At 38.3% G+C, this 72,089-nt stretch overlaps 1 non-coding gene and 2 pseudogenes across 1 annotated transcript; 2 read left to right on the forward strand and 1 right to left on the reverse strand.

Annotated features, from left to right (window-relative positions):
• The first annotated feature begins 10,811 nt into the window (after positions 1 to 10,811).
• Positions 10,812 to 21,194, forward strand: LOC129647156 (chorionic somatomammotropin hormone 1-like; annotated as a pseudogene).
• Positions 21,195 to 64,227: 43,033 nt separating this feature from the next.
• The window catches only part of LOC129647436 (placental prolactin-related protein 3-like), a 14,246-nt pseudogene continuing 6,384 nt past the window's right edge, over positions 64,228 to 72,089 (forward strand).
• Positions 71,207 to 71,315, reverse strand: LOC129648033 (U6 spliceosomal RNA). The gene has a single exon (XR_008712638.1). It is a non-coding gene; the product is annotated as a U6 spliceosomal RNA (small nuclear RNA).

Raw genomic sequence — 72,089 nt, forward strand, 5'->3', positions numbered from 1 at the left:
AAATAGGATACCAGCAACAGCGATACAAATGACCAAGCGATGGAGGAGCAACACAGACCTATTCTAAGCAACCCAAGGTGTTCCTAGTGGGAAAATACTGATGGCCTCCCCAGCCCTTACTTCTTAGTTCTACTTTTGTCTGAGAGAAAAGTTTCTCCAAGGAGGATAGGAGTTCACTCTCCTTCCAGGAAGCCAATTGGGAAGCCTAAGCCATGGAATTACCTTTTGGATCTAGAGTCAGTTTTATAATCATACTCTGTCTCCCATCCCTCAGGTAGGTGGCCTAGGAAACAGCAGTTACAATCGTGATTTTAAAGAAATATTAAATACAGATGTTCTTCTCTTGTACTGCCTGTAAATCTTAGAAACAGGTAATTGTGAAATTGTTTTTCAAAGATGGGACAGCTGCCTGCTTTTTAATTACCCTGATTATTCTAGAATATGCCCTGAGGTTAAAATGTCTTTTGCTGAGAAAAGTGACTTTGTCCCTACCACACGCAATGTATCATCTTCTTCACTAAATTTCTTTTAGCAATATAAGTTCTCATTTTTGATTTCTTAATACCCATTGTGCCCAGGAAGTAGAAGCTTTATGGAAAAATGAGTACCCTGTCTTAATATAAAGTGTCCCCTTATGGCTACTGTTCTTAAAACCCAATTGGCCATTCTCTTTTACCACCCAGAACTTCATTCAGTGCACATTTTTACATTTTTTTTTTGCATTTTACATTTATTTGTGGTTATCTTCTTTTTCTCCAGTTTCAGCTTTAACCACCTAATTTTTGTTTTCATTTTATTCCATTATTGTGTCATTAGCCACAGAATTTCTTAGCAAACATATTAGATTCAGGGTAAATTTGAGTCATGTTCTATGATAAAGAATACTACTTTGAGATATAAATCAGAATCATTTAAAAATGGTAATGGGTTAAAAAAAGTTGGAATATGGTTATCCTAAGGCTATACAATACTTTAACCACAACGTTTATCTTGATGATAAGTGAGTTAGGTATTTGATAAGCCTCACATGTTTTATTTTCTTGGGCTCCATAATCACTGCAGATGATGACTGCAGCCATGAAATTAAAAGATGCTTGCTCCTTGGAAAAATATCTATGAAAAAACTAGACAGCATATTAAAAAGCAGAGACATCACTTTGCCAGAAAAATGACTGTATATTCAAAACTTTAGTTTTTCCAGTAGTCATGTATGGATGTGAGTGTCGTATCATAAAGATACCTGAGCACAGAAGAACTGATGTCATCGAACAGTGGTGTTGGAGAGGATTCTTGAGAGTCCCTTGGATTACAAGGATATGAAATCTGCCAGTCCTAAAGGAAATCAACCCTTAATATTCAAAGTACTAATGCTGAAGGTCCAATACTTTGGCAACCTGATGTGAAGAGCCAACTTATTGTAAAAGACCCTAATGCTGGGAAAGATTGAGGGCAGGAGGAGAAGGGGCAACAGAGAATGAGATGGTTGATTGGCATCACCAACTCGATGGACACGAGGTTGAGCAAACTCCAGGAGATAATGAAGGACAGGGAAGCCTGGTGTGCTGCAATCCATGGGGTCACAAATGTCAGGTATGACTTAGTGACTGAACAACAAGAAGAGCAAGGTCTCACGTGTGGATATGAAGTTTAATATTTATGAAATATAAGCAGTCACATTACACATATAGAATAATTTCAGTACATGTGAGTTGTAATAAAGGTTAATCACAGCACAGTTAAAAGGCCCAATGTAATCACAATTCTTTGATTTGTTGATACTGCTGGTTTCTAGTTGTTGGTGGTGTTTAGTTGCTAAGTTGTGTCTGAATTTTTTAGGACCTCATGAGCTGTAGCCTGTCAGGCTCCTCTGTCCATGGGATTTTCTAGAAAATAATACTGGATTAGGTTGCCATTTCCTTCTCCAGGGGATCTTACCTATGGAACCCAGTGCTCTCTCCCAAGGTCATGTGAGGAGGCTTGTCTCCAAGACAGACAGGAGTGGAGGGTTCGCTCCTAGGCTCATGAGTCCATGTGTCTGCCCAGAAGTCCACTTATAGGAAGGACACAGCTACAGGGAGCAAGTGAGACATGTGAGTCACAGGCTAGGGATCTTTTGTTGTTTTTGCCTGGCCCTCCCAAAGATAGGGGAAAGTCAATATAATTCATCATCTTTCCCCAAACCTGCAGTGCTCTTCGGATTTTAAATGTCTTTCTTTTTATAAGCTCTTCTCCAATCTGGAGTCCCATCCCCTTCTACTCCTGAGGAGCTCCTCCAAATCTTATTTCACTTCCTTTTTGAAAATTCTTGAGGCTTTTCCAGACAAATCAGCTCTTCTCTCCTTTGTATTACTATGGTAGGTTTACTTACATTCACCAAAGAAATGAATACAACTGGACTAATTATTTATTCATGTATTTATCTCTTTCTCATGAAAAATTTGGGACCAGCAAGATTAAATTCAAACACTAACACTTCATAATATTTAATAAATATAAATTTAATAAACGTATGTTGAACAAATGCTCAAAATACATTTTTTATTTATAAATTGGTTATTTGTAATTTGGTATGGTCATTTCTCATGCCGAAATGCCTTAGACTATGTTTCAGGATAATATTAAGTTTTTATTAATGTAAAGGAGTAAAGTAGTAAACTCAAAATCAGTTAAATATTTTAAAAACATGAATAATTTCAAAATCTCATCTATAAATACAAATTCTCAAGATAAAGAAATCCTGGAAAAATATTAAGAGTTATTATACTTAACATTCAAGGTAATTTTTACTATTGATCCCCACTGTGGCAAAGGCAAAAGGGCAGAGGGTTTATTTGGGAAGTCAGGGAAACTTATTTTCTGTTATCTAGGGTCAAATGCCTGTTGAGTAAATATTACAACCTAGACTCTCTTTCTTTCCCCTCCTATGTCAGGAAAATTCCAGAAGTCATCAAGTTACTCAGGGCTACATGTTCATAGATTCTTATGTCACTTAATACAGGTGAAATAGGAATCTGAAGGACCATCCAAAAACATATGGTCAAAGTCTCCCTCTACTTTTTTTTTCCAAGATGTAGGTTATTTTTTTTTATGACACATGACATCATACACATTTTAGACATGCAACACAATGGTTTGTTACTTGTGTATATTGCAAAATTATGACCACTGTGCTTCTAGTGTGAATTTACTATTGTGATCCATCATCACACACAGTTTCAATTTTTTCTTGTGGTGAGAACTTTAAGATTTGCTCTCTTAGCAACTTTCAAGTATACAATACACTATTATTAACTACAGTCACCACGCCCTGTATGATATCCCCGTGACTTATTTGTAACGGGAAATCTGTATCCACTTCACCCATTCTGGCTCCCCCACCCAAACCCTGCCTCTGGAAACCACCAAACTGTTCTCTGTGTTTATATTTGTTCTTTGTGGTATTGGTCTTTGATTTCTCATTTAAGTGAGATCATATAGCATTTGTCTTTATCTGACTTATTTTGCATAGCATAATGCCCTCAAGGTTCATTCATGCTATCACAGAGAGCAAGATTTCTTCATGGTAAGTCCATAACTAATACATTAAGGGTACGTGCATAATCCTGAGGATAATGTTGGTTAGCTCCATACCCTACTCACCCCTCATGGTGAACAAACTGTTGATAGTGGTATAATTCATGTAATTTACTCTTTAATTGCTCCCTGTCTGTTTGCTTGACACCATTTTGCTACCTGCCCTCTGGACCTGAGTCCCAACGTCCAGTGCAATAGCAAGCATCATTTGCACCTGGCCTGCGAGGTGGGACATGGAATAGCTGCTATACTTTGGCAAAATCCATTATGACTATATAAAAATAAAACTGGAGTGAAGCAAATACAATTTTTACTAGAGAAACTGTATATCAGTTTGTAAATCAAAAGAGAAATGCAGTCAGTAAATTTTGTGGATTTTAATGCTTCACAATTGCTTGCTATTTCTTTCCTTGGCCATTTCAGTTCATGTGAAAAAAATCATTTTAAGAAATGAGTATTTATCACTTTTTATAAAAATATAAAACAAATATATCCAAGATGCTATCCAAAGTGGAAAAAAAATATGAGACACTAATAAAAGTTAATTAAATCATTCATATTTAAAATGAATTTCTCACTCTTGCTTATTTAATGGCTCCCTCTTATGTAGTTGAAGCTCTATATGAAGTCTATACATAAAGAAATTCCAATGTAAAACCAAACTATTTAATGTATTCCTCTTAATAGAAAATTTCATTTCATAATTGAAATGAAGGTAAGTACATAATTGCCTTATTTGGTAAAAATACAATGTATTACCATATTACTATATGGATTTTTACACATGTATAAGGTAACCACATCTCTTATATTATACTACATACATTAAAATTTAAAAAAAAAATAACATTCATAAGTAACCAAACACATCACAAAATACATAAGCATATTCCTTGGTTGCTTTACCCTGACCAAATAAAAGTAGAAGACTGAGCATTTCCTCATTTCTTGGCATTTTCCCTTGTGGCTCAGCTGGTAAAGAATCTGCCTGCAATGTGGGAGACTTTGGCTCAATCCCTGGGTTGGGAAGATCCCCTGGAGAAGGGAACAGCTACCCACTCCAGTATTCTGGCCTGGAGAATACAGTTCATGTGTCACAAAGCGTCGGAGATGACTGAGTGGGTTTCACTTTCACTTTTCACCACCTGGACAAGGGCAGAGGGTTTATCAGTAAAATCTGAGGAGTCTTATTTTCTCCTTTCCAAGGTCAAAGGCCTGTTGCATGAATATTACAACCTAGACTCTCTACCTTTTAACTCTTCTTGTCAGTGAAGTTTTTCAAGTCATCACGTTATTCAAGGCTATGTGGGCATAGATTCTTAGGTCAATTAATATGGGTGAAATAGGAGCGTAAGGAACATAGAAATGCATATGATCAAAGTCTCTCCTTCCTTTTTTTCCAAGGTGTATTTTTTAAATTGAGATATTAATTTAATTTACTATAACATCATACAAGTTTTACATGTACAACACAATGATTTGGTATTTGTATATACTGCATATAGGGCTTCCCTGGTGGCTCAGATGGAAAATAATCACCACAGTAAATCTAATTAACATCCATCATCACATTATGATTTCTTTCTTGAGGTGAGAACTTTTAAGATCTACTCTCTTTGCAACTTTCAACTGTGTGATACACTATTATTAACTAGAGTCACCAGGGCCTGTGTTATATCCCCATGACTTATATGTAACTGTACATTTGTACCTTTTAACCCACTTCGCCCATGTTGGCTGCCCACCCAAACCCTGCGTCTGGAAACCAACAATCTATTCTCTGTATTTATGTTTTGTCCATCATGGTTGTTTTTAGAGTCCACATTTAAGTGTGATCATACAGCATTTGTCTTTCTCTGACTTATTTCATATAGCATAACATGCTCAAGATCCATTCATGTTATTGCAAATAGCAAGCTTTCTTTATGGTTAGTCCATAACCAATACATTAAAAGTATCTCCATAATCCTGATGTATAAACTTGGGGTACCTCCACACCCTACACACCCTTATAGTGAATAAATTGTTGATAGTGGTATGTGTGTGTTAGTTGCTCTGTCGTGTGTGACTCCTTGCCACTCCATGCACGGTAGCCCATCAGGCTCCTCCATCTGTGGAATTCTCCAGGCAAGAATACTGAAGTGGGTTGCTATTTCCTTCTTTAGGGGATCTTCTTGATCCAGGGATTGAACCCAGGTCTCCTGCAATGCAGGCGGATGCTTTATCATCTGAGGTACTAGGTATAATTCATGTAATTTACTCTTCACTCTTCTTCGCTGTCAGTTTGATTAACCACAATTCTGCTTCAGTCCCACCTGAGACCCAAGGTCTAGCACAATAGCAAGCATCATTTGCACCTGGCCTGAGATGGGACATGAAATATTTGCTGTACTTTTGCAAAATCTATTACTATAACGATAAAACTGGAGCAAAACAAACAGAATATTCACAAAAGAGTGTATCCGTTTTTAAATCAAAAGAGCAGTGCAATGAATAAATTTTGTGGATTTTGATTCTTCACAATTGTTTACTATTTCTTTTCTTGGCAATTTCAGTTGTGAAAAAAAATACTTTAAGAAATAAATATTATCTCTTTACAAAAAAAATATCAAATAGATCCAAGATGCTTTTCAAAATGGAAAGATAAAAAGGAAACAGGTGAGACTCTTGTCAAATTTTAATTGGCAAAGCAAAGAGTATTACACTCTCTTTCTCTCATCCCTAAGTTGTGTCCAACTCTTGCAACCCCATGGACTGTAGCCTGCCAGACTCCTCTGTCCATGGGATTCTCCACACAAGAATACTGGAGTGGGTTGCCATTTCCTTCTCCAGGGGATCTTCTCAACCCAGGAATTGAACCTGGGTCTCCTGCATTGCAGGCAGATTTTTTACCAACTAAGCTATGAGGGAAGCCCATATCACACTGCTGCTGCTGCTGCTAAGTCGCTTCAGTCGTGTCCGACTCTGTGCGACCCCATGGACTGCAGACTTCCAGGCTCCTCCGTCAATGGGATTTGCCAGGCAAGAGTCCTGGAGTGGGGTGCCATTGCCTTCTCTGATATCACACTAATAAATCTTAATTAAGTTATTAAATATTTAATTTCTAACTCTAGTTTATTGGATGGTTCATTTTTATGTATTTAAAGGCCTATTATGAAGCCTATACATAAAGAAATTCCAATGTGAAAACAAACTATTTAATGTGTTCATCTCAACTGAAAATTTCATGTATCTTTCCAAAATTTAAATCATCTTATAACACTATATCTCAGTTTATATTTCCCTCACATCAGGAAACACATAATAAAACACTGTTACAAATACATCACCTACAAAGTGGTTGAACCTTTAAATATAACTCTTTCATTTCACATGTTTCATTTCATTTCACTAATGATGTATAATAATATTGTTCAATTTACAATGAAAGTCAAATTTCTGGAAGATGAGATAATGGATATTTACTAACTCCATTTTTATATCACTCACAACCAACTATATAGAGGTATGTAAGTCTTCAATATCCTTCAGAAAAACATGTCTTACAGTGAGACATAGGAATTTGCCTTAGTAAGAAAGACAGAATTTGATACATAATTACTTTCTTTGATGAAAATGCAATATTCAGACTATTACCACATGGATTTGAATATACCCATAGGAAAACCAAATCTCCTATATTACACTACATATATTAAAATCCACCAAAATAATAAATACCAATAAATAATCAAACACATTACAAAAAATGCAAATATACTCTTGGGTTGCTTAACTGTGTTACCAAACAATAATGGAAGACTGAGTGCTCGCTCGTTTGTTGGCATGAACTACACTAAAATTGGGGTTCCCAGGAGTCTAGGTGGTAAAGAATCTACCTGCCAATGCAGGAGATGCGGCTTTAGTCCTTAGGTTGACAAGATCCCCTGGAGAAGGAAATGGCATTCCACTCCTGTATTCGTGCCTGGGAAATCCCATGGACAGAGAAGCCTGGTGGGTTACAATCCATGGGGTCGCAGAAGACTCAAGACACGATTTAGCAATTGAGCATGCATGCACTGCACTAAAACTAGTATTATTCAGCTTTAGCAGGAAAAAATAATTATTATACTTGCTGGACCCATAGTCTAGAAAACCATGATCTTTTCTCCCTTTGCAACTCTCAAATACCCTTAGAATGGCAGAAAGGCTTTGGAATCCTTAGTCTTGAGCACAAACCTGAACATTCTACTTTAAAGCCGCTGACCTCACTTCTCTTTCATCTGACTATCATCTTCTCTTACCATCCAGTCTGTTGCCTGAATCGAACACTGGAATCAGTTTACAATCACCCAAGTTTGCCCATTGTCCCTGACATCTTTTCAGCATCTCAACGTGGCCTCCCAGGACTAGTCCCTCACTTGAGCCTGCCTGACCCTCCGTGCTGGTGCTGCAAGCGGCCTCTCATCTCAATCTGGCTTTGCTCTTCTCCAGGTTGTATTATATTATGTCGGCCAAAAAGTTCTAATGTTTTTTTCTGTTCGATCTTATGCAAAACCCAGATGACCTTTCCTGTCAATCCAATATTTTAAGCCACTGGAAAGCTTGTTATAGAATCTGCCTGTAATGCAGGAGATGCAGGAAATGCAGGTAAGATCCCTGGATTGGGAAGATCCCTAGAGAAGGAAATGGCAACCCACTGGAGTATTCTTGCCTGGAGAATCCCATGGAGAGAGCAGCCTGGTGGTCCATATGGTCAAAAATGGTTGAACATGACTGAAGAAACGGAGCATGCAACAGCTTGTTTTAAACCTGCCTTTTCTTAATCTTCTCAATACATTCTTGGGTTCTCTTGCAGAGAAAGCAACAGAGACCTTTGAGAGTAGAAGAAATGTCTCAGAGAAGAACAGTCTGCAGCAGAAGTTATCAGATCGTGGACTAGGCAGTCAAACATTCTGATTATCCAAAAGAAAGCTACAGTCAGTGATAGAATCCTCCTTAACCAAAGGATTGGCACCAGGAGTTTCTTTGTTAAATGGAAAAGTCCTTCAGATATATTTATTTTCTCATGCGTCTCTTCATATGTGGCCATGGCCTCTTTTGGCTATGTCCATTTAGTAGAGTGGGTATAGACTTTTTGTTCAAAAGTCAAAATTATCACACATTATCTATAATTACTACATTCAATTTTTTAAAATAAAATATACAAAAACAATTAAAAAAAAAAGAATACAGATGCCTAAGCTTTAATTTTTATCTGTTTACATGTTGGAGATCATTCCTAATTGGATAGTAACATTTTTAGGCTCAAGGGTCTTACCAAAATTTTTCTTTTTTGTTTTTATTGAAATAGCTCCCATCATACTCACATGTCATACAGTTCAGTACAGTCGCTTAGTCGTGTCTGACTCTTTGTGTCCCCATGGACTATACAGTCCATAGAAGTCTTTATTCCAGAACCCAGAGTAGTCCCTACTCACCACAACTGGAGAGAAGCCCATGCAGCAATGAAGACATGGCACAGACAAAAATAAGTAAATTATGCTATATAAAAAACAAAGATCAAAAGTCTCTTTCAAATCTAAAACCATCTGTGATCATTAAGAATATATTTTATGAAGTTTTTTTTTCTTCCTCATTATATATGCTGTATTCTCAAGAAGATTACAGAGCCTTTTAGGGTAGAATATATGTGTTTCACTTGTTTGTATCCCATGGACTAAATATTGCAATGTTCTATCCAAAAAGGTGTTTGCAGCGTATATTTAAACATTATAAATTACCTCCTGTGTTATAGCATGAGTGATATAGACAAAAATGTCTTTAATATAAGATAATCCCAGTCACAGTTTTTTCTCAGTGTTCAGCCATCTGAAGGCTGTTCTCAGTTATCCCAATTTGATGTTGCTTTTTATCAATTATGACATGGATTGGGTTGGGAAACTTCAGGGCACTTTCCAATTTATAATGAAATATAAGCTAACTGTTAGGATTTGGTAAAAGTACTGCTTCTGGTATCATCGGAAGCACTGATCTGTCACCTAAAAGTGTTCAGGTAGAAATGAATGATTTCTTGATAAGCATCTGCCTGAGTTCAAAAGAAATTTCCAACATGTCTGGCACTTACACAGTGATGGCAGAAAATATGCTACCTAATTAAAGCCTAAATAATCATCAAGAATCTAGTGGTGAGTTGTTTTTGCCACTCCTGCTCAAGAATTGTGGATCTTCTGTTTCAAATGCGGGTAGGAAGCAGTATAGAGTTGCCCCATATGTGGTAGCATGAAAAATCTTCATTTCCATATCTACAGGAAAGTATACTGAGAAAAACTGGTTAAGTGGCTGTCATAAAAGACGATCAATGAATAACTTCATAGCTCCAATTATCCTTTTCTTGATCAACTCACACACACCCTTTGTTCTGTCTCTTCACTGTCAGATTTCCACAAAGGGCAGATTTGGTTCAAACACAATGCTCTCTATTACAGGTAGTGCACATCCGATAATTCTTATGAGTAACATCAGTAGATATTACTAGTAGATGCAGTAGAAACACAGTGAGTATTTGTTCCAGGCAGTTGGCATTCACAGTTTAGAATTTTCCCTGGTTTTTGAAAAAATAGTTTTACTTTTTAAGAACCGAATTATGAAACATACCAAGAGTCTCTGTAAAGAGCATTGCATGCAGCATTTTTCATTTAATTGAAAATAGGCTAACTCTTGATTGCTTAGTGAAATTGTCACTTCCAGTGGCTTTTCCCCCCTAAAGAATATTCCTCCTAGTTCTAAAACATCAAAAGATATAAATTAATGAAAGAAAAAAGTCTTATACAGTTATTTTTTCTTAGAGGATTTCATTGAATACCTCAAAAGTTTAATATTCCATTGCTGAGAATCAAAATCAAGTTCATCTTCCAGGTGAACTTCAACAGAAAATCTTCTTCTGCTTTCATGAGTCATTTAAAACATTGCAGCATTTCTCAAATGTCTAGTTATACAGTCAGTACCTAAAAAAAAATCTTTCTTAGGAGTTAGTGAGAGATTGAAGAAACCTCTGAACTCACTCATGTTTACAAATGCAGTCATAACTAGTCAGTTGGATAAGCAAAGAGAAGTGGCCCGGGGCTGAATATTCACAATCAAACAACAAATCTTCAAAGATTGTCGCTGCAACGCTTACACAATAAACACCACACACTGTACATCGTGGGGGCCTAAATTAATTTGGAAATCATCAAGTGTCCATGCAAAGTTACCAAATGGATGCAGGTAAAAGAAAAATAAATTCCACTAATATTATTATAATATTTGGATGGAAAATCTTTTAAAAATGGGAGCATGTATGGATATTAATTTGGGGGGATTTATTATTACTACTTTGATTGTATTCCTTCTAATTATCTGCTCCATCAGGTTAGGGATTTATTTTAAATATTAATACCAACATAAGGACACACAGTACTGAATTTATAGCAGCTAGAAAAAGACAAAGATAAAATATGAGGCAGGAAGTGAAATTATAGAAAGTCCACAATGGTATCAAATTAAGGGGCAGTATTGCATACAGAGAAAGCCAACTTCTCAAAGTTGCTTGAGGTGCCAAGAACAGCCATATGTGTGAACCCAGCTTAATTTGAATACCAGAAACTGGACCAAAAGGAAAATGAAGTTCATAAAAATATGATGATGCTAAAAGCCAAAATTTAGACAGCAAGAGGATAAGGTAGGGCAGCTGTAGATACTGAAATTCAGGAATAGAGGTAGATATGAAAGCAAATACACTAAGAAGCATCAGGAAAACAAAGCACAAAGGGTGTAAGAAATAAATCATCAAGAGGCTGGGTAGCCTGATCAGAAGAGCAGGAGAACCAAAGTACAAACACTTGTGTAAACAGGAGAACCAGATGATGCTCAGGAGAGAAAGCCTGGGACTTAGTGAACCAGAGAACAGAAGACACTGGCATCAAGAACAAGAACTCTGGAGCAGGGCTCACATCTACGCATTTCCAGAAACAGCCCCAATTTCAATGCTTGGGCACTATAGCATCTAAAATTGTTACAGGCAGGGATTATAGCATGCTATTATGCTGTGAAAAGGACAATGGTGTTTATCAGTTTATTTTGCTCATTAAACTAAAAGGTTAATGCATAGTTATCCATTGATAATTGATTCCTTCAGTTTACAGAATGGATGACTCACCAAGACCCTCTTCAGTCATATATTGGATATTTAGATGTGTTATAAGATCACCAAATTATATCTTAACCCAAATAATTCATATAGCTATTCATCTACCAATAAATGATCAATTAAGTTCGAATTTATGATATTCTGTTATCCTAAAGGTCAGTTCAGTCTCTCAGTTACGTCTGACTCTTTGCGACCACATGGACTACAGCAAGCCAGGCCTCCATTTCAATCACCAACTTCCCTGTCCACCACCAATACCATCACCAGCTCAGTCATGACCTGTTTGTGACCCCATGGTCTATACAGTCCATGGAATTCTCCAGGTCAGAACACTGGAGTGGGTAGCCTTTCCCTTTTCCAGAGGATATTCCCAACCCAGGCATCAAACCCAGGTCTCTACCGCATTGTAGACCAAAAGCCCACAAGGTTGTGTGATATGACATGAGGAAGTGAAAAGATGACATTATGGTGCCCAGTCACCTCCATCTGCTGATAATGAGACTTAGGAAAATCACTTACTCACTCTAAGTCTTATTGTTTCATTAGTATAATTTGGTGATAATAATGTCAAGCCTATCTTACAGGATCATTGTAAAGCACAAATTTTACAAAATTTTTCAAACTTTTGGCAAAGTATCAAGGAAATCCATGGGGTTATTAAGGTGGGTTAGCAGATTCAAGCGACACTATCCTTTTCTCTTAGTATTCTCTTTGCACTCAAGAGTAGCAATCAAGCATTCATGTGGTTACTCTTCCCCAGCGTGATGGTAAACCACACAGATCAACTGTACTATTCTTGCCATTTCAGTATCTAAAATGCAAGCATTAGTCAACGTACAGTGAAAAAGTTACAAACTCCTAGAGGAGTTCGCTGCTAAGAGTCTACAGAAAGTCCCAAGACATTCAACTATCTTTAGAGAATGACCTAAACACTGGCTCAGAATTAACTTAAGCTCCAAATGTTTGCAGAGCAAAGGAGCACTTCTGGGAGCAGTACAAAAATGCAGGGAGTAATCTACTACAACTACATCTGTGCAAATATCATCATCTATTTATATTTACACAGTGGAAGATGTTGCTTCTTCCTCACCCCAGCTACTACCTTACCAAATCCTGCTCAGGGCAACAGGGAGAGATGAGGCTTTCCTGGACAGGATGGCTTTTGCTAACCTCGGGCTAATACATCATTTCTGAGTGGCTCTTGTTTTTATTTATGCAGAGTCCCGCCTGCTCCTGCTGCTTGTGGTGTCAAACCTACTCTTGTGCCAGGGTGTGGTCTCTGCACCTCTCTGTCAAAACCCATCTGGCAAGTGCCAGATGCCCCTTCAAAACCTGTTTGACACAGCAACCACGGTGGCTAACCACAACTATAGGCTTGCCTGAGAAATGTTCAGTGAATTTATAAGTACTGTACTTCTTGCTTGGAGAAGGCAATGGCAACCCACTCCAGTACTCTTGCCTAAAGAATCCCATGGACGCAGGAGCCTGGTGGGCTGCAGTCCGTGGGGTGGCTAAGAGTCGGACACGACTGAGCGACTTCACTTTCACTTTTCACTTTCATGCATTGGAGAAGGAAATGGCAACCCACTCCAGTGTTCTTGCCTGGAGAATCCCAGGGATGATGAAGCCTGGTGGTCTGCCGTCTCTGGGGTCGCACAGAGTCGGACATGACTGAAGCGACTTAGCAGCAGTAGCAGCAGCAGTACTTCTTGCTTATTTCCATAAAGAACCTTGGTGAAAGTGACTGGACTATTTTATCCTTTAAACAAGAAGGCTGCATCAACCAAACTTCAAATAACACATTTTCTAAGTCAAACAAGGCATCAACTCATAAGATGTATAAATCAAAGAAAAGATCAGTTTCACAAAATCTCAAAGATTCTTAGAGTGAAATATCTGATTCAATTTCCTTTCATTAATTTTAATTTTTTTAAATTTTTAATCTTTTTCTTTTAAGTGTAGAATGTAACATAGATTTAGAAAAGTTGTATACAAAGTAAGGATGTAAAATGATAATTTATAACAAAATGAGCACCATGTAATTGCTCCCTTGGTCAAGAAACAGAACACTGGGAGCACCTGAAAAGCCCTCCTCATGAACTCTCCCAAACATGGTCTTCTCCCTCCATGTAGAACCCGTATCCTTGGTTTTCTCCATGGTTTGGTGACCTAAGTGTACATCTCCAAACTCTACTTTAGTTTTGCCTCATTTTGTTTTTTGAACTCCATATACATGTGATCATATAGCATTTTTAACATGCCTTGCTCCTTTCATTCTATGTGATGTTTGTGAGATTCATAAAACTTTGTGTGAAGCTGTATTCATTTTTATCACAGAGTAGTATTCCTTTGTATGAGTACACCACAGTTAATTATCCATTCCAGTGTTAATAGACATTTTACTTTCTTCTCATTTGGAAACACTGAAAATAGTGTTCAGAGTTTAACAGGGAATTTCTAGAATTTAATCAATCAGTTATGGAAGAATTGACATCTTTCACATTATTGAGTCTTCCAATCTATAATCTTTGCCCATTTTTAAACTGCATTGTATTCTTGCTATTAGGTTGTATGAATTCCTCATATATATTGGATATAACACCTCATTAGATATGGGCTTTCCTGGTGGCTCAGATGGTGAAGAATCAGCTTGCAACATGGGAGACCTGGGCTCGATTCCTGGGCTGGGAAAATCCCCTAGAGACACTCCAGTATTCCTGCCTGGAATTTCCAAAATAAATTTAAAGCACCTGTATTTGTCATCATGAAGGTATGTGTTAGTCACTTAGTCATGTCCTACTCTTTGTGACCCCATGGACTGTAGCACTCCTGGCAAGAATACTCCAGTGGCTTACCATGCTCTTCTCCAGGGGATCTTCCCATCCCAGGGATCAAACCCATGTCTCCTGTTTGCAGGCAGACTGTTTACCATCTGAGCTACCAGGGAAGCTTGGAGTTCCTTAAAAGAATGCCATAGGATCAATGCATTAAACAACAGAAAAATATTTCCTCACAGTTCTGGGGGCTAGAAGTCCCAGATCAGGGTGCCAGCAAGGTCAGGTTCTGGTAAGAACTCTCTCTTCCCAGGCTGGCTTCTCCCTGTGTCCTCACAGGTTGAGGGGGTGGAGAAGAGAGACAGAGACACAGAGACAAAATAGAAATCTCTCTGGTGTTTCTCCTCATAAAAACACTAATCCTACTTGATCAGTGTCCCACCCTATGAGCTCATTTAACCTTAATTAATATTCATAAAGGCCCTTTTCCAAACACAGTACATACTGAATACTTATCATGAAAAAAAATGATGATAGTTTTTAAAATGCTGCTAAACATTTTTCTAAGATTGGCAATGAATAGGTTAGAGTACAATAGAAGGATTGGCTTAGAATTGGAACCAATAATTCTCTTTCTGATGAAAGTATGGAAGTTGTATGTTAGCTCTTTTAGGTTACTCGAGGAGCCCACTGTAGAGCAGACACTGATAACAAATTTTTGCTCCATGTTTCTATTAAATTCATGTAGTTCTTTTTACTCAGTAGTTTTTCTGTCATCCTCAATTTTTGACTGCTGTTTTTTTCCCCCAAACTTTCAAGTAATCTCTTTAAATATTCACAACAAACTCTAAAGATTAGTTTTTCTCTATCCATGTGTTAGCTGGGTTTTTGCTGTTCTTATTCTAAGCCCATTGCTTAGTATTTCCTAGAATTTTATGCCATGTTTTCTAAATTAACATTTTATCATCATCAACAACATTGTATTCTGCATCTATGGTGAACACTAAGCTATAGGTGTGTGGATTCAGAGATTAATAAGAGAAAGTTATGATTTTAAAACCCCTATTAAGGGAGTATATTGGTTCCAACCCACAGTAAATAAGAGACTAAATGGCTACATCTAGGTATATATGCAGAGAAGGCAATGGCACCCCACTCCAGTACTCTTGCCTGGAAAATCCCATGGACGGAGGAGCCTGGTAGACTGCAGTCCATGGGGTCGCTAAGAGTCGGGCATGACTGAGCGACTTCACTTTCACTTTTCACTTGCATGCATTGGAGAAGGAAATGGCAACCCACTCCAGTGTTCTTGCCTGGAGAATCCCAGGGATGGGCTGCTGTCTATGGTGTTGCACAGAGTCGGACACAACTGAAGTGACTTAGTAGCAGCAGCAGCAGGTATATATGCATTATATTAGTTTCAAATACTAAAAAAAAAAAGATACTTAATAAAACATTGAATATTTGATATCTGTGGTAATTTTAGTGTTTGTTGTCCCAATATTAACTGTAGAAAGAATGAAATTAAGCAAGGGAAGAGCAAAGAAGGGAAGAGTTTCAAGTTTAGAAAAGTTAGATGAAAAACAGTTGTTTATAGAGATAATGGGAAGAAATAGGAAAAAGAATGATATTCAATATTTATATAACCCTCATTAAAAAAATTATACATCTATCAGCTGTATTAAGATTCTGGTAGTGAGTTCATTTATTGAATGCCAAAATAACCTTAAAGAATTGAATGTGCTTGATCACTCCCAGGATAAACAGTTTGGCCAGGGCAAAAACTTCATTTCCAAGGTCCTCAACAGCTGCCACACCGAATCCATCATTACCCCTGATAACAGAGACGAAGCTGAACATACACAGGTGAGGATTTTTTCTGGGTTTTTCACCTGAGCCAGCTGAGACAGTGCACTCATGTTACTAGGCTTCAGATTATTAGAGTAATGGTAACTGCACATACAGAGAAATGTGGAGGAGTACTAAGCAATCAAAGAGAAATTACCTTATACTGTTGATATGTATGAATAGAATCAAGTGATGACTAAAGATCTGTAGTAGCAAAACAAATAACAGATCTATAAATTCCCATGCAGATAACCTTAGTTTATCAATGCATTAGGCCCAGGATCGCAGCTACTAGAATGTATGAAAGCACGGGCTGACTGGAAATTCTATGTGTAAAATATAAGCTTGGTAGAATTCATGGATATATAAGAAACACAACCACAGTTTTGAGTATTCCCTGTGACCAGTGACACCGACGTGAGAGTCACTCCTACACTGCACCATTTGAGACATTGCTTCTGACTTTCAAGGCTCTCCTGATTCTTCTGCTTCTCTGAAACCTACTTCATTATCATTTTCAATGACTCCTCTGTCACTTTTATTCTTAATTATGAGTCTCCTCCCCAAATGTCCTATAAAATATTACGTTTTGCTCTTCATGGTTGCAACAATTGCTCTGTTCTGATGAAAACACAGTCTACAAATCAAGCCTCAATCATTTATCCCAGCCTCAACTGTTTTTCATTATAATTGCTCCTTGCTGATTCCCATATTAACCACAATCCTATCATTATTTAAAATATTTTCATATGCATCTCCTCTTAAATACAATCTGTTCTCTTACTAAAACTTTGTTAATAATATCAACATTCTTTCTATCTGCTCAGCATCTAAATAATGGAGATGATAAAATGAAGGAAGAAGGTCAAGGAGAAGGAGGAGGAGGATTTTTTAAATGAATTTAAAATAAACTTAAAATTTATTGAGAGCTAGTACGTTGCCATTTACAAAGTGCTCAGTGTTCATTGATATGTTTAATCCTCACAAAAAATCCTGTAGCACAATGACTGTTACTACACATTCTGAGATGAGGAAACCAAGGCTCAGAAAATTTATGAGATTTGCACCCATCACACAGATAATAAGCAGTGAGTCTAGGTTTCATCCAACTCAGAGCACTCACTCTTCATCTTTAAGCTACAAAGCCCCCTTGAAAACTATGCTGGTCTCACCCTGCTACTGCTAAGTCGCTTCAGTAATGTCCGACTCTCTGCGACCCCATGGACTGCAGCCTACCAGGTTCCTCCGTCCATGGGATTTTCCAGGCAAGAGTACTGGAGTGGGTTGCCATTGTCAAGGTCTCACCCTAGTGTCTGAATTTCATTATAGCTTCTCAGTCTCCTGTTATGTTTCTATTGCAATGTCTATTCAATTCTTCTCTGCTCTTATTTCCTGTACCACAAAAGTATTTCATGGCCATCAACAAATCAAGCCTTTTAATTAGAGATGCTCAGCCCCTGGGAGTTTCATGCCCAATCCTGGTAGTAGTGAACCAGGGGGAAAACCCTCCATTGTGAATCCCACTGATGCTGTTACTAAAGACAACACTGTGCCATTTTCTGCCCCTACACATGTAAACAGAAAAGACTGCTCTGATAGCAAATGGGACTGGTGTTGGTATGGGTTGAGGAAAATGTGTTTAATGTCTTTTTCATTATCTCTTTGTTCAAATATCATAAAACAAACTACCGATCAGAAAATGAATACATTAATGAAGGATTTGATTCATTAATACAAATAAATCATTGGGTGAAAATGATGTGGGCATGGGTAGGATCCATGTTTCCTGGGCCAGGTACTCTAGGCACATATTGAGTTCCAACAAAATATTTAGATTTTTCTCCCTGGACAAGCAAAGCATTCAAATATAAAAGAACTCACTGAGCAGATGGTCTAATTTCAGAGGGGAAAAGAAAATATTTCATGTTCTAAATTAGAACTCATCAAAAGGATTATTTAAGTGTCAGTTTTTAAAAAAAAATTTCAGCAAAGTATAAACTAATAGCATACATTTTATAATTTTACATCTATACCACCTTTAAAAATTTTCACATATTCATAGGAGTAATAAAGGGTTTCTTAAATTTGCTCAGCCTATCTGAGCAAAAATCACATATTACCAAGCCCACTGAATTTTGTTTATTTTAATGAGATTGTTTCCTATGGTTGCTTAGGACGAAATCCTTATTAGGTTGGTACTCAGTTTGCTGCTCTCCTGGGATGAACCTCTGCACCACCCAGTCACAGAGCTGCAGGGCATGAAAGATGCCTCACCGATCTCTTGTCAAAGGCCGCAGAGATTGAGGAAAAGACCAAAGTACTTCTAGAAGGTGCAGAGCAGATACAAAAAGAGGTGAGCCATATCCTGAAGGCTTCTTTGCTTTTTTCCGAATGAAAGAGATTACCTCCGTATTGAGGAATGAGTTTTGAAACATCTCACTTTATAAGGACAAGATTCAGGCCTTCTATATTCTAATCCCTGTTACATAAAGTGAGAGCCTAACCATTTATAATTATTGATTCTATTGTAAGTGAATTAGAATTCAACTACAATTTTTTTTAATTTATTTATTTTATTTGGAGGCTAATTACTTTACCTTATTGTATTGGTTTTGCCATACACTGACATGAATCTGCCATGGGTGTACATGTGTTCCCCATCTTGAACCCCACTCCGACCTCCCTCCCCATCCCGTCCCTCTGGGTCATCCCAGTGCACCAGCCCTGAGCCTCCTGTATCATGCGTCGAACCTGGACTGGTGATTCGTTTCACATGTGATAATATACATGTTTCAATGCCATTCTCCCAAATCATCCCACCCTTGCCCTCTCCCACAGAGTCCAAAAGACTGTTTTATACATCTGTGTCTCTTTTGCTGTCTCGCATACAGGGTTATCATTACCATCTTTCTAAATTCCACATATATGCAGTATTATACTGTATTGGTGTTTTTCTTTCTGGCTTACTTCACTCTGTATAATAGGTTCCAGTTTCATCCACCTCATTAGAACTGATTCAAATGTATTCTTTTTAATGGCTGAGTAATACTCCATTGTGTATATGTACCACAGCTTTCTTATCCATTTGTCTGCTGATGAGCATCTAGGTTGCTTCCATGTCCTGGCTATTATAAACAGTGCTACAATGAACATTGGAGTACATGTGTGTCTTTCAATTCTGGTTTCCTCAGTGTATATGCCAAGCAGTGGGATTGCTGAGTTGTATGGCAGTTCTAATTTTTGTGACTTTGTTTTTTTTTTTCTTTAATATTGTATTTTTGAGAATCCAACCTCTACTCTAGATTTTTAATATTTGCTTTTTGGTATTTGTTATCAATTTTGTACCTTTAAGAACCCAATCTTCAGTACCCATTTTTACTTGGGAGCGAGATTACTGGCTTGACTGCTCTCTCCCTCATTGGACTCTCCTTTTTCTCCATCAGGTCACCTCTATCTCCTACCTCCCCCTTCACTTCTCTACCCAACTCTGTGAATCTCTTTGTGTGTTCCAGACTGTGGAGAACACTTAGGGAACTGATTACTGGCTGGATCTGTCTCTCTCCTTTTGATTCCCACCTTTATCCTCCTGGCCAACTCTGTCTTCTTCCTCCCTCTTCTCTTCTCTATGTAACTCTGTGAACATCTCTGAGGGATCCAGACTGTGGAGAGCACATAAGGAAGTGGTTAGTGGCTAGCTTGCTCTCTTCTCTTTTGATTCCCCCTCTTCTCCTCCTGGTCACCTCTATCTCCCTCCTCCCTCTTCTCTTCTCCATGTAACTCTGTGAACCTCTCTAAGCATCCCTCACTGTGGAGAAACTTTTCATCTTTAACCTAGATGTTTTATCATCAGTGCTCTATAGATGGAGAAGTCTTGAGGCTACTGTAAGAATAAGACTGAAAACCAGAGGCAGGGGGCTTAAGTCCAAATCCTGAGAACACCAGAGAATTCCTGACTCCAGGGAACATTAATTAATAGGAGCTCATCAAACACCTCCATACCTACACTGAAATCAAGCACCACCCAAGGGCCAACAAGTTCCAGAGCAAGACATACCACACAAATTCTCCAGCAACACAGGAATATAGCTCTGAGCTTCAATATGCAGGCTGCCCAAAGTCACACCAAACCCATTGACATCTCACAACTCATTACTGGACACTTTATTGCACTCCAGAGAGAAGAAATCCAGCTCCACCCACCAGAATATCAACTACAGTTTTTGACAGGTACAGCATTCCCTGCATTTCACACAATCCCACTAAAAGCTAGCCTCTTTCTGGGCACATGTGGTTGAAACACTTTCATGGGTAAGGTAACTGGAGAATAGAATTTGCAAGATCAATGTTTTCTTCAAAGTAGTCCAGGTCAACTGCTACTGAACTTCTGCTGGTATTCTCTCTTTGTCCTCTTCAAACCAAAGGATGAGAGTGGGAAGGAAGAAAAGAGAAAGTCAAAACCAAACTCATACTTGAGTTCTGCTTCTTGATTTTAGATTGCTAATAGACTTCCAAAACACTGGCTCCGAATCCATGTCTAGAGAGTTTCATAAGTCTTCCTCAACCTTAATTTGATAATAAGAAGGAACAAAGAAAAGCAAATACTAATAAAACTCATAATAACTCATTATCTTTTGGGTATTTAGATTCATCCTGAAGACCAGGAGAAGGAGACCTCCTATCCAGTGTGGTCAGAAATCTCCTCCCTGACAGCAGGCGATGAAGATGTGCACCAAAGTGCTTTTTATAAAATGTTCAACTGCCTGCATAGGGATGCAAGAAAGATTGACATCTACCTCTAGCTGCTGAAGTGCCAATTTGTCCCTTGCTAAGCCCACAACTATCCCAGCCAATCCTGATATGGTTAGTGATGATCCATCCTGTGGCAAGCTTCTTTGAGTTTTATAGCTTTTAAATGCATGTATGGGTGTAATGGATGTCATCTGAAACAAAATAAACACAGACTCTGTAGAGATGTCAAAATCTAAGAAGGAAATTTGTCAATGTTTTTATCTTCATTTAATAGAAAATCAAAAGAAGGAACTGACTTGCCAAAGACCATTAAAGAGCTTACTAGAGAATCACATGAAATTATCCTGGGTCAAGTTATAAGAATCAATGAATTAGATAATTATTCATGGTGCTGGTCAAGCAACCAAGAAGACTGAATTCTGAGAATTCTTTATGAAAGCAAGCCACAAACTGTCAGCTGATTCTTATATTGTCACAGTGTTACAACAGACAATATAAGTGTTTTGCATGTGGCTACCTAAATAGCATGAGGTTTACTGAACTGCCTAAAAATTGTTAGGATGCTGTCTTAGTCCTGGGCTGCTGTAACAAAATATCATAGAATTATAAACAATAGAAATGGATTTTCACAGTGTGATCAGATAAGGCCCTCTTCCGGTCACACACTTCTGATTGTATCCTCACATTGGGAAAAGGCTAGAGAACTCTGTGTGTCTCTTAGATATAAAAGCAGTCATCTCATCCAGGAGGCTCCATCCTTCATCACCTCCATAGCTTCATCACCTCCCAAAGGCCCCACCTATGAAACACCATGGGAGTCAGGATTTCAATATATGAAATTTCTGGGCTGCACAAAGATTGAGACCAAAGAAGGTACAAACGTAAACGGGCTCTATCCTCCTCCAGTGGCTGTCTTCACCCACACTCCACTGCATCCTCATTTCCTGCATCATCTTGCAAAAACTCCATACATTCTATCACTCTGGGTTTTACAAGTCTAGCTTAGTTAAGAGTCAACTGTCCCCCACCTGGGCCCTCTGGACAATTGTTCAACTGGTCACATACACACTGAATAGATCAGAAAGCTGGATTTAAAAACACATTTATCTGAGAAGTGAGATACCATTCTCTCTTCCTTTTAGGGTAACTATCCTTGTCATTAATTATTTGGCCTTACAAACGTGCCCTAGTAGGTCCCTGAATTATAAAATCCTCCAAATAGACTAAGTCTCTATTGAGACTGGAGCAATTTGACGGGATTCAGGTTGCTCAACTTATTCAACTGCCTCCAGACAACCTGGATGAGGGCCAATCCCTTGATTGGCTCTCTTAAGTCAGTGATGTTGCGGGGCTGGTTTTGCAGCATCTTTAGGGATTTAGCAATAATTCCTAGTAAATAGAAAATGGGAAATCAAAAGGAAGGGAGAGGGGGATGAAGAAGAAAGAAGGAAGAGAAAGACAGAAGGAAGGAAAAACAGCAAAGGGAAAGTGAGTCAAGGACTTGAGTAGTGAAGGATGAAATGCTGTTAGAACACTTTATTTTTGAGGAGAGAAATATATATATATATATATATATATATATATATATGCTTTTTTTTTAGTATCCTATGAGCAAATATCTCATATTCCCTTTTATTTCCATTTTCTTTTCTCTCCTATTTTTCTCTGAAGTTGTCCTTTATATCAGGAGTATTCTTTGTTGCTACTAATTGAGTCATCATAGTTCTAGAGATAAACAAAACTTGGCAACTCTTCAGGGCACAATCCAGCCAAATTATCTTCTTTTAGGCAAAGATACCTTTCACCTACATATAGGAACACTGTCCAGCAAAACCAACCTCTTCCCTCATAAGTCAGGGTTATTCTTGCCTGAGTCCTGCCCCTGCTTCTACCTGGGATGACCTAAACCTTTCAGAACATGACCGAATCAGTTCAGTTCATATCAGTACAGTCGCTCAGTTGTGTCCGACTCTTTGCAACCCCATGAATCGCAGCACGCCAGGCCTCCCTGTCCATCACCAACTCCTGGAGTTCACTCAGACTCACGTCCATCGAGTCAGTGATGCCATCCAGCCATCTCATCCTCTGACGTCCCCTTCTCCTTCTGCCCCCAATCCCCCCCAGCATCAGAGTCTTTTCCAATGAGTCAACTCTTCGCATGAGGTGGCCAAAGTACTGGAGTTTCAGCTTTAGCATGATTCCTTCCAAAGAAATCCCAGGGCTGGTATCCTTCAGAATGGACTGGTTGGATCTCTTTGCAGTCCAAGGGACTCTCAAGAGTCTTCTCCAACACCACAGTTCAAAAGCATCAATTCTTCAGCGCTCAGCTTTCCTCACAGTCCAACTCTCACATCCATACATGACCACAGGAAAAACCACAGCCTTGACTACTTGGACCTTTGTTGGCAAAGTAATGTCTCTGCTTTTGAATATGCTATCTAGGTTGGTCATAACTTTCCTTCCAAGGAGTAAGTGTCTTTTAATTTTATGGCTGCAGTTACCATCTGCAGTGATTTTGGAGCCCCCAAAATAAAGTCTGACACTGTTTCCACTGTTTCCCTGAAGTGATGGGACCGGATGCCATGATCTTAGTTTTCTGAATGTTGAGCTTTAAGCCAACTTTTTCACTCTCCTCTTTCACTTTCATCAAGAGGCTTTTTAGTTCCTCTTCACTTTCTGCCATAAGGGTGGTGTCATCTGCATATCTGAGGTTATTGATATTCCTTTGGCTCTTTCATGCATGTAAAGTGTCAGCTTTCTTGTATTATCACTTTCTTCTTTCAAAAAGAAAAAGACCATGAAAAAATCCTGTAAGCACTTTCTATGTCATTTACTGCCAGAAACATCAAATTCTATTGTGTTACTCACTCAACTTTCTTTCCTTCAATGTTTAGATATTTCCAGCAGAGAAGATGGTATTTATTAGAGGGGAAATTTGGCAATAAGGGGGACAATGCAATTGGAGGAAACATACACTCACCAATAGACCACATACATCTTCATGTATTTGCCTCTTAGAAAATTTATTTCAAGCATAAATTTCGGACTTTAGATCAACAACAGAGGTGTAGACACTGAAAGCTCTCGCCTTACTTGACTGTGACATATAAACTGAATACTGTGGATTTTATATAATATTGAACAGAGCCATATATATTCTATTGAGTCATCCAGGAACAGCCAAAGAGGGGATATTTTGACAGGATTTAACAATCACTCCTTTGCTATCCAGAATGCGTCGATTTTTCGCTCTTTAACTTATTTCCATGTAAGATTACATTTGAAGAAATGGCCCTGCTATATCAAGAATAGCAGCGGTGGTTACTGAATGGAAACAAACAAATGAAGTACCTTTGAAGTTCACTGATCTTGCAGATTAGTAAATCACATCTTGGATACAATGAGGACTTAAACCGAGGTTTTGTTTTTTTTTTAAATCTCTGTTTCCCATAAGTAGGCTCTCAAGATGTGGAGAAGGTGAGGGTGATATAAACATAGAAATTACTGTATTATATGGTAGAGTAAAGTAAGGATAGGAGGTGATGCCAACACGGTGCTATGCTGCTGCTAAATCACTTCAGCCCTGTCCGACTCTGTGTGACCCCATAGATGGCAGCCACCAGGCTCCCCTGTCCCTGGGATTCTCCAGGCAAGAACACTGAAGTGGGTTGCCATTTCCTTCTCCAAGGCATGAAAGTGGAAAGTGAAAGTGAATTCACTCAGTCGTGTCCGACTCTCAGCGACCTGATGGACTGCAGCCTACCAGGCTCCTCCGTCCATGGGATTTTCCAGGCAAAGTTCTGGAGTGCTATAGTGGATTGAAATACAGATAGAAGCCATCTGAGTTTGACATAAGAGTGACATAACTGGGATGGTTTCATGATGGAGTTTTGAATGGTTGATGGGATATTGATGTGCAAAAATAGGAAGATAGTATATTTGTCAATTCATTTAAGATCATCTTATGAAGTAAGTATCTCTGACATCTTAGATCAAGGAAACTGAGATATTAATACATATAGCATTATAAGGTATCAGTGAATAATCAAGTCTGACAAAAACACAAGAAATGTTCATTTTTAACATAAATGTTGTATCTCTCATGATTATGCTCCCATGATATGCTATATATATGATTGTAGGGTCAGAGTGGAGAAATGCTTGTATGGATTTTTTTATGCATTAGGGAGAATTATTTATGCCAATTTTGAGAGTTTGTCTTTATTCTACAAAGCAACAAGAACATAAAAAATTTTAGTGCAAGAGAGCAATATGTCCAGAATTAGAAAGAGAAACATTAACCTGTTTGAGGAGTTGTGGCTGTTGGGGCTGGTAGATAAAAAGAAGCAGACCCAAAAGAGCTGGGAATATTACGACACTAAAAGTCAAAGAGGGCTCTGCCAGGTTAAAAGAAGCAAAGGATATGAGAGATACAGGAAATTAAATAGACCTTGACCACATGCAAGGAATGAGGCAGACATAAGCGTCAGAAAAGGCATCCAACAATATGGGACTAGTTGGTCAATAAAAGAGTGAAAAGTCAGAGAGAAGGGGGGAGATAAATTAAGGTTTTATCCAAAAGCATCTGAACTCTATTTTCCGGTATTTCATTGACTTAGTACCAGAAATCACTAAAAAATGTTTAGTTTGCAGCAAATGATAGAAATAAGGACTCCAAGGAACCTCTGCTAGACCCTATGGAATACCAGAACCAAAGCACGACTACCCACTGATAACAAGCAGTAAGTCACTAATCACTTTCAACACTTAAATAAGACATACATTGTAAAGCATAGAGGATGAATGAAAATAAAATGGAAACAACCCAGAATTTTACAGAGCCAGCCTAAACAAAACCTAAAACTAAACAAAATAGAGGTTATGTTCTCCTTAATCATGTGTCTATTTCCTCCAAGAGTGTTTCATTCCTTTTGCCTGAATCCTCCCTTGTTTATTATCCCTTCATTGCCTTACTCTCAGCAGATGGTCAACTAATCATTAATGAAATAAATAATTTTAAAATGTTCACTCTTGAGATAATATTTGTATTGATGGACTGTTCAAACTGAAAAGCTTTCTAATCCCCTGAAAGTAAAACTCTCATACTGGAAGGACTCCTTTCCAGCATCTTTCCAAAATGCCCAGTGGGCAGCAGTTGCGACTCTAGCTACTTAGATATCTTCTGTTATAACCTATTTGGATAGTGAAGACAGGAGATGGATGAGGCAATGAAAGATGCTGAGAAAGACAAGCATGGAGAAGAGGAAAAGAGAGCATAAGCCCTAAACACAGATCTCTGCCTGCACACCATATCGTGTGTCATGGGAGCCAGGTGGGCCTAATCAGGGGTGGTTTTTTCAAGAAAGCTCTATATGAATTGGCACTGAGAAGTTTTATTCAGCTCCACTGTTTCAAGAGCATTCTTTGATTCTAAGAATCTAAGCCACTTGTCTCATTTAACTGCACTAAGTCAAAAAGGGAATATATTTATTGCCTATTTGAGCACTGCTAAGAGATCTTAGCACTCCTAGCAATCCTAACACTGCTAAGAGATCAATGCAAAGAAATAGAGGAAAACAACAGAATGGGAAAGACTAGAGATCTCTTCAAGAAAATTAGAGATACCAAGGGAACATTTCATGCAAAGATGGGTTCAATTAAGGACAAAAATGGTATGGACCTAACAGAAGCAGAAGATATTAAGAAGAGGGGGCAAGAACACACAGAAGAGCTGTACAAAAAAGATCTTCATGACCAAGATAATCATGATGGTGTGATCACTCACCTAGAGCCAGACATCCTAGAATGTGAAGTCAAGTGGGCCTTAGAAAGCATCACATGAACAAAGCTAGTGGAGGTGATGGAATTCCAGTTGAGCTCTTTCAAATCCTGAAAGATGATGCTGTGAAAGTGCTGCACTCAATAAGCCAGCAAATTTGGAAAACTCAGCAGTGGCCACAGGACTAGAAAAGGTCAGTTTTCATTCCAATCCCAAAGAAAGGCAATGCCAAAGAATGCTCAAACTACCACACAATTGTACTCATCTCACACATTAGTAAAGTAATGCTCAAAATTCTCCAAGCCAGGCTTCAGCAATACGTGAACCATGAACTTCCAGATGTTCAAGCTGGTTTTAGAAAAGGTAGAGGAACCAGAGATCAAATTGGCAACATCTGCTGGATCATGGAAAAAGCAAGAGAGTTCCAGAAAAACATCTATTTCTGCTTTATTGACTATGCCAAAGCCTTTGACTGTTTGGATCACAATAAACTGTGGAAAATTCTGAAAGAGATGGGAATACCAGACAACGTGACCTGCCTCTTGAGAAACCTATATGAAGGTCAGGAAGCTACAGTTAGAACTGGACATGGAACAACAGTCTTGTTCCAAATAGGAAAAGGAGTGCATCAAGGCTGTATATTATCACCCTGCTTATATAACTTATATGCAGAGTACATCATGAGGAATGCTGGGCTGGAAGAAGCACAAGCTGGAATCAAGATTGCTGGGAGAAATATCAATAACCTCAGATAATCAGATGACACCACCCTTATGGCAGAAAGTGAAGAGGAACTCAAAAGCCTCTTGATGAAAGTGAAAGTGGAGAGTGAAAAAGTTGGCTTAAAGCTCAACATTCAGAAAACTAAGATCATGGGATCTGCTCCCATTACTTCATGGGCAATAGATGGGGAGACAGTGGAAATAGTGTCATTTTTGGGCTCCAAAATCACTGCAGATGGTGATTGCAGCCATGAAATTAAAAGACGCTTACTCCCTGGAAGGAAAGTTATGACCAAACTAGATAGCATATTCAAAAGCAGAGACATTACTTTGCCGATAAAGGTCTGTCTAGTCAAGGCTATGGTGTTTCCAGTAGTCATGTATGGATGTGAGAGTTGGACTGTGAAGAAAGCTGTGGGCTGAAGAATTGATGCTTTTGAACTGTGGTGTTGGAGAAGACTCTTGAGAGTCCCTTGGAGTGCAAGAAGACCCAACCAGTCCATTCTAACAGAGATCAGTCCTGGGTGTTCTTTGGAAGGACTGATGCTAAAGCTAAAACTCCAATGCTTTGGCCACCTCATGTGAAGAGTTGACTCATTGGAAAAGACTCTGATGCTGGGAGGGATTGAGGGCAGGAGGAGAAGGGGACGACAGAGGATGAGATGGCTGGATGGCATCACCGACTCGATAGACATGAGTTTGAGAGAACTCCAGAAGTTGGTGATGGACAGGGAGGCCTGGCGTGCTGCAATTCATGGGGTAGCAAAGAGTCAGACATGACTGAGCGACTGAACTGAACTGAAGAGATCTTACAAGTTCTGATTGCAAGAAGAAAATTGTAACTATTTCTAGTGATGGATGTTCACCAGACTTATTGCGGTGATCATTTGCAATATATGGCAAATAACTATGTTGTACACCTAAAACCAAAATAACATTATAAGTCAATATGATCTATGTATAATGATACCTGAAACTAAAATAGCATTATTTGTCAATGTGACCTATATATATATATATATATATATATATATATATATATATATAATCATTATGTTATATACATAACACATATGCATACTTTCAGTTAAATTCAGTCACTCAGTCATATCCAACTCTTTGAGACCCTATGGACTGCAGCACATCAGGCTTCCCTGTCCTCCACCGTCTCCTGGAGCTTGTTCAAACTCATGTTCCTCGAGTCGGTGATGCCATCCAACCATCTCATCCTCTGCCATTTCCTTCTCCTCCTGACTTCAATCTTTCCCAGCATCAGTGTTTTTTCCAGTGAGTCATTTCTTTGCATCATTTGGTCAAAGTATTGGAGCTTCAGGCTCAGCAGAAGTCCTTTCAATTTATATTCAAAGCTGATTTCCTTTATTATTGACTGGTTTGATCTCCTTGCACTCCAAGGGACTCTCAAGAGTCTCCTCCAACACTGCAGTTAAAAGCATCAATTCCTCGATGCTCAGTTTCCTTATGGTCCAGCTCTCACATCCATACATGATTACTGGAAAAACCATAGCTTTGACTAGATTGAATTTTATTTATATATATAAACATATATGTACACACACCTATGTAAGGAAAAGTTTTGAAACGGAATATGATTATATTTTGGAAAAGAAAACAAATCAACTAGTATAATTTTTTTCCAAATGTACATTTTAGCTATCATGTTAGGTCTAAAACCTTATCTTCAAATGTAGTTAATGTTTATGCTGATAAAGGAAACAGAAATGTGTATTAACCTTGTAACAGTAATTGCAGAACAGCTTATTTACAATAGCTATTCAAAACCACAAAATTTTTAAATCTGAAGCCCTGCCCAGTGCTCTGCTACTGGTCATTTAACCAGTTGATCATTGACTTAATTCCTCCTTGACTCAGAAACTCTTATAGGTGCTTAGTTTACATAAGTAAACAAAGCTGACAGACACTTGTCCTCATGGAACTTATATTCTAGCTAGGGGAAGACAGATAATCTCCAATAAACATGAATCCAAGTACATTATATAATATGTTAACAGGTGATTTATACTATGGGAAAAGAAATAGTAAAGCAGAATATGGGGATTAGGGAATAAAGGTGAAGAAAGGGAGGTGATTTAAAGAAAAACAACTTAGACCACACTGAGGGGAGAAAACATGCTTTCTTGCATTCAAGATTCAAGTTTTGCTCTGTCCAGTCAGGTCTCTTGGTCTTCGACCCAATTTCAAAAATGTTTCCATCTCTGAGACTCTATGCAAACTCATGCAAACATGGATGCTCTGAACAGTCTGCCTCTCTTCAGTTGAATTGGTTTCATAAAAAATTTTTGGTAAACTCCCCCAAATCAAGTAACATTTTATGCAGCAAGTTTTGATAATTTTGTTTCCTGAAGAACTAATCTCCAAATTATTTTCCATTTTTTAACACACTATCAGTGGCTTAATAACATTATGCAAAATATTATATATGCATTGCTATTTTCATATATTATGACATTTAAAAATATGCACAAAATATAAATTAAATGACAGTGAAATAAAAATAAATAGAAATGGAAATGCTAACATTTTCTTCCCTAGGGAATGAGGACACTCATTTCTATTGCCAGTGGACTAATGGATTCAGAATGTACACACATAATTATCCCACAGATATTTAACTATCATAATAAAGTAACTTCTTCTACATATACCTTCAATCAAAGTTCTCAGAATGTCTCAAAGGACCGAGAATACAGTTATATGTGAATAACTCTCTTCATATGCATATATAAAATTTTGTGAGCTCAATTAAGTAATCATCTTTAGTTCTTTTATTATTCCATCAATTCATCTACTGGTAAATAATCCAAACTCTACAATAGATTTCTTTTTTCCAAGGGTATAAATCTCAAGGCATAATAAAAGCAGAGCAATGACCTAGAAGAATAAATAAAATGTCATATGGATATCATTGTACATATCCATTTGTAAGGAAAATTAATGAAAACATACAGAAGACTTACAGTTTGCTGACACAGAAAGTGTACTCACTCAGAATTGAATATACATATCACCTAGAAAAAATACTTTTTCAGCTTCCCATGACTTCTAAAGAAAGGACTCCATGACTTGCATCTCCAGCCTACTGTGGACTCCTTTCCACTTTCCTCCTCAACTTCCCTCTATGAAATCTCTTCCCTTGGTTATAAAACATACCTTAGGCTTCCGGTTCAGACAAGATGGCCTTGATCTCTTGTGCCCTCTTCTCTGTTTCTTCTTGAAATAAGAAAAGACCACTAAAGGAGACCTTGTATATTTGGCAAGAAGGTGAACTAGATTAGGACCTGAAGAATGGAAGAGCAACACAGCAGCACCTAAGAGAAGACAACCCAGGCCCAGCATTCCTGACCTCCAACCTAGCATCAGAAGGCAACCGAGTAGGGCTGTTCCTCCCAAGGAATAAATGTGAAGGAACACTAGGTGATGGTTTAGTGGCTAAGCTGTGCCTGACTCTTTGTGACCCCATGGACTGTAGCCCACCAGGTTCCTCTGTCCATGGAATTCTCCACGCAAGAATACTGGAGTGGGGTCCCATGCCCTCCTCCAGGGGATCTCCCCAGCCAAGGGATCAAACCCAGGTCTTTGCATTGCAGGCAGATTTCTTACCATCTGAGCCACTAGGAAAGCCCAAGAAACTCATTAATGGCAAGGATATTTGGAAAATAAAAGGATAAAAAATATGTTAAAATCAGATAAAGTAGACTTTAGAACAAAGAAAATTTCTAACAACAAAGGAATACAAGGACATTACATAAGGAAAAAGAATCAATCCAGCAGGAATACATAATAATCCTAAATATATATGCACCAAACAATATAATCTCAAAATACTTGAAGCCAAATTATATACATCTTCTGAATAGTCCTATAACAATTAAAAAGATTGAAAATGTAATATAAAACTTTTGGGAAAAAAATCATCAATCCATGATAGAATTATAACAAATATTTTAAAAATTAAGAATAATTTGACATAATCTCCTCAAGAAAATAAAAGAGTAGGACAACATTCCCAACTAATTTGATGGGGCCAGTATTGCTCTATACCAAAATCAGATAAAGGCAGTATAAAAAAGGCAAATTTCAGACTAATGTCTCTCACAATTTGGAATTGAATGTTTTCACTCTAACACATACAAATCAGCCAAATGAATCCAACAATGTATAAATCTGTCTCTTGATAGTTTTTGGTCCTTTCCTAAGTCTGGTCACATTACCTATCTCTTCAAAGGGTTTAAGTGAATCAAGGATATAAGCAGTTAGGGTCCCAGTAATAATATTATCATACAAGAAACAGTGACAAATGCTCAAGTCTAGGTCAAATCAGAAACTGACTTCTCCCATTAAAGTTAATCATACCAGTCATCCTAAATGTCTAGCAAAAACAACTACAACTAGATTCATAAGATAAAGAAAACATAGCTACTATATAGAAATGGTGGGTGTGTTTGATATTCTTTATATGCCCTTGGGGAACCCTGTTGATCATTTTCTATTATGTTATGAACCTTTGAAGGCTAAGAAGACCAGACTTTATCCCTCTAGCTCTCCTGGCCTCTGGCTTCTACTTGAGTTTGGCCAGGGGTGGACAAAAGAGATTGGTGAGTCAGTGGAGAAAGAGATTAGTGGATTGATTCTTTCTTCTGACTCCTTTCTTGCTGGAAAGTGGCCAAGTTTCTTCACTGAAGCCCAGAACTCTGGTCAGAGGCCCTCAAATTTATCTGCAGGTATGTACAAGTCTCTCTAGAAACTGCAATATCCACTTTCTTCCTTTGCCCTGTGGGCCTAAAATGTTCATGTATATATCCATGTTTTTGCCTGTCTCAAAGAGTTTTGCTTTTCCTTTTAAGTTGTCCTTAGCTCTGATACAGCTTCCAAATCCTTAATGTTCATTGTGTGTTAGTCGCTCAGGCATGTCTGACTTTTTGTGACCCCCATGGACTGTAGCCTGCCAGGCTACTCTGTCCAAAGGATTCTTCAGACAAGAATATTGGAGTGGGTAGCTACTCCCTTCTGCAGGGATCTTTCCTGACCAAGGGTCCAACCCAGATCTCCAACATTGCAGGCAGATTCTCTACCATTTGAACCACCAGAGAAGCCAGTTTTCTTTATTTTCCTTACCTGTGTAAATCATCTTGATTTCTGACAATGATAGGGGTAGCTATGGAGCTATGGTCCCTCAAAGAACTATAGTAAACTGCTTACAACAGGAGGGGGACATCTTTCTTCCTGACTCCAAAATCATAAATACAAAACATGTCACAGGTCATGTAAAAATAAGTGCTGAGAAATCAATGATTTAAATATGAATTTGGTAAAAGTGCACAAACTTTAAGCTGTAAGATGATGAATAAGGTCTGAGGATCTAACATATAATGTGGTGACTATGGTTTGTAATGTGTTATTGATATTTGTGGGGCTTCCCAGGTGGTGTTCATGGTAAAGACCCCTCCTGCCAGTGCAGGATGCATATGAGACGTGTGTTGAATCCCTGGCTCAGGAAGATCCCCTGGAGGAGGGCATGGCAACCCAATCTAGTGTTCTTTCCAGGAGAATCCCCATGGACAGAGGAGCCTGGCAGGCTATAAAATCCATGGGGTCATAAAGAGTTGTACATGACTAAAGTGACTTAGCACACATTTAAGAGATTAAAACTTAAAAGTTCTTACCAAAAAAGATCTTTAAAAGGTAAATATGTGAGGTGATATTAATAGATATGTTAATAAAATCAATGCGGGAATCCTTTAATAATGTACACTTATTTAAATTATCATCTATACTTTAAATATCTTGCCATTTTATCTGGAAATTATATTTCAAAGAAACTAAAAAAAGAAAAAAAGCAATAATTTCAATGCTTTTTTATATAAGTTTGTAGATATTTCAGCTATTACACTTGGCATGTAAAAGACTTTTTAAATTCCAGATATTTACCACTGGGCATTCAGAAAAGGAAGAATCCTTGGAAATTATCAAGACAATCCTCCCAAATTATAGATATATTAGTAAATCCAAGAATGTTTAAATCACATATCTAAACCTATAAAACTCGATGTAAAAGTAACAATATAAACCAAGTTTCCTAAGTTTAACTGAATCTTTACCTAATTATCGGCAAATGGAAATATCTCCTATGCTCTGCAAAACTTGATTTTTATCTCTTTCACAGAACTGATAATATTCCACCTTGTATTCACTGGCCAGTTTTCATAAGTTTTACCAAGTAATTAAATTCCTTGAGGGTTCAATCCTGGCCTCTCTGTTCTCACGCTACAATCTCAGATATGGCTAAAACTCTTTATAAATGCCATTTCTTCTCCCTGGAAGACCCTCTCGCTTTTACCTGATTACCTCCTCAACATCTTTCAGATCTCAATAAAAACCACTTCCTCAAAGCAGCCTTTTGTGACTCTGACACAGCTCAGGTCTCCTTGTTATGTGGACATATGGCATTCTGTGTTTTTCCCTCTTGACACGTGTCCCAATTGTGGTGCAACATTTAACTTTGAAATTCACCTCTTTTTGTTTTTCCGTTAAAATTTAAGTCCTAATTCACAAAGTCCACATGTCTGCTCTTCACTGCTGTCCATTCTTTGCATCCAGCAGGCCTTCATTATGTGTTTGTTCAATGAAACATTTTTATTCATGCAGAATAAAATATCAATGAATATTGATGCTGCTCTCATGGCATACAGTGAACTAAAACCATTGAGGTCTTTTCTTCCCACCCAAGCCCTCATATCCTGATTATTTGGACATAATTACAGAACTAGAACTGTGGGGGCTTCCCTTGTGGCTCAGCTGGTAAAAAATCTGCCTGCAATGTGGGAGGCCTGGGTTTGATCCCTGGGTTGGGAAGATTCCCTGGAGAAGGGAAAGGCTACCCACTCCAGTATTCTGGCCTGGAGAATTCCATGGACTGTATAGTCCATGGGGTCACAAAGAGTCGGACACGACTGAGTGACTTTCACTTTCACAGAACTGTGGATGCATTTGCTTTTAATTGTTACCCTATTAGATAGAAAGCACTGGATGTTCGGTCTTTTATTCCACATACACGAGCCCTCACAGTTTCATGTCCTAAGATAATGTGATAATCGAATCACTGACTAAAAGCCTGAACAGGACAGAACTAGAGACAGTGCTCTGAACCTGCCACTTGAGTCTACTTTTTACCATAGGATTCTCAGCTTCACTAGAGGAGTTCAGTTTCTTAGCTGTACTCTCTGATCTTGACAGATGAAAATACTTTAAGGAGAGTCCACAAATCAAATATTCTTACATTGTACATAAACACCTACTCTCTCTTTGAAGGTTCAAAAGAAATTCACCTCCTTGATGAGTTGTTACCTACTTTTCCCAGATGAAAGTACCATCTTCTTCCTTATGGCTTCCTAATTTCATTCTCACCATTTTTATCTCACTGACCACATTCTGTCTTATAGTTAATTATCTGAACAACACAAATTCCCACTCCTTTAATTCAGTTCCCTTGGGGCTACAAAGGCTATGCCAACTGCCCTGAAGTTACTGTTTACTGAATATCAACCATGGCAGAAACTGGCCAGCCATTTGTTCTTTCTGAGGTAAATATTATAATTAAAAGCAAATACCCAGCCTCTGGTATTTTGGATAAACTGACAACCAGACAAAACCTTAACTGCTATTCCAGATAAAAGTTCCTTTTGTGTTAACTTTGTTCTTTTAGAGAGCCTCATTCTAGATAGCGTTCGGGTGAATAGAAACAGGACTGACTGATAAGTTAAAAAAAAAAAAAAAAACACTGTTGCAGGATACAAAAGTAGACATATCATGCATCTTCTGTATACTTCAAGACCCATTTTGTTGGGAGCTGGCAGCTCAGACAAAAGAGTCTGCCTGAAGTATGGGAGAACTGGGTTCCATCCCTGGTCAGGAAGATCCCTGGAAGAGGGCATTTCAAACCACTCCAGTATTCTTGTCTAGAGAATCCCCATGGACAGAGGAGCCTCGCAGCCTGCAGTAGAGGGGGTCGTCAGTCCATGGGGTCATAAAGTGTTGGACACGACTGAGCAACTACGCACAGCAAACTTCTCAAGGTGACATCCTGACATTTAGAAACAGTTTCTCTCACTAGTGTGCTTAACTACAACTCCTGCTATTCAATGGAAGATCAAAGATAAAAGTAATATTCCATAACAGTCAAGTAATTATTTCTATCAAGGATTTTTTCTTAAAGCTAAGCTAGAGAAATACACTGTGGGATAGAGCAGATAATGAGAAGTATAAGAGATCCAAACATGGAAGCTGCACAACCAATCGATAATTTTCTTTTCTGGAAAAAGAATAAAACCTGTTTGGAATCATGTTTTATACAGAGATTTGCATAATCTTTGGAAATGTAAAGGATTTTCTACTCTAATTTTCCTTTTCCAGTTGAGAAAACCAAGGCCTAGAGAAGTGAAGATGAGTTTTCAAGTCAAAGTACAGATACGTTAGGATTCTGATGAGAGCCCAGTGACAGGCCTTAGGGTCCAATAGCTTCATCTTTAGGCTGACAGGCTGGAGACTGGGGTACCAGTTAATGGTGCCATCTTCAGGCGAATTGCTTTGATTTTGGGAAGCCTCTATCTATGCTCTTAAGGCCCTCAACTGATTGCATAAAATCCACAGTCTATTGGTTTAAATGTTAATTACCTCTAAGAAAATATCTTCCCAGGTGAGCATGTCAAAGAACTACAATTAGAAAGGAATGTACAATTCTATGGAGTATGTTACCATGTACCACTTTATTTGGAATTGTATATCTATGCTACCTGTTTCACATTCATGACCTTGGAAGGGAAAACAAGATTGACAATTTTTTTGTTTTCCATTTAATCATGTCCAGTGTTTTATTGCATGCATGCTGCTATTACAAAATGCCAGAGGATGGGTGGTTTATAAACCACTTTATTTATCATAGTTCTGGAGGCAAGAATTCCAAGATCAGGGTACCAGCACAGTAGAGTGAGTGAGGGCCTCTTTCAGGACATCTCCCTAAATAGAAGGGATGAGCAAGTATTTCAGGCTTCTTTCACAAGAGCTCTAATCCCATTTATGTGGGCTCTGCCCTCATGACCTAATCATTTTCCAATGGTCCCCCCTCCTAAAATCATCACTTTGGGGATTAGATTTTCAACATATGAATTTTGGGAGAACACAAGAAGTTAGACCATGGCACCCATCAAGGAGACTGACTTGTAAGGTAACTCCGTGCCTCATCCATACTGAATGCTCTGTGGTGCTGATAAGAAGCCAAGGACTAAGGAAGCTGAATAAGGACCAGCAGCCCCTGGTGGAGGGTCTGAGATGGAAAACTCCTTGATGGATTTCACAACAGTATATGAGTATCTCCAGGGTTTTCCTTGGTTATCAGTCATTGAGCAATTCCCCCCGCCCTGCTATTCATGTTCCTATCTGAAATATGAGTTAATTACTGTGTTCTTAGACAAAGTTCCAGTTGACCAACATGGAAACATCACAGCCATGCATATGGAGAAAAGGGCCTTAGACAGAAACAAATTTCAGAGTGGAACATCCTCAAGCTTTATTCACTTTAGATAGCAATTATAAGTTTGGGGATTTCCCAAGACCATTCTTGGATTCCATTATCAGCTAGGATTCCAAGAGCTCACTGAAAGGTGTTCTGCATGTGGTTATGGTTTATTCCAGATCTTTGATTTATTTTTAATTCATTTTTTATTTTTAGTGCAATATAATTGATATACAATGCTATAAATGTCAGTTTTTGTTGTACAAAGCTAGTAAAGTAATGCTCAAAATTCTCCAAGCCAGGCTCCAGCAATACGTGAATCATGAATTTCCAGATGTCCAAGCTGGTTTTAGAAAAGGCAGAGGAACCAGAGACCAAATTGCCAACATGCGCAGGATCATTGAAAAAGGAAGAGAGTTCCAGAAAAACATCTATTTCTGCTTTATTGACTATGCCAAAGGCTTTGACTGTGTGGATCACAATAAACTGTGGAAAATTCTGAAAGAGATGGGAATACCAGACCACCTGATCTGCCTCTTGAGAAACCTGTATGCAGGTCAGGAAGCAACAGTTAGAACTGGACATGGAACAACAGACTGGTTCCAAATAGGAAAAGGATGACCTCAAGGCTGTATATTGTCACCCTACTTATTTAAGTGGGAGTATGTCAAGGGCTACAGGACTCCAAGTTTCATACTTAAAGCCACTATGCAGCAAAGACCCCAACATTTCTTTTTTTTCACTTTTTTATTTATTTGGTTGCGATGGGTTTTAATTGTAGCACATCCAGATCTTCCACCTCCTTTGTGGCATGTGGGATCTAGATCCCCGAGCAGGGATTGAACCCCAGGCCACCTGCATTAGGAGCATGGATCCTTTAGCACTGGACAATGGGAAAAGTTCCAACACCATTTCCATTTGGAGTAAATGTTCACATGCAAGTGCATATCCAAAGAGGATTGTTGAATCAGTATTGTCCAGTCCTGTCATTCTGTTCCACAGTATATATGAATTAATGAAGTTACAACATTAACTCTTCTTGTTATCCATTTAACAGAAATAAATAAAAGACAGAAAGATGTGAAGACTTACCAGAAGCGCATGATGCCATGATCAAAGAAGGTTTAGGTGACAAAAGCATTTCAAATGGTCTTTTGTCTGGCATCTCAGAATTCTGTACACCCTGGGGCATCACACAATAATAAGATTCCAGATAATGAAAGGCATGCCTTTCTTTATCAAAGAGGGCCAGGGCAATTCTGAAATGCGAGGTGGGAAATAAGACCAGTATTTAAGCCTTCAGATACAAATGCTTTCTCAGAGAGAAAAATTTAGAAAAGAATTCATATGAATGTAGAGAGTCTGAAAATTGCTTCTCTTAAAACTCTCTCCATGAACATACGACATGAAGAACTTTGTGTACCCCAGAATGCCGTGGTTTGTTAATACAATCTGACTGATCCAGTATTTTAATGATTTTCTTAATTTTGGGTGAAGCTTTCATGAACTTTCCATGTGACCAATGGTGTTGCTAATTGATAAATCAATTGGAATGGGGTTCCTGAAAATGGAGTGGACAGATGAGAAATGTAATCTGAAGTCTAAGTGAAGGGAGTTCGATAAACAGAGGCAGAAAGGAATTTCAACTTCTCTGAGGAATGGTGGTTGGTGAGATGTGGTCCTCAAGGTTCTATGTGGAGGAGCCCACTCCCTGCATCAACTGAGGACAGGGAAAAGGATGGAGTCTAAGCTCTGGTGGCAAGACAGAAATGTTTCAGCCCACAGCCCTTCATTATAGACAGAGCGAGCTCTCTGTAGGCAACGGTATCCAAAATAGGATACCAGCAACAGCCATACAAATGACCAAGCGATGGAGGAGCAACACAGACCTGTTTTAAGCAACCCAAGGTGTTCCTAGTGGGAAAATACTGATGGCCTCCCCAGCCCTTACTTCTTAGTTCTACTTTTGTCTGAGAGAAAAGATCCTCCAAGAAGGGTAGGAGTTCACACTCCTTCCAGGAAGCCAATTGAGGACTCTAAGCCATGGACTTACCATTTGTATCTACAGTCAGTTTTATAACAATACTGTGTCTCCCACCTCTCAAGGGGGTGGCCTTGAAATAGAAGTTACAATCGTGATTTTAAAGAAATATTAAATACAGATGTTCTTCTCTTGTACTGCCTGTAAATTTTAGAAACAGGTGATTGTGAAATTGTTTTTAAAAGATGGGACAGCTGCCTGCTTTTTAATTACCTTGATTACTCTAGAATATGTCCTGAGGTTAAAATGTCTTTTGCTGAGAAAAGTGACCTTGTCCCTACCACACCCAATGTGTCATCTTCTTCACTAAATTTCCTGTAGCAATGTAAAGTTTTAATTTTCAATTTCTTAATACCTACTGTCCCAAGTAAGAGTTGCAAAGAGTCAGATATTACTAAGAGACTGAGCTGCACTGAACTGAACTGAATACCCACTGTCCCCAGGAAGTAAAAGCTTTATGGAAAAATGAGTACCCTGTCTTAATATAAAGTGTCCCCATATGGCTACTGTTCTTAAAGACTCAAATGGTCATTTTCCCTACCACCTTAAACTTTATTCAGTGCATATTTTACATTTATTTATGGTTCTCTTCTTTTTCTCCAATGTCAGGTTTAACCACCTAATTTTTAATTTTGTTCCCCTATTGTGACATTAGCCACAGGATTTCTTAGTGAACATAGTAGATTCAATGTAAATTTGAGTCATGCTCTATGATAAAGAATAAAACTTTGATATATAAATCAGAATCATTAAAGAAACATGGTAATTGGTTAAAAAAAGTCAAAATGTGGTTATTCAAAGGCTATATAATTTTTTAACCACATTTATCTTGATGAAAATTTTGAGTTAGGTATTTGATAGGCCTCACATGTTTTATTTTCTTGGGGTCCATAATCAGGGCAGATGATGACTGCAGCCATGAAATTAAAAGCTGCTTGTTCCTTGGAAGAAAAGCTATGAGAAAACTAGACAGCATATTAAAAAGCAGAGACATAACTTTGCCAAAGGAATGACTGTATATTCAAAAGTATGCTTTTTCCAGTAGTCATGTATGGATATGAGTGTTGTACCATAAAGAAGTCTGAGCACTGAAGCACTGATGTTTTTGAACAGTGGTGCTGGAAGTACTCTTGAGAGTCCTTTGGATTAAAGGAGATGAAACCAGTCAATCCTAAAGGAAATCAACCCTGAATATTCAAAGGCAAGTACTAATGTTGAAGTTCCAATACTTGGGCACCTGATTCGAAGAGCTGACTCATTGTAAAGGACCCTGATGCTGGGAAAATTTGAGGGCAGGAGGTGAAGGGGCCAACAGAGGATGAGATGGCTGGATGGTATCACTGACCCAATGGACATGAGTTTGAGCAAACTCCAGGAGATTGTGAAGGTCAGGGAAGCCTGGTGTGCTGCAGTCCATGGGGTCACAAATGTCAGATATGACTTAATGACTGAACAACCAGAACAACAAGGCCTTACATGTGGATATGAAGTTTAATATTTATGAAATATAAACAGTCTTATATTACATATACAGAATAACTTCAGTAATCTGAGTTGTAATAAAGGCTAATCACAGCACAATTAAAAGGCCCAATGTAATCACAATTCTTTGATTTGTTGTTACTACCAGTTTCTAACAGTTGTTGCTGTTTAGTTGCTAAGTCGTGTCTGAATCTTTTGGGATCTCATGGGCTGTAGCCCACCAGGCTCCTCTGTCTGTGGGATTTTCCAGAAAATAATACTGGATTAGGATGCCATTTTCTTTTGCAGGGGATCTTACCTATAGAACCCAGTGCTCTCTCCTAAGGTCATGTGAGGAGGCTTGTCTCCAGGACAGACAGGAGTTGAGGGTTTGCTCCTCGGCTCATGAGTCCATGTGCCCAACAGGAAGTCCACTCATAGGAAGGACAAACTACGGGGAGCAAGTGAGATATGTGAGTCACAGGCCAGGGATCTTTTGCTGTTTTTGCCTGGCCCTCCCAAAGATAGGAGAGAGCTGATAGAATTCAGCATCCTTCCCCAAACGTGCGGCGCCCTTCCCCAAACCCGTGGTGCTCTTCGGATTTTAAATGTCTTTCTTTTTTATAAGCTCTTCTCCAACCTGGAGTCCCATCCCTATCTACTCCTGGGGAGCTCCTCCAAATCCTATTTCACTTGCTTTTTGAAAATTCCTGTGACTTTTCCAGACAAATCAGCTCTTCTCTCCTTTGGGTTGCTATGTTAAGTTTTACTTACATTCACCAAAGAAATGAATACAACTGGACTAATTATTTATTCACATATTTATCTCTTTCTCATGAAAAACTTGGGACCAGCAAGATTAAATTTAAACACTAACCCCTAAAATATTCAATTAATGTATGTTGAACAAATGCTCAAAATACATCATCTATTTATAAATTGGTTATTGATAAATTGGCATGGCTATTTCTCATGCCAGAATGCCTTAGGCTGTGTTTCAGGATAGTATTACATTTTTATTAATGTAAAGGAGTACAGTAGTAAACTCAAAATCAGTTAAATATTTTGCAAATGTGAATAATTTCAAACACTCATGTATAAATACAAATTCTTAATATAAAGGGATCCTTGAAAATATTACAATAACCCTGTGTACGAGACAGCAAAAGAGACACTGATGTATAGAACAGTCTTATGGACTCTGTGGGAGAGGGAGAGGGTGGGAAGATTTGGGAGAATGGCATTGAAACATGTAAAATATCATGTATGAAATGAGTTGCCAGTCCAGATTCGATGCACAATACTGGATGCTTGGGGCTGGTGCACTGGGACGACCCAGAGGGATGGTATGGGGAGGTAGGAGGGAGGAGGGTTCAGGATGGGGAACACATGTATACCTGTGGCGGATTCATTTTGATATTTGGCAAAACTAATACAATTTTGTAAAGTTTAAAAATAAAATAAAATAAAAAAAAGGAAAATATTGAGTTTTTATACTTAACCTTCAAGGTAACTTTTTACTCTTGATCCCAAGTGTTAAAAGGCACAGGGTTTATCAGGAAAGTCTGGGGAATCTTATTTTTTTGTTATCCAGGGTCAAATGGCTGTTGAATAAGTATTACAACCTAGACTCTCTTTCTTTCCCCTCCTATGTCAGGAAAACTTCACAAGTCATCAAGTTATTCAGGGCTATATCCTCCTAGATTCTTGTATCAGTTAATAAGGTGAAATAGGAATATGAAGGACAGCAGAAAAACATATGGTAAAAGTCTACATCTACTTTTTTCCCCAAGATGTAGGTTATTTTTTGATTGAAATATAACACCATACACATTTTAGGTAGGCAACACAATGGTTTGATATTTGTATATATTGCAAAATTATCACCAGTTATTCTAGTGTTAATTTACTAGTGTGATCCATCATCACACACTGCTTCAAATTTTCAAATTTTTCCTGTGGTGAGTACTTCAAGATCTACTCTCTTAGCAACTTTCAGGTATACAATACACTGTTATTAACTATAGTCACCACCCTCTGTATTATATCCCCGTGACTTATTTATAACGGGAAATCTGTATCCACTTCACCCATTCTGGCTCCCCCACCCAAACCCTGCCTCTGGAAACCACCAAAGTGTTCTCTATTTATATTTTGTTCTTTGTGGTTATTGGTTTTTGATTCCTCATTTAAGTGAGCTCATATAGCATTTGTCTTTATCTGACTTATATCACATAGCATAATGCCCTCAAGGTTCATTCATGCTATCACAGAGAGCAAGATTTCTTCATGGTAAGTCCATAACTAATACATTAATAGTATTTGCATAATCCTGAGGATAATGTTGGTTAGCTCCATACCCTACTCACCCCTTATGGTGAACAAACTGTTGATAGTGGTATAATTCATGTAATTTACTCTTTAATTGTTCCCTGTCTGTTTGCTTGACACCATTTTGCTACTTGCCCCCTTGGACTTGATTCCCAATGTCCAGTGCAATAGCAAGCATCATTTGCATCTGGCCTGAGAGGTGGGACATGGAACAGTTGTTATACTTTGGCAAAAACCATTATGACTATATAAAAATAAAACTGGAGTAAAGCAAATACATTTTTTACTAGAGAAACTGTAAAATATATCAGTTTTTAAATAAAAAAAGTAATTCAGTGACTAAATTTTGTGGATTTTAATGCTTCACAATTGTTTACTATTTCTTTCCTTGGCCATTTCAGTTTATGTGAAAAAAATTATATTAAGAAATGAACATTTATCACTGTTTATAAAAATACAATGCAAATATATCTATGATGCTACTCAACATGGACAAAAAAAGATTAGAAACTAATAAAACTTGATTAAAATATTCAATAATAAAATGAATTTCTAACTCTAGCTTATTTAATGGTTCCCTTTTATCTAGTTGAAACCCTATGATGAAGTCTATACATAAAGAAAATTCAAAAATAAAATCAATCTATTTAATGTATTCTTCTCAATCAAAAATTCCATTTCCTTTATCCTTCCTAAATTTAAATCACCTCAGAACACTACATCTCTATTTATATTTTGCTCATATCAGAAAACACATTTTAGCATAGGGTTATAAATGCATCACTTGTAAAGTAGTTGCATCTTTAAATATAACTCATTCATTTCACATGTTTCATTTCATTTCACTAATAATGTGTAATAATATTGTCCAATTTAGAATGAATGTCAAATATGTGGTAGATGGATATTTATGAACTGCATTTTTAACATCACACACGACCAACTGTATAGATATATATGTCTACAATGTCCTTCAGAAATTATTTCTTACAGTGAAACATAGTTTTACTTTGTATAAGAAAATTACTAGAGCTAATCAATGAATATAGTAAAGTTGCAGGATATAAAATCAACACACAGAAATCACTTGCATTCCTATACACTAATAATGAGAAAATAGAAAGAGAAATTAAGGAAACAATTCCATTCACCATTGCAACGAAAAGAATAAAATACCTAGGAATATATCTACCTAAGGAAACTAAAGACCTATATATAGAAAACTATAAAACACTGATGAACGAAATCAAAGAGGACACTAATAGATGGAGAAATATACCAGGTTCATGGATCGGAAGAATCAATATAGTGAAAATGAGTATACTACGCAAAGCAATCTATAGATTCAATGCAATCCGTATCAAGCTACCAACGGTATTTTTCACAGAGCTAGAACAAATAATTTCACAATTTGTATGGAAATACAAAAAACCTCAAATAGCCAAAGCAATCTTGAGAAAGAAGAATGGAACTGGAGGAATCAACCTGCCTGACTTCAGGCTCTACTACAAATCCACAGTCATCAAGACAGTATGGTACTGGCGCAAAGACAGAAATATAGATCAATGGAACAAAATAGAAAGGCCAGAGATAAATCCACGCGCCTATGGACAACTTATCCTTGACAAAGGAGGCAAGGATATACAATGGAGAAAAGACAATCTCTTTAAGAAGTGGTGCTGGGAAAACTGGTCAACCACTTGTAAAAGAATGAAACTAGAACACTTTCTAACACCATACACAAAAATAAACTCAAAATGGACTAAAGATCTAAATGTAAGGCCAGAATATATAAAACTCCTAGAGGAGAACATAGGCAAAACTCTCCAACATACATCACAGCAGGATCCTCTATGACACACCTCCCAGAATATTGGTAATAAAAGCAAAAATAAACAAATGGGATATAATTAAAATTAAAAGCTTCTGCACAACAAAAGAAACTATAAGCAAGGTGAAAAGACAGCCTTCAGAATGGGAGGAAATAATAGCAAATGAAACAACTGACAAACAACTAATCTCAAAAATATACAAGCAACTCCTGAAGCCCAATTCCAGAAAAATAAACGACCTAATCAAAAAATGGTCCAAAGAACTAAATAGACATTTCTCCAAAGAAGACATCAGATCAGATCAGATTAGTCGCTCAGTCGTGTCCGACTCTTTGCGACCCCATGAATCGCAGCACGCCAGGCCTCCCTGTCCATCACCAACTCCCGGAGTTCACCCATACTCACGTCCATCGAGTCAGTGATGTGCCATCCAGCCATCTCATCCTCTGGCATCCCCTTCTCCTCCTGCCCCCAATCCCTCCCAGCATCAGAGTCTTTTCCAATGAGTCAACTCTTTGCATGAGGTGGCCAAAGTACTGGAGTTTCAGCTTTAGCATCATTCCTTCCAAAGAAATCCCAGGGCTGATCTCCTTCAGAATGGACTGGTTGGATCTCCTTGCAGTCCAAGGGACTCTCAAGAGTCTTCTCCAACACCACAGTTCAAAAGCATCAAGAAGGCGCTCAGCCTTCTTCACAGTCCAACTCTCACATCCATATATGACCACAGGAAAAACCATAACCTTGACTAGACGAACCTTTGTTGGCAAAGTAATGTCTCTGCTTTTGAATATGCTATCTAGGTTGGTCATAACTTTCCTTCCAAGGAGTAAGAGTCTTTTAATTTCATGGCTGCAGTCACCATCTGTAGTGATTTTGGAGCCCTGGAAATATAAAGTCTGACACTGTTTCCACTGTTTCCCCATTTATTTCCCATGAAGTGGTGGGACCGGATGCCATGATCTTCATTTTCTGAATGTTGAGCTTTAAGCCAACTTTTTCACTCTCCACTTTCACTTTCTTTTCTTTTTTTTTATTTCTTTTTTTTTTTAAAATTTTATTTTATTTTTAAACTTTACATAACTGTATTAGTTTTGCCAAATATCAGAATGAATCCGCCACAGGTATACATGTCAAGAGGCTTTTGAGTTCCTCTTCACTTTCTGCCATAAGGGTAGTGTCATCTGCATATCTGAGGTTATTGATATTTCTCCCGGCAATCTTGATTCCAGCTTGTGTTTCTTCCAGTCCAGCATTTCTCATGATGTACTCTGCATATAAGTTCAATAAACAGGATGAAAAAAACAGCCTTGACAAACTCCTTTTCCTATTTGGAACCAGTGTGTTGTTCCATGTCCAGTTCTAACTGTTGCTTCCTGACCTGCATACAGATTTCTCAAGAGGCAGATCACGTGGTCTGGTATTCCCATCTCTTGAAGAATTTTCCACAGTTTATTGTGATCCACACAGTCAAAGGCTTTGGAATAGTCAATAAAGCAGAAATAGAAGTTTTTCTGGAACTCTCTTGCTCTTCCATGATCCAGCAGATGTTGGCAATTTGATCCCTGGTTCCTCTGCCTTTTCTAAAACCAGCTTGAACATATAGATGGCTAACAAACACATGAAAAGATGCTCAACATCACTTATTATCAGAGAAATGCAAATCAAAGCCACAATGAGGTACCATTTCACGCCAGTCAGAATGGCTGTGATCCAAAAGTCTACAAGCAATAAATGCTGGATAGGGTGTGGAGAAAAGGGAACCCTCTTACACTGTTGGTGGGAATGCAAACTAGTACAGCCACTATGGAGAACAGTGTGGAGATTCCTTAAAAATCTGGAAATAGTACTGCCTTATGATCCAGCAATCCCACTGCTGTGCATACACACCGAGGAAACCAGAATTGAAAGAGACACTTGTACCCCAATGTTCATCACAGCACTGTTTATAATAGCCAGGATATGGAAGCAACCTAGATGCCCATCAGCAGACGAATGGATAAGAAAGCTGTGGTACATACACACAATGGAGTATTACTCAGCTATTAAAAAGAATGCATTTGAATCCATTCTAATGAGGTGGATGAAACTGGAGCCTATTATACAGAGTGAAGTAAGCCAGAAAGAAAAACACCAATACAGTATACTAATGCATATATATGGAATTTAGAAAGGTGGTAACGACAACCCTGTATGTGAGACAGCAAAAGAGACACAGATGTATAGAACAGTCTTTTGGACTCTGTGGGACAGGGAGGAGGGGGGATGATTTGGGAGAATGACATTAACACATGTATAATACAATAGAAGAAACGAATCGCCAGTCCACGTTCGATGCAGGATGCAGGAAGCTTGGGGCTGGTACACTGGGATGACCCAGAGGGATGGTATGGGGAGGGTGGTGGGAGGGGGGTTCAGGATGGGGAACACGTGTACACCCATGGCAGATGCATATTGATGTATGGCAAAACCAATACAATATTGTAAAGTTAAATAAAATAAAATTAAAAAAAAAAAAAAATCTCACACACACTCACACACACACACACAAAAGAAAAGGACTTTTCTAAATCTATTTTCAAAATCAACACTCAAAGTCATATTCTAATTTTTTTTTTAATTTTATTTTTTAACTTTACAATATTGTATTGGTTTTGCCATATATCAAAATGAATCCGCCACAGATATAATGTGTTCCCCAATCTGAACACTCCTCCCTCCTCACTCCCCATACCATCCCTCTGGGTCATGCCAGTGCACCAGCCCCAAGCATCCAGTATCTGCATCGAACCTAGACTGGCAAATCGTTTCATATATGATATTATAAATATTTCAATGCCATTCTCCCAAATCATCCCACCCTCGCGCTCTCCCACAGAGTCCAAAAGACTGTTCTATACATCAGTGTCACTTTTGCTGTCTCATATACAAGGTTATTGTTACCATCTTTCTAAATTCCATATATATGCTTTAGTATACTGTATTGGTGTTTTTCTTTCTGGCTTACTTCACTCTGTATAATAGGCTCCAGTTTCATCCACCTCATTAGAACTGATTCAAATGTATTCTTTTTGATGGCTGAGTAATACTCCATTGTGTATATGTACCACAGCTTTCTTATCCATTCATCTGCTGGTGGGCATCTAGGTTGCTTCCCTGTCCTGGCTATTATAAACAGTGCTGTGATGAACATTGGGGTACAAGTGTCTCTTTCAATTCTGGTTTCCTCGGTGTGTATGCACAGCAGTGGGATTGCTGGATCATAAGGCAGTTCTATTTCCAGTTTTTTAAGGAATCTCCACACTGTTCTCCATAGTGGCTGTACTAGTTTGCATTCCCACCAACAGTGTAAGAGGGTTCCCTTTTCTCCACACCCTATCCAGCATTTATTGCTTGTAGACTTTTGGATCACAGCCATTCTGACTGGCATGAAATGGTACCTCATAGTGGTTTTGATTTGCATTTCTCTGATAATAAGTGATGTTGAGCATCTTTTCATGTGTTTTTTAGCCATCTGTATGTCTTCTTTGGAGAAATGTCTATTTAGTTCTTTGGCCCAGTTTTTGATTGGGTCATTTATTTTTCTGGATTTGAGCTGTAGGAGTCACTTGTATATTTTTGAGATTAGTTGTTTGTCAGTTGCTTCATTTGTTATTATTTTCTCCCATTCTGAAGGCTGTCTTTTCACCTTGCTTATAGTTTCATTTGTTGTGCAGAAGCTTTTAATTTTAATTAGGTCCCATTTGTTTATTTTGCTTTTATTTCCAATATTCTGGGAGGTGGGTCATAGAGGATCCTGCTGTGATGTATGTCGGAGAGTGTTTTGCCTATGTTCTCCTCTAGGAGTTTTATAGTTTCTGGTCTTATGTTTAGATCTTTAATCCATTTTGAGTTAATTTTTGTGTATGGTAAAATCAACTTTCAAGAATAATTCGAATCAATTTATTGTCTAATTTAACTAGTAAATTACCTAACTCTTTTGCCATGTCATTTGAAACAGTAAAACATCATTGGCCTAATTAGTCATCCTTTTAATGAACTGGAATATTAAATGTGCAGAAAAGACAGGGGGAGTAATGTAAGATTTCCCTCCTCTTTTCTCACTCATATGTGTACATTAATCCAAACGAATTCCAATGTAATGTTGTTCTAGACTTTTATTCATTCTCATTTAATTGTAGAACTGAAAGACAAGTCCAGGATTATCTGCCATGCCAGATATCTTCTCTTTGCCCTTCTGTATATACTTTCTTCCTTCTTGACCATGTTTATGGCTTCTGTGGGATGGCCTAGGGACCACATCAACAGGCCCCCTTACTTTCTGTCTTACTGCTGGGATCGACAAATGGGAAGCCCTGGTAGGAGATGGATGGAAGGAAACAGAATGAGATCTGTGAACTTATTCCCCTGGCTCCCTCCTCTTAAATTTTCCCAGATACAATCACAGTTTCTTCAAGGTGTCCTCCTCTGCAGGACTCTGCTTAAGTTCCACAATGCCCCCTTTTCCAATTTCTTTGGATCTTAGCTGATAACAACGCATTTAATAGCACCCAACTCCCATAACTTGATAACACTCCTGAAATATTTTCATTTCTGTATACTGTTTGTTTGATTTCTAAATGCTACAATTTAATTTTACACATGAAAACACTGAACCTGAGAAAACATGACTGTCAAGTTCAAGGTAACACAACCACTAGCCAGTCAGTGAATGATGGTGGGAAGAAACCAGAACATTCCATTGCCAGGAACAGAAGCTTCTCTGAAGCAAATTAAACAGACAAAAAGATGGAGACGTTCTTTGGACCACAGAACAGTAAGTTCAGTGGGACTGACTTGGAGAATTGGAGGAGGCAGAGTCAAACCTTTATTATCAGGAATGTGTCTCTTTTCTCCATCCCTCTCCTTAGCTCCCAGTTGACAGGCAGGCTGTCCCCACAGGACAGAAAATGCAACTACTAGAAGTTGTATCTTTACTCATCCCAAAAGTTCTAGCAAAGCCCCAGAGGCAAGTATAGTTAAGTTAGCATTACTCACAAGCCCACCATGAACAAATTAAGTGAATCCTGAGTGGTCAGATAAAGACAGCTGGCCATCTCTGGAGTGAGGAAATAGGGTCAGCCCCACCCCCAAAACATAGACTCAAGTGGAGAATAGATGATTTTTAAGACAAGAGAGAGAAAGAAGAGGAAAGAAACATTCCCTAGAAATAGGAATAGAAGAGGTGTAGAACCACAGACAACTGGTATACCAAAGCAAGACCAGAATCAGTTATCTGAACCTAATTCAATTTATGTTTCACTATGACACATACAGGAATCAAATAATCTGACAAACCTAAATCTTATTCCATGGAACCTAAAAAAAATAATCAAACTGTACATACCAATGATCAACATTAGTCTTATAGTTACAAGTCACAGAGATTTGTCACATACAATATCTCATTTAATTCAGTTATTCCAGATTTGGAATTCCATATACTTTGCCTGTGGCCTTTTTCAAGGTCAGACAAATGTTTATGAACTTTGAGAATCCAAAGATTATTTATAAATGCTTCAATGGTGTTCACATGTGGTTAAGAAACTACAATGTAAACATTTCAGAAGAACTGATGCTTGTCAGTTTTATTGTGCTAAGAATCAGTGTGGAAATTCAGCCAGAGACCCACTAGGATATATTTCTGGGTCAAAGGCCAAAGTTCTTGGGATGGTCATGTCTTCTTTTCTGCAATCTGCATTGTGCCCATGCCCCAGGGGTCACTCTAATACTAAAAATATAGCTTCCTCCCTCCCTGTGAAAACTACCGACCAAGGCTTTTGCCATAATATTGCAGAAAAGCATGGATATGTGTGCCTACTTACCCAGAAATGTGTGGTTAGTGTAAAAATCTCAAACAAATGATCAAGAGGCCAAGGCTGGCAGACTCTCATGATGGTTTTGAGGCAAACTGTGGATTTTCTCTGGTGAAATTTAGAGGTCAGAATATATATGAAGTTGACCCCATGATGAAGTCTTTAATAAGCTTAGGGAGAAAGCAAATTTGGTGTGGATTCCACTCAATTAAAGAGGGAAAACTAGAACTTGATTCTGAAGGTTAAGAGGAAAGACCAAACACAATAACGAAAGAATGAATTTGTTTTGCCCTTTCTTGATAAAGGTAAAACGTATTTAATACAAATAACTTTTGCAATATATACATATATATATGCATATTTAAGCTTATATACATAAATAATACTGATCTGCCTCTTGAGAAATTTGTATGCAGGTCAGGAAGCAACAGTTAGAACTGGACATGGAACAACACACTGGTTCCAAATAGGAAAAGGAGTTCGTCAAGGCTGTATATTGTCACCCTGTTTAAATAACTTCTATGCAGAGTACATCATGAGAAATGCTAGACTGGAAGAAACACAAGCTAGAATCAAGATTGCCTGGAGAAATATCAATAACCTCAGATATGCAGATGACACCACCCTTATGGCAGAAAGTGAAGAGGAACTCAAAAGCCTCTTGATGAAAGTGAAAGTGGAGAGTGAAAAAGTTGGCTTAAAGCTCAACATTCGGAAAATGAAGATCATGGCATCCGGTCCCACCACTTCATGGGAAATAGATGGGGAAACAGTGGAAACAGTGTCAGACTTTATTTTTCTGGGCTCCAAAATCACTGCAGATGGTGACTGCAGCCATGAAATTAAAAGACACTTACTCCTTGGAAGGAAAGTTATGACCAACCTAGATAGCATATTCAAAAGTAGAGACATTGCTTTGCCAACAAAGGCTCGTCTAGTCAAGGCTATGGTTTTTCCTGTGGTCATGTATGGATTTAAGAGTTGGACTGTGAAGAAGGCTGAGCGCCGAAGAATTGGTGCTTTTGAACTGTGGTGTTGGAGAAGACTCTTGAGAGTCCCTTGGACTGCAAGGAGATCCAACCAGTCCATTCTGAAGGAGATCAGCCCTGGGATTTCTTTGGAAGGAATGAGGCTAAAGCTGAAACTCCGGTACTTTGGCCACCTCATGTGAAGAGTTGACTCATTGGAAAAGACTCTGATGCTGGGAGGGATTAGGGGCAGGAGGAGAAGGGGACGACAGAGGATGATGGCTGGATGGCACATCACTGACTCGATGGATGTGAGTCTGAGTGAACTCTGGGAGTTGGTGATGGACAGGGAGGCCTGGTGTGCTGCGATTCATGGGGTCGCAAAGAGTCAGACACGACTGAGCGACTGAACTCATCTGATCTGATAAAATAGTATGTAAAAGTGCACACATACAGTTTCATACATTTTCTAAATTTCTTAGTTATGACAACAGATGGATTGAAATTTCCAAAATTTGCAACTGAAACTCACATCATGTGATATTTTCAAATGTACTTTTCTAAATGGTGATGGCAACCATAGATCAACCCGTTGCCAGACATGAGGTCAGTAATCCCCATGTCAGAGTTTATTTGGTGCTGCTAGTTAGAGAAACTGAGGTTGATATGTCTGTCAAAGCTCAAAACTGTATTCAGTGAATTTCACATCAGAGGCAGGGGGAAACGCCCACTCTCTTTAGGAACCGTCTCAGAAAACTGGTGACAGAAGTGATATGAGGACAGGAAGGGAGAAGTCAGTAAGCAAAAGGTGACGGTAAAATCTTGAGCCTCTAGCTGTGTATTCATTCAACTATGCTTACAGAGCCCTTTGCTTTTCTACTGACTACAAAACAGTAGGAAAGAAAACAGCTGAAGTCAGCCTGTTTTCTTACACCAATCAGTCACTGAGCAATACAAGAAGTAAGCATTTTAGGGGATACAATTTCATTCTGCAAAGTGTTAGGAGGTTCCCCTTAGTCTATAAACTGTGTCTAAGGTGATTAACTAAAAGTAAATTCAAAAGAACCTGATCAAAATCTCCTAAGCACTTTCGGAATTTAAGTAGAAATGAAATGCAGGTCTGGTAACCAAGATTCAGTCTAGATGAGTCAGATCCAGAACCGGTTTAGACAAATATCTGTGCATTGTACTGCTCAATCTGGAGTCTCCCCATTTTCCAAACAAATGACTGTGTAGTATCATTTAAAATCCACAATTCAGTTTCATCGCAGTCTACATATGAACTTTGACATGTTAGCACTGTGTTGGAAAGAGGATGCAAACAAATAGATTTGTCAGAGGTTGAGAAGAAAAATAAGAGCTACTGTTGTAGAAGGAAAAATACTGCCTTGCCTAACTGCTGACATAATGTCTAACGGGTTAAGGCAAAGTTAAGGAACAGATCAGACCTCAAGATTCAATCTCTGAGTCTCATGTTTTGAGCTTTACACTCTGAACATAGACTTCCACAATATTATAGTTCACCATCATCATTTCAGAAAAGAATATGGGGAAAGAAAGAGTTGTCAGGAGAGTTACTTTTCATTACAATATGGTTAATATTTTGGTGAAAGAAATGGCAATTCACTTAGTTTCTAGCAAATCAGATAATGTATGCAAGATACATATGTCAACTAAGCACCGATATAATATGTTGAAACATTTGCATGCGTAGATGCACACAGAAGACTTTTCTATTGTTATCATAAAGCATGTTGAACATGCAAAGAAAAAAATAAAGAGCCCTATCCTTAAAATGTTGTGTAATCTGAAGATACAATTATACTCTACCTAGGAGAATGACAGACACCCACAAAATGGGTAATCTACAAATACTATAACAACAACAGTAAAAAATCCTATGAATACAACTAATTTTCTGGGACTAAAGGTATCTAAAGGGTGAACCCACATTATCTCTGTTTCTCACTTTATATTCTTCCCTAAAATGCTATTCCTTTAATAAAATGTTACTAATTTGCATTCCAAAAGTGTGAGGTGGATCAAAGTTTGTCACCCTTGTAATCTAAGTTTACAAGATTATCACAGGTACAGGCAGTTAATAAATGGATTGCCCTATACCCAGAGCCCTTGGGGACCCATCAGTAGTAGTTAAGGCATGGTTGAATTTCATCTCATTTACAAATAGAATTAGGCACAGAAAACTTATACACTCTGTTCTCATTTTCTTCATTTTCTTTTGAAATTGAGAATACATTTGAGTCACTTTGAAGTGATATTATTGACTTGCATACCATTTATTTTTTTTTGCTTTGCAATGTGAATGTGCATATTTCAAATATCAAGCCTTTGATCTGAGTTGCTCCACCATAACCCTCTATAGAGGCTGGAAACCATTTCTCTTTTTTTAAAATTTTTAATATAAATTTATTTATTTTAATTGGAGGCTAATTACTTTACAATATTGTATTGGTTTTGCCATACATCAACATGAATTCGCCACGGGTATACACGTGTTCGCCATCCTGACCCCCCTTCTCACCTCCCTCCCGGTACCATCCTTCTGGGTTGTCTCAGTGCACCAGCCCCAAGCATCCAGTATCATGCATCAAACCTGGACTGGCGATTCATGGAAGCCATTTCTATATAAGGGTTTGCTATGCTGACAGGAAGACTACTCTAGGAAATATCCCATCTGAAAGCTAGGAAATATCCCATCAGAAAGCTTTTTTCAGTCCTCCTCAGCTTAAACACTTTACTGAGAGGGGTCTAAGGTCACCAACTGCTAAAACAAAACAAAAATTATGCAGTGTTTCCACAAGGAAGCTAAGCTAAGTGGAAACTCAAAGGTCACCAACTGGACTCCTGAAAGCAGCAAGGGTCAAACAGTAAAAATGGTTTTAAAAAGCAACAGGTACATTCTCCTAAATCCTACTGATTTTTACAAGTTGTCCAACATTTTAAAAGACTAGCTTCTCAAGTATCAATGTAGAAACTAAATTGAACTACTCAAGAAGGAGGGACTCGTAACCATAGTGGTGTGGGTCAGTCCAAACTTTGAACTCTCAAAGCAACTGGCCTGGAAACTATGAAGCATCAGATGGTTTTATAAACCTGAAAGTCCATAAATATTTTCTTAAAATTTAAAAAAAAAAAAAAAAAAAGAAGAGTTGTTTTATTTCTGGGATTGGGGAAAATTTTTGACATTGAGTATCTGAGCCCCCCAAACCCTAATAGCTTTTTATGTGTTCTTGCTCTATATGCAGGAGACAAGCAGAACAGAGGCCAAGAGAACAAGCTCAGAGCACAGCGTCGTCTGGCAGCTGTCTTGCTGGGGAGAGAAGGCTGAGCTTCTAATTCTCAACCTTGACTGTCTCACTGTAGTCATCACAACTTAATGAAGTTCTGAGATTTTAAACATTCATGGACTGAGTTTACAGATTCCTCCTTCAATTGGAAAAGTAATATATGTTTCTGATTTTGAACTATAACTCCAAATCTCCAGTTTTTAAATCATATTCAGCAGTGGCCAGAAAGAGGGGATGATAGGGGAAAGACTTCCCTGATTTTGTTATTTAGTCACTAATTTGTGTCTGACTCTTTTGCACCCCCTTGGACTGTAACCAACCAGGCTCCTCTGTCCATGGGATTTCCCTGGCATCAATACTGGAGTGGGTTGCCATTTCCTTGTCCAGGGGATCTTCACCACTCAGGAAATTGAACCCAGGTCCCCTGCATTGGCAGGTGGGATCTTTACTGCTGAACCAGTAGTGTAAATTTAATTTGTAATAGAGTCAACTTTATCCCTACAACTTTTAATGTGTGTGTTTGAGCTACCCATTTCCACATCCCTCCCAGTAGAGCATGCAGGAAGAGTATAGAAAATCAGAGGGAAAGAGGGGCAGACCAAAGAGTGATTGGTAGCCACAACGCAAATCGACTCATTTCACTTGTCAAGGTCTGTGTACACACCTGTGTACGGAGCATCTGTGTTCCAACTTTGTCAGGATGGGATTCAATCAGGCAAGAGTCTGCAAAAAATATGAAGCTTTGATTTTGCTACAAAAATTAGTGAATCAGAAAAGGGCAACTGTTCTTGGCAGACCCATCTATCTTACATAGTTTGGCCACTGAAATACACAAGCATCCCATTATATCATGTTCTTACATCCATTTCCTGCTCTACTCAACCCTTCATTACACATCACCTTAACTTCCTTCCTTCCTTCCCAGGTTTTTTTCTTCCTTAAGTGCATGAAACCCTTCTCTCCTTGTTTATCACAATGAGACTAAGACCAGCATGGATATAAAAATTGCTTTGTAAATTATGAAGCTTTGAAACAATTTCAATCTTGATATTTATTCATATGCCAAAATATACAAAAGATAGAGTGCAAAGGAAGACATGAGAAATGCTAAATGCTGAAGATGGCTTACCCTTAGAAAATTATGTTCAATATCATTTAATAATCACATCAAAGTGTATTAGGAATTATTAGACTAGAGAGGTTTCAAATTCCATGGAAAATGGAAAAGAAAACATGGAATGACTTCAAGCTTCAAGGTATATATAATAGGAAATTTCAGCAATCTGGGTTGTTGAGTCCTGGGGTGGATCATTAAAGAAGACTGTGGCCTGACTTCCCAGGAATTGTATAAGGAGCAGAATGGTCACCATCTGATGTGGTTCCCACTCTGGAACCAAGCAAAAGGACTGAGAGAAATCAGGTCATCCCAATCCTTTTTCTAGTTCCAAAATTTGATCAAAGCATTAATTTTTTAAAAGCCTTATGCAAAGTCCCTATAACTTTAATACAAACACTCATATTTTAAAAAGTAAAATTTCCTACAGAATGGAAAAGTAGTTTAAAATTCCAGCTATTATGGTAACAAATAACAAAAATATCTTTTCAAATGCAACACATGGACGTTTTAACAGCAGCCATTTCAGATGAGACTTCTGTTTATAAGACACCCCCAGAGGTTCAAAAATCAGAGGTGGTAATAGTAAAACAAGAGCAAGTTTTTTGGTTTTTGCATGTAGCTCTACAAAGTCTTTATGAGCTAAAGTATCCAGAAGAAAAAATGTATTTCAGGCCCATGAAAAATGTCAAACCTTTCAGTGACTGGTCATCATAACACTGTCAGAGACCTTCCACACCAAAGTTAATGACATCCTTGTTAGAAGATCCTTCCGCTACACTTTATGTATATCTGTATGAATATATTGATGTCTATTTATTTATATTTGTTGAATATTTTTAAGAAAATGAAGGAGGAATGTTAAAATTCTCTTCTGATTTGAAGGTTTTGTGTGGGATTTTCACATTTTTTATTCACGTTTTACTCTGAGAAGAAGAGAATTAGGGCAACAGGATAAGTCTAAATGTTTTATCTTCAGTCACTGTAAAATGGAAACCTGACTTTCCTTTCATGCCAGTCATTTATTATGTGGGGAGTGTGTGTGTGTGTGTGTGTGTGTGTGTGTGATGGGCATATGTATGCAAGCATAAGACAGCCACTGCTGCTCAAGCAGCCTGAAAAATTTCACACACCCCCAGTTTAGTCTTGTCAAGAGGATCCTGCTTGGAAAACAGAACCTCCCCCTCAATGCTACCCTCAGCCTCTTGGATCTCCTTCAAAACACAAATGATACGGGGGAGGCTTTATTTCACACAGGCAGGTTCAAGTGATTAGGTTCTTTGTCACCTCTGGGGACTAAGCACCCAGTTATAACATTTGTATGGAAGCTGACTTGTTAAATTTGCCCTCAAAGATAAGGAGCCCACCAAAGCACTAGAAAGAGGAGAAGCAGGGTCCTCACTTAATAAAAGTGAGGCCAGAGGCTGAGGGGCTATTCATCCACTGAGAACTACTTAATTATTAATCCTTTTGCTTAAGTGATATTTAAGCATCAAAAAAGTCTCCATTTTGACTTTCTCAGTAGATACTGCAAAGTTTTTCTTTTTCCTTTGTAGACACTGACATATATAAATCAAATGTCATGAATAGTGACTAGCAAGCAGAGTATTTTTTGAGACAGAATTGGCAAATAAAACTGTAAGATATTTAAAGTATATAACATGATAATTAGATATGTGTATATATTATTTTTTAAATTTACTTTTAATTGGAGTATAATTGCTTTACAATGTGTTGGTTTTTGCTGTACAATGATGTGCATCAGCTATAAGTATACATGTATCCCCTCCCTCTTGAATCCCCCACCTGCACCCCATCCCACTTCTCCAGGTTGTCACAGAGCACTGGGTAAGCTTCCTGTGTCACACAGCCACTTCTCACTGGCCATCTATTAACATTTTACAGATGGTAATGTACTATGTGTCAACGCTACTCTCTCAACTCAACTTGCCCTCTCCTTCCCCATTGTGTCCACAAACATGTTCTCTGTCTGTGTCTCTCTTCCTTCCCTGAAAATAGGTTAACCAGTGCCATTTTTCCAGATTCCATATATACATTAATATGCAGTATTTGGTTTTCCTTTTCTGACTTACTTCACTCTATATAACAGGCTGTAGGGTCATCTACCTCAGCTCAAGTGACCCAAGTTCGCATCTTTTTAAGGTTAATTAAAATTCCCTTGTATAGATGTACCACACCTTCTTTATCCATTCCTCTCTCAATGCACATCTAGATTGCTTCCATGTCCTGGCTTTTGTAAACACTGTTGCAAATGAATTTTGGGGTACACGTGTCTTTTTGAATTATGGTTTTCTCAGGGTATATTTCCAATAGTAGAATTTCTAGGACATATGGTAATTTTGTTAGGACTTCCCTGATGGCTCAGCAGCTAAAGAATCTGCCTGTAATGCAGGAGACACAGAAGATGGTTCAATCCCTAGGTCCGGAAGCTCCTCTGGAGGAGGAAATGGCAACCCACTCCAGTATATTGCCATTTCCACCTACCCCTCTGCCACAGTGCTGACCCTCATTTACATATGTATTAGAAAAGATTTTCCCTTTCTATTAACTTAAGTAACATTGCTGTCATCTGACATGTTTAGCTTTTATTTTTTGAAGAGAACACAGGTAAGTTCCACTCTCTTAGACAGCATCAATTATACAACACAATATCAGTTATATTCATCATGCTATTCATTAGATCCTCAGACCTTATAATTTCATATGTTAAAATGTAGAACCTTCAACAAACCCGTCCCTATTTCCCCCACTCTCCAATCCTTGGCAATCACTTAACTACGCTGTTTCTGAGTTCCACTTTTTTTTTTAGATTCCTTACAATTGAGATAATACAGAAACTGTCTTTCTCTAACATGTTTCACTTAGCATTCAGTTTAGTTCAGTTCAGTCCCTCAGTTGTGTCCAACTCTTTGCGACCCCATGAATCGCAGCACACCAGGCCTCCCTATCCATCACCAACTCCCGGAGTTCACTCAAACTCACGTCCATCGAGTCAGTGATGCCATCCAGCCATCCCATCCTCTGTCATCCCCTTATCCTCCTGCCCCCAATCCCTCCCAGCATCAGAGTATTTTCCAATGAGTCAACTCTTCGCATGAAGTGGCCAAAGTACTGGAGTTTCAGCTTTAGCATCATTCCTTCCAAAGAAATCCCAGGGCTGATCTCCTTCAGAATGGAGTGGTTGGAGCTCCTTGCAGTCCAAGGGACTCTCAAGAGTCTTCTCCAACACTACAGTTCAAAAGCATCAATTCTTCAGTGCTCAGCCTTCTTCACAGTCCAACTCTCATATCCATATATGACCACAGGAAAAACCATAGCCTTGACTAGATGGACCTTTGTTGGCAAAGTAATGTCTCTGCTTTTGAATATGCTATCTAGTTTGGACATAACTTTCCTTCCAAGGAGTAAGCATCTTTTAATTTCATGGTTGCAGTCAACATCTGCAGTGATTTTGGAGCCCCAAAAAATAAAGTCTTAGACTGTTTCCCCTGTTTCCCCATCTATTTCCCATGAAGTGATGAGACCAGATGCCATGATCTTTATTTTCTGAATGTTGAGTTTTAAGCCAACTTTTTCACTCTCCTCTTTCACTTTCATCAAGAGGCTTTTGAGTTCCTCTTCACTTTCTGCCATAAGGGTGGTGTCATCTGCATATCTGAGGTTATTGATACTTCTTATAGCAATCTTGATTCCAGCTTGTGCTTCTTCCAGCCCAGCATTTCTCATGATGTACTCTGCATATAAGTTAAGTAAGCAGGGTGACAATATACAGCCTTGACATACTCCTTTTCCTATTTGGAACCAGTCTGTTGTTCCATGTCCAGTTCTAACTGTTGCTTCCTGACCTGCATCTACGTTTCTCAAGAGGCAGGTCAGGTGGTCTGGTATTCACATCTCTTCCAGAATTTTCCACAGTTTATTATGATCCACACGGTCAAAAGCTTTGGCATAGTCAATAAAGCAGAAATAGATGTTTTTCTGGAACTCTCTGCTTTTTCGATGATCCAGCGGATGTTGGCAATTTGATCTCTGATTCCTCCGCCTTTTCTAAAGCCAGCTTGAACATCTAGAATTTCATGGATCACGTACTGCTGAAGCCTGGCCTGGAGAATTTTGAGCATTACTTTACTAGCATGTGAGACGAGTGCAATTGTGCACTAGTTTGAGCATTCTTTAGCATTGCCTTTCTTTTGGTTTGGAATGAAAACTGACCTTTTCCTGTCCATTAAGACCTCCATTTTCTACACATCCTCAACCACACTTATTTCTTACTTTTTGGTAAAAGCCATTTAAACAGGAATGAGGTGGTATATGTTGTACTTTTGATTTGCACTTCCCTTATAGTGATGCTGAGCGTCTTGTCATATACCTCTTGGGCAATCTGTATGTTTTACTTTGTGGGAAATTTGTCTATTTTGTAAAAAATAGCATGCATTTTGTATACTGTATTTGAATATATAAAACTCAGTTACCTATCCATACACCAAAACAATTTACAGAAACACAAATAATCCCATTTAGAATTGCATCAAAAAATAAAATACTTAGAAATATATTTAAGCAAGGTGTTGAAAGATCTATGTATAAAAACATTCAAGGCACTCATGAAGAAAAGTTTAAAAGACACAAAAGGAAACATATTTCATATTTATTGACTGGAAGAATTAACATTGTTAATACATCCATACTACCCATAGCTATCTACATATTCACTGCAGTCTCTTTCAAAATTCCAAGGCATTTTTGACAAAACAGAAAAAAAAATTCTACAACTCGTATAAAACTGTTGTTGTTGTTCAGTTGCCAGGTCATGTCTGTCTCTTTGTGACTCCACAGCCTGCAACAAGCCAGACTTCCCTGTCCCTTATCATCTCCTAGAATTTGCCCAAGTTCATGCCCTTTGAATTGGTGATGCCATCCAACCATCTCATCCTTTGTTACCCCTTTATATTCTGCCTTCAATCTATCCCAGCATCAGGGTTTTTTCCAATGAGTCAGCTATTCACATTAGGTGGCCAAAGTATTGGAGCTTCAGCTTCAGCATCAGTCCTTTAGAAGAGTGTTTGGGGTTGATTTCCTTTAAGGTTGACTGGTTTGATCTTCTTGGTGCCCAGGGACTCTCAAGAGTCTTCTACAGCACCACAGTTCGAAAACATCACTTTTTCAGCACTCTACCTTCTTTATTGTCTGTTCAGCTCTTACATGTGTACATGACTACTGGAAAGAGCATAGCCTTGACTATACAGACCTCTGTCGGCAAAGTGATGTCTTTGCTTTTAACAAACTGTCTAGGTTTGTCTTAGCTTTCCAGCCAAGAGGCAATCGTCTTCTAATTTCATGGCTGCAGTCACCATCCACAGTGACTTTAGAGCCCAGGAAGAGGAAATCTGTCACTGCTTCCACCTTTTCCCCTTCTATTTGCCATGTAAGTGATGGGACCAGATGCCATGATCTTAGCTTTTTTGATATTGAGTTTTAAGCCAGCTTTTTCACTCTCCTTTTTCACCCTCCTCAAGAGGCCATTTAGTTCCTCTTCACTTTCTGCCATTAGAGTTTTATCATTCACATATCTGAGGTTGTTGATATTTCTCCCAGCAATGTTGATTCCAGCCTTTAGGACTCATTGAGTCCAGCATTTCACATGACATAGTCTGCATATAAGTTAAATCAGCAGGGTGACAATATTCAGCCTTGAAGGACTCCTTCACTAATTTTGAACCAGTTTATTGTTCCTTGTCTGCTTCTAACTGTTGCTTTTTGAACTGCATACCAGTTTCTCAGAAGATGGGTAATGTTGATCTGGTATGCCCATCTCCTAAAGAATTTTCCACTTTGTTGTGATCCACACAGTTTGGTGAGGTCAATGAAGCAGAAGTTTTTCTGGAATTTCCCTGCTTTCTCTATGTTCCAGCAAATGTTGCCAATTTGATCTCTGGTTCCTCTGCCTTTTCTAAATGCAGCATGAACATCTGGAACTTCTGGGTTCACATAATACTGAAGCGTAGCCTGGAGGAATTGAGCATAACCTTAATAGCATGGGAGATGAGTGCAACTGTTCAGTGGCTTGAGCATTCTTTAGTACTGCCCTACTTGGGAATTGGAACTAGGATTGACCTCTTCCTGTCCTCTGGCCACTGCTGGCTTTTCCAAATTTTCTGACTTATTGCATGCTGCACTTTCATAGCATCATCTCTTAGGATTTTAAATAGCTCTGCTGGCATTCTATCACCTCCACTAGCTTTATGGGCAGCTGTGCTTCTTAAGACCCACTTGACTTCACATTCCAGATTGTCTGGCTCTGAGTGAGAAACTACACCATTGTGATTATCTGGGTCATTAAGATATTTTTTTGTATAGTTGTTCTGTGTACTTTTCCCATCTCTTCTTGGTCTATTCTGCTGTATTAAATCACAAAACACCAAAGAGTGAAAGTGATCTTGGGAAAGAAGAACAAATTTTGAGACTAGGGTTGCTGATTTCAAATTGTATTAGAAAGTTATAGTAATCAAAACAGAATGATTTGCTTCTGGCACAAAAATAGACACATAGATTAACAGAACAGAACAACAAAGCCAGAAAGAAATGCACACCCATATATTGTCAGTTAGCTTATGAAAAAGGAGACAAGAATATCCAGTGGGGAAAGGACAAGCTTTTCAAAAATGGCACTGGGAAAACTGGATAGTCCTATGAAAAAATGAAACTGTGCCCCTGTCTTTTACCATACACAAAAATCAACTAAAAAGGGATTAAAATGTTGAACAAAAGACTTTAAGTGATTAAATGCCTAGAAGAAGACATTGAGGTTATCTTCTTGCTATCGGTCTTTGCAATGAGTTTTTGGGTTTCATACCAAAAGCAAAGGCAACAACTGCCAAAACGAACAAGTGGGACCACATCAAACTCCAAACAAAGGAATGTCAACAAAATCAAATGGCAACTTACAGACTGACAGAAGATATTTCCAAATCATATATTTGATAAGGGCTTAATATCTGAAAATACATGAGACATACAACTCAAGAGCAAAAATGCCCAAATAATCCAAAATTTTAATGAAGCATAAGAAAAGGAACAGTTTCACTAAATCTGAAGATTAGACTGTAGATGAGAGACACAGCAAGGTTTTCTTTCTAGAACAGTAAAAGCCTGTGCCTTCTTGGCATTACTTTCTTCATCTCCACTCACTTGTTTGACAATTACAGTTCACAGTGTACATTCTCCAGTCAATACTAATCAACCCACAGTGAGCTATAATATGTACTAAGAACAGCCCCACTGGGTGGGGGTGGGGGGGGCGGAAATACCCTAATATTTGCATACTTACTAATGAGACATATCAAAAGGAAGGTAATTTCCAGAGTTTACCACTTCATAGTTTTCTATATTTCATTTAAAAACTGAGCCACCTAGTAAGGAAAATGAGTTAAGAGACCTCAATAATATATATATATATATATAAAATCAGTTTTAATGGGAGCATTAATGGATTATAATTTGGGAGTAATTTATTACTACTGTTATAACTGTAGTCCTTTTGATTCTCTACTGCATCAGGTTAATAATTTATTATAAATATTAATAGCAACATAGGGACACATACTACTAAAGTTATAGTGAATAGAGAAAGACATAGAATATATTAGGCTAGAAGTCAAAGTATGGGAAGTCAGCAATGATAGTAAAGTAAAGGGCAGTATTGCCTTGAGGAAGGAAGAAAGGTTCTCAAAGTTTCTTGAAACAGCAAGAACAAGCCAGTTGTGAGGAATTAGCTTAATTTGTAAACCAGAAGCCCTACCAGAAGAAATTTAAGTTCATAAAAACATTACGACGCTAAAACCCAAAATTTAGACAGAGAATAGGGTAGGGTAAGGTATAGACACATTCACAATTCTCCATTGCTTAGAGCATCAGGCAATCAAGGACCACCCTCACTGAAGTCTTTGTCTATTGCTCAACCTGCAGGTACCAGCATGGAGAAAGAGATAGCTCTGCTCCAGAGGCAGTTGAACCCTACTTTTATGGCCTCATGGCTTTAAGAAGCATTCCATTAAGCAGATTTCGGCCATCCCATCCCATTTAGCTGACTCCCCATGGTCAGCAGGCATCCTCACCCTGGGATAATTCTGCAGTCCCCATGGGTCCAGTTCCCAGTTTCCGTGGACACCAGGGACTTACAACCCTGTCCGAGGTATGAAAGGCTGCAGCATGGTTTGTCTATGTGGTTCTCACTCCATTTGGGCTGTCATAGATTTGTTAGTTCACTCCCCAACTGCTTCAAATGACTCTCCCGTCCCACTGGACGGCCATGGAGCAGAGATCTCTCCCCTGTGCTTCAGCTCCCTCATCCCCAGGTGCAGCCTGGTCTCATTTGCTCTGCTCCTTTTTCCCCTTCCTTCTTGTCCCTTCTTTCCTTTGTCCTACCAAGTTCTGTATGGATCCGGATGTTCCTTCTCAGTAGTCAGGGAGTCCTGCCAGTATTCACCTGGTGTTCTGTGAGAACTGCTGCGTCTTTAGACATTCTTGATGCATGGGTGGAGATGGTATATCCCACTTCCATATCCCCCTCCGTCATCTTGTCCACCCCGATTTATGCATGTATTAGAGATGAATTTCTCTTTCTGTTAAGTTGGAGAAGGCAATGGCACCCCAGTCCAGTACTCTTGCCTGGAAAATCCCAATGATGGAGGAGCCTGGTGGGCATGCAGTTCATGGGGTCGCTAAGAGTAGGACACTACTGAGAGACTTCACTTTCACTTTGATGCATTGGAGAAGGAAAAGGCAACCCACTCCAGTGTTCTTGCCTGGAGAATCCCAGGGATGGGGGACCTGGTGGGCTGCCGAATATGGGGTCGCACAGAGTCAGACACGACTGAAGCGACTTGGAGCAGCAGCAGCATTAGCAGCAGCACACACGTTTATCTTTGGCTTTTTGAGAAGAACACATGTAAGTTCCACTCTCTTCAGTTCAGTCATTCAGAGGTGTCCGACTCTTAGTGACCCCATGGGTTGTGGCAACAGGGGTTCCCTGTCCATAACCAATTCCCAGACCTTGATCAATTTCATGATTAGATCATGAAGCTCAAACTTAGATCCTCAGACCTTATTAATTTTTTATGCATGAAAATATGTAACTTTTAAAAAATCTCTCCCTATTTGCCCTACCCTCCAGTCTTGGGCAATCATTTTTCTAGTCTGAGTTCCATCATTTTTTTTTTTTTTGAAACTCCTTATAATTGAGATCATGTGGTATTTGTCTTTCTCTGACTTAGCTTATTTAGGGTAATGCCCTCCAGTTTCATCCATGTTGCCACAAATGGAAGGATTTCTTTCTTTTTCTAATGGATAAATAATATTTACCTATATATGTCACATCACATTGTTTTAATCCATTCACCTGTTGAAAGATTGTTTCTATAACAAGGCTACTGTGAATAATGCTGCAATGAACATGGGAATACAGATCTCTCTTTGAGGCAATGATTTCATTTCCATTGACTATATATCCAGAATTGGGATAATGGATCACATAACTGTTCTCTTTTAAATTTCTTAAGATCCTCCACAGTATTTTTCCATGGGAGTTGCACTGGTATACATCCCTACCAACAGTGCATAAGCACTCCTTTTCTCCACATCCTCAATAATATTTGTCATTTCTTATATTTTTGGTACTAGCCATTCAAACATGTATGAGATGATATCCCTTGTGTTTTGATTTGCATTTCCTTTGATTATTAGTGATGCTAAGCATCTTGTCATATACCTCTTGATCGTCTATATGTCTTATTTGTGGGAAAATGTCTATTCTTTAAAGAAGTAGCATACATTATGTTTACTATATTCCAATATACGAAACTCAGTTGCCTACCTATATATCAACAATATTATCAACTTTGATATTATATATCAACTGAACTGTTCAGTTCAGTTCAGTTCAGTTCAGTTCAGTCACTCAGTCATGTCTGACTCTTTGTGACCCCATGAATCGCAGCACCCTAGGCCTCCCTGTCCATCACCAACTCCCGGAGTTCACTCAGACTCAAGTCCATTGAGTTGGTGATGCCATCCAACCATCTCATCCTCTGTCGTCCCCTTCTCCTCCTGCCTCCAATCCCTCCATCATCAGGGTCTTTTCCAATGAGTCAACTCTTCGCATGAGGTGGCCAAAGTACTGGAGTTTCAGCTTTAGCATCAGTCCTTCCAAAGAACACCCAGGACTGATCTCCTTTAGAATGGTCTGGTTGGATCTCCTTACAGTCCAAGGGATTCTCATGAGTCTTCTCCAACACCACAGTTCAAAAAGCATCAATTCTTCTGTGCTCAGCTTTCTTCACAGTCCAACTCTCACATCCATACATGACTACTGGAAAAACCATACCCTTGACTAGACAGACCTTTGTTGGCAAAGTAAGGTCTCTGCTTTTGAATATGCTATCTAGGTTGGTCATAACTTTCCTTACAAGGAGTAGGTGTCTTTTAATTTCATGGATGCAATCACCATCTGCAGTGATTTTGGAGCCCCCCAAAATAAAGTCTTAGACTGTTTCCACTGTTTCCCCATCTATTTTCCATGAAGTAATGGGACCAGATGCCATGATCTTCGTTTTCTGAATGTTGAGTTTTAAGCCAACTTTTTAACTCTTCTCTTTCACTTTTATCAAGAGGACTTTTAGTTCCTCTTCTGTTTCTGCCATAAGGGTGTTGTCATATGCATATCTGAGGTTACTGATATTTATCCTGGCAATCTTGAATCCAGCTTGTGCTTCTTCCAGCCCAACATTTCTCATGATGTACTCTGCATATAAATTAAATAAGCAGGGTAACAATATAGAGACTTGAAATAATCCTTTTCCTATTTGGAACCAGTCTGTTGTTCCATGTCTAGTTCTAATTGTTGCTTCCTGACCTGCATATAGGTTTCTCAAGAGGCAGGTGAGGTGGTCTGGTATTCCTATCTCTTTCAGAATTTTCCACAGTTTATTGTGATCCACACAGTCAAAGCCTTTGGCATAGTCAATAAAGCAGAAATAGATGTTTTTCTGGAACTCTCTTGCTTTTTCCATGATCCAGCGGATGTTGGCAATTTGATCTCTGGTTCCTCTACCTTTTCTAAAACCAACTTGAACATCTGGAAGTTCATGGTTCAGGTATTGCTAAAGCCTGGCTTGGAGAACTTTGAGCATTAATTTACTAGCGTGTGAGATGAGTGCAATTGTGTGGTAGTTTAAGCATTCTTTGGCATTGCCTTTCTTTGGGATTGGAATGAAAACTGACCTTTTCCAGTCCTGTGGCCACTGCTGAGTTTTACAGACTTGCTGGCATATTGAGTGCAACACTTTCACGGCATCATCTTCTAGGATTTGAAATAGCTCAACTGGAATTCCGTCACCTCCTCTAGCTTTGTTTGTAGTGATGCTTTCTAAGGCCCACTTGACTTCCAGGATGTCTGGCTCTAGCTGAGTGATCACACTATCATGATTATCTGGGTCATGAAGTTCTTTTTTGTACAGTTCTTCTATGTATTCTTGCCACCTCTTCTTAATATCTTCTGCTTCTGTTAGGTCCATACCATTTCTGTCCTTTATTGAGCCCATCTTTGCATGAAATGTTCCCTTGGTATCTCTAATTTTCTTGAAGAGATTTCTAGTCTTTCCCATTCTGTTGCTTTCCTCTATTTCTTTGCATTGCTTGCTGAGGAAGGCTTTCTTATCTCTCCTTTCTATTCTTTGGAACTCTGCATTCAGATGCTTATATCTTTCCTTTTCTCCTTTGTTTTATGCTTCTTTTTTCTTCACAGCTATTTGTAAGGCCTCCCCAGACAGTCATTTTGCTTTTTTGCATTTCTTTTCCATGGGGATGGTCTTGATTCCTGTCTCCTGTACAATGTCACAAATCTCCGTCCATAGTTCATCAGGCATTCTATCTGTCAGATCTAGTCCCTTAAATCTATTTCTCACTTCCACTGTATAATCATAAGGAATTAACTATTAGAAAGTGGAATAAAGAAAACAATCCCATTTACTATTGCATCAAAAAAAAGATAAAAGACTTAGAAATAAACTTAAGCAAGGTGTTGAAAGATTTTATGCAAAACCTTTAAGACATTGATAAGAGAAATTTAAAAAGAGTCAAAGATATGTAAAGTTAGGTTGTCTATTCAAAGTGTTTCTTGAGGTAGGATTTCTATTACTATAAACTTCTTTCTTAGAACTGCTTTTATTACATCCTATAGGTTTTAGATCATCATGTTTTCATTGTCCTTTGTTCTAGGAATGTTCTGATTTCCCTTATTTCTTCAGTAACTTGTTTATTATTTAGAAATGTGTTGTTTAATCTCCATGTGTTTGTTTTGTTTAAATTTTTTTTCCCTACAAATGATATCTAGTTCACAGTGTTGTGGTCAGAGAAAATGCTTGATATTATTTCAATTTCCTTAAATTTACTGAGGAAATTATCTAGGGAAATTATTTAAATTTCCTTAAATTTTGATTTGTGATCCAAGACGAGGAAAATGTTTCATGTGCACTTGAGAATAAAGTGTATTCTTCTGCATGTGAATGGAATGTGCTGAGATATCAATTAGGTTTGTTTGCTCTAATATTTCCTTTCAGGAAATATCCTTTTCCTTATTAACTTTCTGTTCTGTTGATCTGTCCACTGGTATAGGTGCGGTGTTAACATGCCTACTATTTTTGTGTTAGGGTCAATTTCTCCTTTTTTGTCAGTTAGTGTTTACCTTATGTATTGAGGTGTTCTTATGTTGGGTACATAAATAGTTAAAATTGTTATGTCTTTTCTTGGACTGATCCCTTGATCATTTGATCATTCTTTACTTCTTATAATAGTTTTGATTTTAAGGTCTATTTTTTCTGATATGAGAATTTCCAATCCAGCTTGATTTCCATTTGCATGGAATATCTTTTACCATCCTCTCACTTTCAGTCTGTATGTATCTCTAGGCCTGAAGAGGGTCTCTTGTAGACAGCATATATATGGGTCTTGTTTTTGTATCCACTCAGCCAGTCTGTGTCTTTTGGTAAGAATGGCAGAAGATAATAGTGAATAAAACAACTGATAAAAGATTGCTTTCCAAAATACAAGCAGCTCAAACAACTCAGTCATGAAAAGCAAAGGCAAGAACTGCAAAAATAAACTAGTGAGACCACATCAAACTCAAAACCTTCTGCATAGTAAAAGAAGCCATCAATAAAATGAAATGACAACCTATGGAATGAAAAAAAGATATTTTCAAATCACATATTTGGTAATTGCTCCATATCCAAGTACATATAAGAGACTCATGCAACTCAGTAGGAAAAGAAATCAAACAACCCAAATTATTAAATGGGCAAAGGAAGAGTAAGTGTTTTTAAAAATCTGAAGAGTAGACTGTAGATGACAGACACTGTAAGTTTTTCCTTCCAAAACAGAAGCCTGTGTCTTCCTGGCATTGCTTTCTTTATCTCCAATCACCTGTTTTGTGATTGCAGTTCTCAGTACACATCCTTCACTCAATAGCAATTACCCTGCACTGAGCTATATGTGTTAAGAATACCCTACTAACTGTAAAAAACTAATGATCACATACTTAATCTTGAGGCATCTAAAATCCAAGGTAATTTTTAGGATTTTCCACTCCATTGTTTTCTACATTCTATTTCAAAATTGAAACAACTAGTAAGGAAAAATGAGTAGGAGACCTCAACAATACATGATTAGAAAGTCATTTAAAACTGAGAGAATTACTGGATTATAATTTAGGGGATGTATTATTACTAACACTATTGTAATTTTATTCCTTTTACTTCTCAGGCAAACTAGGTTGATATTTATTTAAAATATTAATACTAACATAGAGACACATAGTACTCAAGTTACAGTAGATTGAGAAAGACAAAGCTTATGAGGCAGGAAGTGAAATCACAGAAAATCAGCAATGGTATCAAAACAAGGGTAGTATTGCCTAGAAAGAAAGCAGAGTTCTCTAATTTTTTGGAGACAACATGAACAAGCCTGATGTGTGTGAACTAGCTTAAGCTGTGTACCAGAAACTGCACCAGAAGGAAAATGAAGTTCATAAAATATGCTGATGCTAAACGCCAAAATCCAGGCAGTAAGAAAATAGGGTAGGGTTTATGTAGATACTGAAAACTACTTAGAAAGGTAGACATGGAAGCAAATACACTAATAAGCATCAGAAAGATCAAAGCACAAAAGGGTCTGAAAAATAAATTGTAAAGAGACTTAGTAGTCTGATAAAAAAAAATAAGGGAATCACATTATAAAAACAAAATATAAAGACTTGTGCACATGATAGAACCAGAGAATGCTCAGGAGAGAAAATTTCAGCCTTACTGGACCAGCAAACAGAAGCCTCCTGCATCAGGAACAAAAACCCTGAGCAGGACTGTACGCTTCTGGGAACAGCCTCAGTTTCAAAGTTTGGGCACTATATCACCTAAAAGCGAATGCAGACAAGGATTATAGCTTGCTATGACACTGAATCACAGACAATAGTGTTTGTTAGTTTACTTTTCTCATTCAACTATAAAGTTAATGAATCACTGCTGCTGCTGCTGCTAAGTCGCTTCCGTCGTGTCTGACTCTGTGCGATCCCATAGACGGCAGCCCACCAGGCTTCCCCGTCCCTGGGATTCTCCAGGCAAGAACACTGGAGTGGGTTGCCATTTCCTTCTCCAATGCATGAAAGTGAAAAGTGAAAGTGAAGATGCTCAATTGTGTCCGACTGTAGCAACCCCATGGACTGCAGCCTACCAGGCTTCTCCGTCCATTGGATTTTCCAGGCAAAAGTACTCGAGTGGGGTGCCATTGCCTTCTCTGAATGAATCACTAACCAATGATAATTGACAGCATCAGTTTCCAGTCAGATCTTCTTTAGTCATACGTTGGATATCTAAACCTGTTATATGATCCCCAATAACAGTTTTAATAATTAAATTTATTGATGTTTAATTGAAGGGTAATTGCTTTACAATACTATAGTGCCTTTGGCCAAACATCAACATGAATCAGCCATAGGTATACCTATGTCCCCCTGCTCTTGAACCTCCTTCACACCTTCCTTCCCACCCCACCCCTCGAAGTTATTACAGAAAAATATGGAAGGCTTCGCAAATTTGTGTGTCATCCTTGGGCAGGGGCCATGCTAATTTTCTAGGTATTATTGCAATTTTTTAATATATGTGCTACCAAAGCAAACATATGAATAATAATTTAACAGAAAAAAAAATCATATAGTTAGTCATCTACCAACATATTTACCTCCTCTTATAAAATCGAATTTTATAATGTGCAAGTTCCGTGATGGAATTAAGCATATATTTATGCATAGCACATGTATACATACACAGAAATATATGCACACAAATACGTCTATGTTATACAAGCCATTATTCTCCTTGCCTGTCGCAATAAGCTCTCTAGTTGATGACAGAGATAGTCCCAAATTTCTCCAACTTATATGTCTTCTTTTTGAGAACCACTTCTTTTATTTTCATCACCTAATTTTAAATAACCATTTTATTCTTAAATACTATGCCCCTTTAAACTAAATAAGAACAGAGAAAACCTAGTAAATGCTGATATCTTATCCTTAATTAAATTACCACTCTTCTGGGAAGTTGGAAAAAGAATCGTGCTCATATGTCATTCAGGAGGATAAAATCTCTATTTTATCAGTTCTCTTGTCCAAACTCAATTCTTGCTCACTTTAGTCTTTAATTCTGCTTACTTACAAAGGATGGACAGGAAAAGTAATATTAAAATCATGCATGCAAGAGTCTATGATTTTAAGCTTCTGTTGGCCAAAGGTAGGGTGAAGAATTATTTCTGAAATATTATAATACATCACGGAAGCATACAAAGTCTAGTTCTCCTATCAAAGAGATGTTTGGAGATGGTTCAAAAACTAAGCTCTATGGGTTGTCAGGATGTACTCCACATCAGACAGATAAACTTTGTCCCTAAAAAGTCCAA

Source organism: Bubalus kerabau, chromosome 3 (genome assembly GCF_029407905.1).
Source record: "Bubalus kerabau isolate K-KA32 ecotype Philippines breed swamp buffalo chromosome 3, PCC_UOA_SB_1v2, whole genome shotgun sequence".
NCBI lineage: Eukaryota > Metazoa > Chordata > Mammalia > Artiodactyla > Bovidae > Bubalus > Bubalus kerabau.